The sequence below is a fragment of the Amphiura filiformis genome, chromosome 4, assembly GCF_039555335.1.
Source record: "Amphiura filiformis chromosome 4, Afil_fr2py, whole genome shotgun sequence".
NCBI lineage: Eukaryota > Metazoa > Echinodermata > Ophiuroidea > Amphilepidida > Amphiuridae > Amphiura > Amphiura filiformis.
In genome coordinates this window covers 21,836,981-21,898,772 of record NC_092631.1, presented here as the reverse complement: position 1 = coordinate 21,898,772, position 61,792 = coordinate 21,836,981, and the positions used below count along the sequence as shown (strand labels likewise).

At 36.5% G+C, this 61,792-nt stretch overlaps 1 protein-coding gene, 1 long non-coding RNA gene and 1 other non-coding gene across 3 annotated transcripts; 1 reads left to right on the top strand and 2 right to left on the bottom strand.

The window, feature by feature from the left end:
• Nucleotides 1-1,904: 1,904 nt before the first annotated feature.
• LOC140150057 (E3 ubiquitin-protein ligase rnf213-alpha-like) lies at nt 1,905-22,947 on the bottom strand. Its single transcript, XM_072172061.1, has 18 exons — nt 22,790-22,947; nt 22,024-22,119; nt 21,471-21,626; nt 20,498-20,688; nt 19,315-19,589; nt 17,320-17,558; nt 15,153-15,359; nt 14,487-14,712; nt 12,964-13,007; nt 12,021-12,393; nt 10,065-10,172; nt 9,308-9,427; nt 6,820-6,955; nt 4,992-5,360; nt 4,375-4,802; nt 3,560-3,728; nt 3,230-3,438; nt 1,905-2,063 (listed from the first exon to the last, which is right to left on the bottom strand). The coding sequence occupies exons 2-18, from the start codon at nt 22,107-22,109 to the stop codon at nt 1,905-1,907; spliced, it is 3,495 nt and encodes a 1,164-aa protein (XP_072028162.1). The 5' UTR covers nt 22,110-22,119; nt 22,790-22,947.
• A 17,023-nt stretch (nt 22,948-39,970) lies between these two features.
• LOC140149717 (uncharacterized) lies at nt 39,971-43,515 on the bottom strand. Its single transcript, XR_011858715.1, has 4 exons — nt 43,380-43,515; nt 42,230-42,330; nt 41,607-41,795; nt 39,971-40,622 (listed from the first exon to the last, which is right to left on the bottom strand). It is a non-coding gene; the product is annotated as an uncharacterized lncRNA (long non-coding RNA).
• A 771-nt stretch (nt 43,516-44,286) lies between these two features.
• Trnav-gac (transfer RNA valine (anticodon GAC)) lies at nt 44,287-44,358 on the top strand. The gene has a single exon. It is a non-coding gene; the product is annotated as a tRNA-Val (tRNA).
• Nucleotides 44,359-61,792: the final 17,434 nt, after the last annotated feature.

Below are 61,792 nucleotides of genomic sequence, written 5' to 3'. Positions count from 1 at the left end.
GATTGCGATTTCCAAACGCTCGGACGGACGTAGACAATTTTCCACGTGCGAAATCAACGTAGATACATCGTTGAAAATGCACAAAATTGGTCCATTTCACAATATGTTAAAGACAGTCAAGGATAATTATAATTAGACTTTCCTTTGTATGTTCATTATAATGAACATACAAAGGAAAGTCTAATTATTATTATGGTCCTTTTTGTTTGTAACAAATCATTATATAGTCTCCTACGCAGCCAGTTTGGTTACTCTCCCTCCACACAAACAGTTTGCCAATGACCACGTATACGGCGATTCGGATTAGCTAAGAGGGCGACAATGCAAAGTCAATGAGAACCGAACAGCAGTGCTGCATCCGGGAACTTGATTGCCCGTGGGTTGAACTCCTGGCTGAATAATCAGACACGCGAGCAGCACGTGCTGTGTGACGTCATGGGAAACGGCTAGCCAATCAAAAAGACCTCGTTCGTTATCATTGGCAGACTGTTTGTGTGGAGGGTGCGGAACCAAACTGGCTGCCGTGGAGACTAATCATTATAATAAAGGTACAGCGATGTGTTAAAAATTGGCTAAATTCATACGCGATGTCCATACGCAGAGATTGCCCATTGAAATGTATGTGATACTTTGTGTATAAAAAATGACATTGCAATTTCACATTTTGGACTCAACGTAGCATTAAAACGAGAACGAGTGTTTCCCTGCGAATGTTATAGTCAAAATATCATGTGTTTTTGTACAGATGAGGGGTGGCGCAATAATTTTGTGTATCATCGGGGTGGTGAATTATTATAGGGGGAAACAGATTTGTTGGCATGTCAAAAAGGGGGGAGGGGCAAGCATTCTTTGGCAGTGGCCCCAAATATTTTTCTTTCCCTTTTGCTCCCCTTTTGAGGCAAAAAGCCCCAAATTACGTAAATGTCTACCTTTTGCGGCAATTTTGCGCAAAATATGTCGATTTGCCACCTCCCCTGAAAAGATTACGGTACTGTTTTGTTTTTATGGTAATCTAATCTTCCATTTTCTTAAATTATCTTGGGGTTCTATGCAAAAATCTTGAATAAAAGGGGGAAACCTAACGTCTATACCAGTGGCGTAGCCAGGGGCTGCCCCCCCGTGAAAAGTCTTACCCTCCCCCCTTGTGGGATGGTGGCCGCCCTGACATTTAAGACTTTTTGTGTTTCTGACCAAATTGACATTATATTTTGCCATTTTAACCTAAAAAGTGCGAATTTATTCCCTTTCTGTACCATATTTCACCAGTTTAGCTTCAATAATGGCAAAATTTTTAACTGATTTTTCGCCAAAAGGTGCCCTCCCCCTAAAATTTGTCTTGCCCCCCTTTGCCCCCCACCCGTCACTTTGCCAGCGTATACCCGATAAATGTTGGAGTCAATTTGCTACCAATAAGTCATGTGGCCCAATGGATTAGCGCGCTGGACTTTTCTGGAGTATTCTGTATGTAGCTTCGGCGTGCGTTCGAGGCCCACCTCTGCTGAACTGAAATTCCCTTTTTAAATTTCATATTATGGAAATGGGACTGGGCGAATTTAAGTATGACGTAGGTAGGATGGCATGCAAAACAAATCACCAGTTGACTGACTATAGGACATAGCGCCACCACACGAGCGTTGGTTAAGTATGTGGCCTCACTGCGATGCATAGCTACGTAAAATCGTACGTATTAACGTAAAAACGTACGGTCTACGTCTACGTTTGGAAAATCGCAATCTCTCTAATACATTCAAAATTGTTTTCACCTATCGCTATGACATTATTCATGTTACATCACTACTTCTACAGCGAATTGGCGTTTGAAATGGTTTGAAATCGCAATATCTCAATTGTGTATCAAAAATTATGCGAGTTATCGAAATGTTACATAAACAAATCATTATGACCTAGTAGTGATTTAAATTGGTTTTATGTACCTGGTCTGCTTCATACTTCCCAATAGTGTAAACACCTCTTTCGTTGATGAGTTCAGCTTGCTGTAATGGTGAGCTATCCATATTGTTTCTGATTTGTTTTAGACGGGTTAAGTTTGACTTTGTATCTTCCTGTAGAACAAGAGTATTAAGAACATGCAAAATCGACCTATGAAGCACATTGGGAGAGCGTGGCGCAATGGTTAGGGTACTTGCCTTTAGTGCATGAGGTCCCGGGTTCGATTCCCGGCGGTGGCGATTTGCTGGGATATTGACTAGGATTTTAAAAAAAGTCTGAAATTAATTAGCAAAATCTGTAGATTAAATTCAGACTTCCGCTCTCCCCATGGTTCATTTAGAATTGGGTAAATGAATCATGAAAGTACTCCGTCCTTCGGAGGGGACGTTAAGCCGTCGGTCCTGTGTGCAGAGAGCCATACCTGTACATGTATCTCGCAGCCAGTTTCGAAAAGAGTAGGGTGTTAACCCCTGACTGTTCCCAACCCGTCCCGGCGTTCAAATGGACCCCAATGGAAATAAGCTTCAATAGAGGCTTTCTTGGGTTATCCAGGGTTGTCACAACCCGAACAAATCCAACAAAATTGCTAAATTCGTCTCAATATGACAGAATATAGTGTTTATTTCTATGACGGTTTCTATATAGACTACTTTCGGATAATTAAATGTTTTTCTTCATCAATACCTTAAGGGCTCTGGTATAAGCGTTTGGACAGTGTTTTTTGTTGGACATGAGAGCACATCAGACATATCGAATTGCATTCTGAATACAAAGAATGTCCTTCTGATATCAAATATTTTTGAATTTTTGAAATTCGCGATATAATACACATGGCAAATGATTAAAAATTGATATTGTTGATATTTTTAAAACAGTCCTCGAAATAAACTTTACAAATCTAATGATATGTACTTAAAGTGTACGTATCTGGGATGAAAAACCGACGATTAATTGAAACTTTTGACCTTTTTTATTGAAAATAAAACAATTATGGATTTCCCCCCAAAACCCCCAAAAATGGTCTTTTGGAGAAAAATGTATATATTTAATATGAAAGAAAAAATATCAAATTTAAAATACCTTGTCATAAAATTTGTATTATATCGCTAAAAATTATTTTAAAAAAATCAATTATTTGATATCATCAGGACATTCTTCGTACTCAGAATGCAATTCGATATGTTTGATGTGCTGTCATGTCCCACAAAAATAGAAAATATTTTCATTGGTATAGTGATGTAGGCTATTCTCTTGTATATTCGTTATATTGTAACCTTACCCACTGGGACTGAAGAATAGGATCAATTCTGTAAGTAGATGACAAACTTTCCAACACATCGAGGAACACGTTTGAGTCACAGGTTTCTTTGAAGTCGAAGATAAATGCAGCGTGACCCGTGGCAGCATGGTGAAACTTCAAGACTGTGGCAAATTCAGCATCAGTGTCACCGGCGGCAAGATCAACGAAGACTTCAAGCTCTTCCAAATCTGTAAGAAAAAGATGTGTGATCATATGATATGACGATTATCATAAGTGTGTGGTGTGTAATCATAATATAACTATTTTAACAGGATTTGATGCTTGTATCATCATACAGAAAACACGTACCATCAATCTCTTCACGAATCCATGCTACAAGCTCTTTGGATTGCGTATCGGAGAGGTTCTCGAGGTACTGTAGCTGGTCATACTCCGCTACCGTTTTCAGCCGAAGACTCAAGTGTTGTACTTCTTTACTTACATCTTGTAAAGTTCTGCTGTGTTCTTCTTTTTTGTTCTAAGGACAAATGCAAAGATGATCTGTATATCATATGACATAGACATGTTACAGGAGTTTCCTCACAGACCAGTGTAAAAAATGCATGCCATTAACCGTTACATGATTTTAGAATTACGAATTATAGCTGAGTTTTTCACAGGGGATCTAGAATACAAAACGATATGTTTAAAACAAGTACCAATTCAAGTAGCAGTTGAATTGCCGCAAAATCACCCTTCAATCCATAGTCCTCTTTGAGCCTTATTATTTTTCTTGCTGTTTCATTGTAGTGTTGTAGTTCGAAATAATTCGTTATCTCATCACACCTGGTTTGAACTACATCACTGATTCCTTGCTGACCATATATGTTGAAAACCTATGATTCGAATAACAAAAATTAACTTCATTTTATTAGTATTGTATGCAAAATACTGAGTGTCCACCTGAGCGTAAAATATGCATGTATGCAAATAGAGTACGTATGTGGGCGTTGATGTATACCGTATATGTGCTTACGGGGTGTTGGGGTGTATGTACCAGTGTCGTGGATAAGTTACTGGTAAATTTGTCATTTTTTAAAGCTGAGAATTGTCTTCAATTTCATTTTTGACACTATTGCTTCTTTTGTGGACCAGCTATTATCTAGGTGGCACCCAAAACTCACTTTTTCTATCTCCTCCTTAAGCCTTTCTGGTTCGTCTCCAAGATGTTGTAGCATGTCTTCTATCTTAACAAGCCGAATAGTGCCATCTCTAAGCTCATCAACAAAGGTTTTCATACTGTCGTATACTGGTTGCCAAACTGTTGTCGTCATTTCTGGGATAGACATCAATCCTTCTTCTGCTACCCTTTTCTCTTGTTGAACGTCGCTTGCCTTGTTTTGCATTGCTCTTTTGAACAAAGAACTCTCGAACGCCGGAATAAGTGGATGTAGCATGTCTTCTACTTCTTTGGGATGCTTGAAGAAACAGCTTTCTTCAGTGTTGATAGGGCGTGATAGCTTATCTCCAAGTGCAGTTGGCGTACAAACCTCGCTTAGTTTTATTGGATACTTCAACTGGGCCAATTTGCTTGCAACATCAGCATTGTCCACTAAAACAGAAATGACGTAAATTATTATAAGTTTCAACGTTCTCTTATTCGCTTATCAATGATATTGTCGATGGTAAAATACGGGTATCCTGAAGAAGAGACTCAAATAAAGATGTTACTTGTACTTTATTAGGCCTACGATCTTAAAATAAATACACTGGTATTAAATAAATCAATGATTTGAATTACCTGAACGTAAATCATTACAAACACGCTTGAGATTGTCATTCAACCTTTTCTCTTCTTCTAAACGTTCCACTTCTTGCTTGCGGATTTCTGTCAAACGTTCCATATCTTCCCTGTGTCTATGTACTGATTGTTGTGTGGTTTCCTCTAAGTTTCCGTCCACTTCAAGAGGATTATCTGCGGCTAGATGAAGCTGGTATAGTTCCAAAAAACGTCTTGTGTATGCTACACTACTGTGTGCTACTGTCTGCTTAAGCTCTTCTATGGTTATAGAACCTGTAATAACTGTATTTGAACAGGTTTGGAATACTGACCATATTTGTTCGAGACACGCGAAACATTCCTCTGAGAGTATATCAGTTCTTCCAGATGCTGAAACAAATACGACAGCAACTACAGTAAGCCAAAGAATTAAGATACCAGTTATGTTCACCCCTGTATATTGAAATTTTTCAAGAAATAAAGACACGACGATCCAAAAACCCAAGGAAGATGCCAATTCAAAAGTTGCAATTTGCTCCATTGAATGCCCTATTGATTTGGACACAAAGCGTTCGCGAAAAGAGAACTAGCGCCGTGCTTTCATTGATTAGCACGTTAAAACTAGCGGCATGCTTTTATTGATTAGAACACAAAAGTGCAACTTTTGATTTCGTTTCTTCATTAGGTTTTAGTTCACCGTTTCTTAAATCAGAGCTAAAGAGTACATGTATTGGCTGCTTGTTTTAATTTTGATATATTTGTCTTTACTTTGGATATAGAGGGGAGAACACAACTGGTATCTTTTAAAATTCTTTGGCTTGCTGTATTGTAGCGTGTGAAAAAAATACGTTCATTGTTGTGGGATTTAGCAGGTTCAAGAATAACTTGTAGTCTAAGTCTATTGTCCATTTCTATCTAGTATTTTTATACAACCATGCATACTCTATATATATTTCGAATTAATAAATCAAGCCTTTGATAGAGGCAATGTTTTGAAAGCATAAACAAAATAAGAATGGAATTATAATGGATTTTATTCAGTCAATTTTGAGCCACAATTTTCTGAGGTCAACTTCTGAGGTCATACTGAATTTCTTCTGAGGTCATACTGATGTGATATTGGGTTATTTACCAGACATACTGGCCCTGAGCTATAAGGGCAGCCCACAACATGCTGAGGTCTATTTTGCAAAATTTATAAATTTAAATTTATGGCTGTTTTAGTCTATAGTGCAGTCAGTAAGGTGAAAGCGTTCAGGCAGCTATGTCTTAATAACATTTAAGCGGAGTCTTTGAATGCGTGCGTGGGTACGTAAGCGCTTTGAATGAACGCTCGCGATTTGAAGCTGCGCATTAATTACGCCTGACGTCGTAAACTACACTAAGAAAAGAACAATATTTAGCAGGCACGTACGATATTTTGACTTTTATCACAACGCTAAAAAGTAGACCCACGCTAAGAGTGATATAGTTGACCTGTCTGGTCTATATTTTGCATTTTTAAGAAAGTAGATAAATTAGAGGACTTCAATTAATAATTTGTAATACTTCTGGCAAGATGTCATAAGACATTCTCCAAATAAAATATATTGATATTAATCCGCGATGTTATAAGGCCCGCCGATTACGAGCTGATCAAACTGTACGATGGTCATTCTGGTAGTACTCCACACTGACACTCCACGTCTGATTAGGGAAAAGTCCTAACAACCATCACAAAATACTACTTCTCTGTATCACGACTGCAATTTTTACCGTTGGAAAAATGTGCAGCCAGTGGATTCGGTGGACGAATTTAGCTTTTACAACACGTCCCATTAACAACACAAAAATAACAATTATAACTTACCGCGCATTTTGAAAAATACAAGAAATGGTGGCCATGACAAGAGGTTCTGCAACGTTGATGGTTTAGCACACTGGTATTTCTCCACTAATAGCTTAGACATTGTAGTTCTACATTTGTCTGGGAACGGATCCGTTGACTGTATTAATTTGTAAATAAAGTTAGATTAAGTTATAAATCTTTGCAACTGGACATCACTCCTACCACCGTGACGTCACAGGTCAATAACACAGAGCCAATTCACATCACTAGGCCTAATGAAGCGTCAGAGATATGACGTGATACTGTAGTCAACAAAAACAGTAAGTCCAGTTGCAAAGATTTATAACTTAATCTAACTTTATTCAACTACCTGGATGATTGAGAATATTCATAGATGTATTTGTAAATATTGTTAAAAAACGTGTTTTAAAAAAAGCGATATATTTGAGATATTTCCGGTACTATCAGTATTCTCCTCGAAACCGTAAACAATTTGTAGAAATATTTTTGCCTATAAGGAATCCGATATTAACATTTGCATAGTATTTTTGTGGGAGCTGAGTGTACACCAGACATATGACAAATTATTAAAATTTGATATATGGCCACGCGTTTTGAACTCGCCACCCAAAAATGGTGGTTTTGTTACGCTTTTCCAAATCGAGACTCGTTCAAATTGTTATATCTCTGCTTACACAAAAGGTATTGTAGTGTGTTTGGTGTCATTTTGTAGCTAAATAAGTGACCTAACAGACCTCCAAAGGAGAATTGTTTATCAGCTAAGATAGTGGAGTTATAATTTTTTGAGTTAAGAATGGCCGAGGTGGTTGTTGTGGCGGTGGCGGTTGTGGCGGTGGCGGTATGTACAAAGTCTATGAGAAATATAGATTTTGTGTGTGCACGTTGAATCAACTGATATCTTTGCATCCATATGGGCTACAGGCATGGTTAAGAGCTCTTGTGAAATGTTATTAATTATGCTAATTGTTTTTAATCATTTTGAACTCTTTATGATTGGTTTAGTCTATAAAATACAAACTTTTACGTACAAAACTACCCGTTTTCATATTAAACACTGTAGTAAGCAATGCGGATGTCTTCAAAATCTAAAAGTTGCTGTAAATATTTAATAACTTATCCTATCATAGTCAAAGTATACATTTTCTGAGAAGAAATTTGATGAGGAATCTAAATATGGACTTACTTTTTCTGTATGGGTTAGGGGTAAAATGTTTCAGTTCAAAATATGTTGAATTGTAAAAAAAATTTGAACATATTTTGGGACACCCTGTATTCTGAGATTACCAAACAGCTGTGATTTTTTTTCTTCCCCAGTCAGTAGGACCCCCCTAACCTCTAACCAAATCAATGTTGTTTACTTTCAGTTTATAACTGCAAGTTAGTAATAAGCAATGCATTAAGTGACCCATTTTTATTTGGAATTTTTTATTCCACCTGTATAACTTCAAGGTCACCCTGTACAATGAGTTGAAATGTGTATATTTGAATTGTTTATGCCTTCAGCTTTTCAAAAATATATACTTTTGCTAGTTTAGGGTTGATAGTTGTGTAGATATTCTAATTTGAAACTTGATTGGTGTAAAAATTCATAATATTTGTGATGTAACGCTAAGGGTGGCGAGTTCAAAACACACGGCCATATAGATATTTTTGATATTTAGTAAAATTGATAAATTTAATGATATGAACTTAAGGAGTGTGAACCTGGGATGAAAAGCCGACGATCAATTGAAAAATTTAGCCTTTCATATTGAAGATATACATCTTTCCCCAAAAGACCTTAATTTGTTTGGTGTTTTGGGGGAAAATCCATATCTTCAATACAAAAGGTCAAAATTTTCAATTGATCGTCGGCTTTTCAGCCCAGCTACATACACTTTAGCCTCGGTTCGAGGCGTTAGGTACACTTTAGCTACATACACTTTAAGTACATATCATTAGATTTATAAAGTTTACTTCGGGGACTGATAAATATAAAAAATATCAACTTTTAATATTTTGCCATAAAATGTGTATTTTATCGCGAATTTCAAAAAAATCTAAATTATTTGATATCAGAAGGACATTCTTCATATTCAGAATCATGAGAATATGCAATTCGATATGTCTGATGCTCTCATAATCAAGTCAAGTTGAGTAAAATGATCATGATGATGTGTCTATAAGTCCATAGGAAAAAATAGACAAGAATGTCAAGTGCTATCCTTAGAATTGCTTGTATTACTTGCAGAATGTGTTAGCTAACTTAGGCACATATGCGTACAAATATCCAGTGACACTTTTATTGGTTTTTATTCTACTGAATCGCTTAAAGCGCCTTTCAATTTCTTATGGGTGATTTTTGTGTTATATGAAAAACACTTAAGTTGGATACGTTTCATTGTATGTTTTGTTTTGTTTTGTTTTTTGTTTTTTGCTTTGATGTTCATTTAAATGTCCTTGATAGTTTTGAAAGTGTTATGATATTGTTCTTTAAACACATGATTACCTTGACAAGTTCTTCCAGAGCGCACATTGCGACTTCGTAGAGTGCGAAATATTTTTGTGCATTGTCGTCATGGCAGTATAATTGTAGAATAGCAGTTAAAGACAGCGCATTGGAACTCAGCTGCAGGAAAAACAATGTATTTATTTTATATGATATTCTTTTTATCTATTTTGAACTATTAAACAATATTGTCATTTGTGAACAATATACTAAACATGCATACCCCCACATTATAATGTAATGCAGATTAGGACTAGCTCATCAAAAACATAAAGTAATATAAGGTTAGGATTAGGGTTAATCTAACCTTAACTCAGATACCATCCGATGTGTTCTTTACCTTACTAGCTCTGCAGGGCTCTTCTAAATTGAACCCATATCACAGACAAGTCTTTACTATGGAAGTTGACGCGATCGTCGCTGAAGCTTACTCGAGCTTAGTTAAAGTATAAAATAGGTAACGGGCTGTCTCTAACGGAATTGGCATTTTTAATTTATACATGTATATTCAGTGTCAAAAACACGGTAACGCTATAAAAACGGTACATTCTGCAAGGACTTTTCATTGCTAAAAAACTGTTAAAACGTTTATTGAACTGCAAGAAGGTAGAATTCGCTGGTGTAAATACTGTAACAGAAAGCACCGTCCCCACCACTATAGGTAGACCTACATGCAGTTACATTGCTACATCAATGCCAACAAAAGTGTGCGGACGAACATGTCATTGGAATTTTTTGTAAAAGTAAAAATACATACGTTATTCCAAAATCTAGCTTTTAGATGTTTGCTCATCTGCGTCTTCCACAACTCTTTATATTCCTCCTCCTCAATGCTGTTACTGAGCACAAATATGTTGTTCCAAATCTAAAATTAACACAATGACTTATAATGGCGACCGAGAATATTCGCTTTTTTAATACCTTTAACGTAAAAAAAGTATCTACCCAGCAAACACAAAACGTTTTCGACATCATTCGCAAAAGGTTATAAAGGGTTGTCAGAAAACGTTTAAATGTCGGGTACATTAATGGTATAAAACGTTTTCATAACATTAAAAAACATTTGTTGGTAATTTCCTGCACAGCAAACACAAATGTTTTACAGAAAACATTTAAATGTCTGGTTATATAAAGGGTATAAAAACGTTTTAATAACATTCCAAAAACATTTTTGAAAACTTGGTACAAATCATTCTAAACAGAATGTTATTTTGGGGTTGAAAAATATTTAAAATGTTTGCCCAAAATATTTACAATAACGTTTTTAAAATGTTTTCAAGACCTTTATATAACCCGACATTTAAATGTTATTAAAACGTTTTGTAAAAAACATTTACAGAACATTTCTGTGTTTGCTGGGTGCAAATATTTTAACATAATGTTATTTAAGTGTTGACAAAATATTTGGCCAAAAATGTTTGCAAAAATAGTTTACAATGACATTTCGAAAACATTTTAAAAATATTCTTGTAGTGTGTTTTCATACAAAACGTTTTAAAACGATTTCATTACCTTTATATAACCCGACATTTTAATGTTATTAAAACGTTTTTACCTAAACCAAAACCCAAAATATAACTTATATAAAACGTTTTAAAAACGTTTTTGTGTTTGCTGGGTAAGCATAAATCGCATTTTTGTTTGTTTGTCAGTAACTGGGTACAACTTTGAGAGCACACCAGACACACCAAAGTGAATTCAGAATACGAGGAATGTGATTCTCATATAATTTTTTTTTTTTAATTCGCGATCATGTATATATTGAACATCCGATTGGATAATAATACAATAGATTAGTCACTTATGCTAATGATTGTTCAAAAGTGCATGGCACTCATGCGATTTAACAACAACGAACATGATGAATATTATAATTTAGGTATGAAAGGTGAATTCAAATTTGCCATCAAACTGCATCATTTTATTTATCAAATTAAAATTAAAGCCCTTGAGTAAAGAAAGCCAAAACTGAAAACCTTTTTGTCATAGCACTTTCCGTTACATCTTGTCAAAGATTGACTTTCATCAAAAAGATTCAGCTATTAAACAAAACAGCATTTCGGCGGTATTTCTAGATCTTAGTCTCATGATGATAGCAGCTTTTCTATGTGGAACTGCTATCAAAATCCCTCTAAATTTCCATGTGCGATTGTCTTATCACCAAAAATCATATATTTGGGTCAAGTGATGCATATTTATGTAGGATTCCTTGACTAGCTGTTCTTTTAATTGCTATGTAATATGTATTGTGTTTGTGCCCCGGTCTAGGCGAATTTGGCTGACTAGCAAATGTGTTAACTAAGGTTTGCCTCTCATATAATTCAACAATTGTTTTGATCGGGTCTGACTTAAGGGCGCGATCAGATAATAGGCACAATATAGCACAAAAGTCAAAAATAAAAAGGCACAATTGCATGTCATTTCTTATTTTAAAATACTAGTAATTGTTGAAACGCCTAAGCTTCAAGAAACCTTTTAGTTGGTTTCTTTAAATGTTCGGGTTCAAAGGTAAGCTTATCATTGTTTGGTGTTTTTGGAAACGTCATGTATTATATTGAACATCCGATTGGATAATAATACAATAGATCAGCTACTTATGCTAATGATTGTTCAAAGGTACATGGCACTCATGCGAGTTAACAACAACAAACATGGTGAATATTATAATTCAACAGGTTTTTTGATCTTTTTTGTTTTGTTTTTTGTTTTTTGCTTGGTTTTTTTTTTGGTTGTTGTTAATTTTCAATTTAAAACAAAAATGCATTATTCTGTTCCAGTTTTTAAAGGCATATACCATTGGTTCATCTTCCGTGGAAAACGTCAGCTCATCATCTGAACAAATCTTCCCAGGTAACGCCTCTTTCAGCCAGACCCCGATTTCTGCTGTCACAACTTGCAGCGACTCCTTGGTTTCTTCACATAGGATATTTCGGGTGATTTCGATCAGTCTCAACTTTGAGAAAGCTTCTATATAAACGTCTATCACCTTGTATACAACTTGGCATTGGCTTCCATCGATAGTTTTGGTCTTTCTCAAGATATTTTCTATTAACCTTTGGTAACTCGTCAAGTTGATACTTTTTGCACTGGAAAGTAAAACGAAATTGTTTTAAACACTTAAAGAATGTCCTGATAATATTGCTTTTTTTGCATTACTCTAACAATACTTTAAATCATGAAAACAAAGACACGGTATATGTTGCATCTGGAACACGTTTAATGGCCCCCTGTTCGAGCAAATCTCGTACAAACAAAGTAAAATAATGGACCCAAGAAAAATTTCTTTGATTCGGATTAAAGAACAGGGTTGCCTTTTCAGATCACAGAAACCCTTCCATATTCATGATATTCGGACTAGAGAGCCTCTAATTTAATTTTTTTTTCCATAAGAATTATTCGAACCAGTGAATCTTTTCTGAAATCAGGGGGACTACAGAATTTTTGACTAGAACCTTTGTCTAATTTCGGATTTAGGAACCTATTTTTAAATTCGGATTATAGAACCTCTTTTCATTCTCGACACTAGAAATATCTATATTTTTTCGGACTTGCAAATGGTAAATGCACGTGTTCGGACTAGAGAACCCACGGATTATAGAAGCGTCGAACTATTTTGTCTCCAAGAAAGTCTCCAAGAAATTGTGCTTCTTTCTTACCTTCTCACTCGCTGCACTAAAACATCCAGTATTGTCAACAGACACTGTATGTATGTGAAAGAGATAAGAAACACATTAATAACTTACAGAACATGCATTTTATTTTTTCATTTGTTTAGTAGACGCGCTTATAACAATTGTTACAACCATTATCGCATATCGATATGTGGCAGATGCATTATTCGTGTCATGTGAGTGAAGTGACGAGTTTAACACTAAAACTACTGAGCCATATTTTGTAACACGGACTACGAAGGGGTGTTGTTGCACCCCAGTTTCAATTATAAACGTCATATACCGTTTTAATTGGTACTAATATATAGCTATGGTCTCCTCTATCCAGTGATACCAAATTAAGTACAAACATTCCCAACATAATGTCGCTATGACGTCATAATGTGAGGGCGCCCATGCAAATTTGGGAGATTCTGGCTATGTACAAATTGATTTCGGCTAAAAATTCCATAAAAACACGGTTTTCACCGACGTTTCTCCTCAATATAAAAGAAAATCATTGATTTTACGGTAGAAACCAATGGTGGGTCTCACCAACCCATCCCTCCTTCCCCTCCCCTATGGTCATCTTTGACGGCTGTTCCTACCCCGGGTAAGGTGCTGGGGTACAAATTTAATCACTAAAATGAGCGCAAAGGATGGATCTACGATTAGCTTAGGTCGTTTGGCCGTAAACGCGTGCTTTTTTGTGACGGATAAAAATCTTTGGGGGGGGGGAGGTCCAATCAAAGCCTTCAGGATTTCACCAAGGCAAAAATTCCGTTTCGTGCTGTACGGTACGTGTGTCGCAATTAAACAAATTGTTTACAAGGAGAACGTCTTATACAAAATTTGTTCTAGAGTCTGAAACTTGAGTTATAAATAAGGTGGTCGTATTAGACCATAAGATACTTTTTTGAAAAATGAAGCTGATTTACACACGTAGTCAATATTTCTATCGAAAGTCTATCGTAGTCTATCGAAAAATACAAAATAAATACCATTCATCATAACCATCACTTGTTGGGATTTGGATTGTACAAAACAATACACTTGTAATGAGAAGCAAAAGTACTGTTGATGCGTCAAAGACACTTAGCCTGCGGGGCTCGTGCATTATACGCATCTCATTACGCGTGCATTATTTTGTACAATTCCACTCCAAAACAGTGATACGTATTTATTAACCTATAGACCACTTGACATCATTGTTTATCAACAAATGCGAGGGACTGTTCTTTCGATATGCTTTAACGAACCTCTACACTGTTCAATGGCTTTCTTGAACTATATGAAATGTGGCGGGCGATTTAAAACGTACGTGCAAAATACGATGCGTACGCACACTGCAGGGCAAAGAACAGTGCATGAAATTATTATTATTATTATTATTATTATTATTATTATTATTATTATTATTATTATTTTATTATTATTATTATTATTATTATTATTATTATTATTATTATTATTATTATTATTATTATTATTATTATTAGTGTTATTATTAAGGTTCTACAATGACGTACTTTGCTATCAGGTGGTGATTGCTGATATGTGGTTGCTCTAATCATTGCATCACAAAGGGTATGTGTGGTTATATGCGAAGCTACATCCACATTTTCCAGCATCAGTAATAGCCCTTCAGGCGAACACTGCAGCCAAAGACAGCCCCGTATAAGCAACACGTCCATCTTGAACAGCGGGCACAAGGAATTCAGTACTATCAAAAAAGAGTCTCTATTCTTCGTTTCGCTACAAAACAGAATTAAAGAGTACTATATCAGTTTAATGTGCTTATTGATATAATCTTCTCCCGGAATCTTCGCTGGAAAGAAGTTATTATGAATATGTAGACACAGATTCCTGGCTTCTCGTGCTTAATGGTGAAATGATTATGCATTTTTGAGGAAAAGCATGAAATTGTCTGACTACTTCTTGGTATGCATTTATGGGTCCAGGCAAAAATTTTCAATACAGTTGAGTTTGCTGGGTTGACAGTGCCTTTTTGCAATTCTTACCAATGTTTGGAAAAGTAAACACGAGTAGGCTACAAATATAATAAATTTGCTATGCATAGAAGTTATTGCCCATGACCCATAGAAAACACCAATATAGGCCATCTTTTTATAACTCAACATGTCACTTGCTACCAAAATATGGGATTTGGCTCCCAAAGTATTGGCAATACGTACTGAAGTTTCGATGCGTTCAGTGAATTATTGCGATCTAACTCATGAGTTCCCCAAAACCTTGGATTGTCCAAATCTTCATCAACGGAAAGTGCATCACCAAACGGTTCACAGTCTTTCCGAAGAAAATGTAGCAACGGTAGCAGTTGAAGCCATCCATAACAAGTATCTGGCATGTTCTGGATAAATGCTTGCAGGATACTTCCAGCTCTGCAAATAAAATACACAACAGTATAGTTTGGCAATTGAAGTCAAGCTTATAATGCTATATCAAATGGTCATGTTGTTACTAAACTACTGTAGCATAATTGAAAAGTTTTGAATTTTGAACAAAAGGGCCAAGTCAACATACAAGATCTGCTCTCACAAAACCTACATAAAGTCGCCAAGGTTTTATTTGAGAGACAGTCCAATAAACATGACACAATCAACAGAAAACAAACGAATTTTGATTCTAAAGCTGTGTTTTTGAAGGACAAAAGATTGAAAGTTATCATATGTCACATATTAGATAATATACAAATATTGAATATTTATGAGTACAACAGTAAGAATATTTTCAAGAGGTGCAATATGGACTGTTCCATTCAACGAGGCTTTGCCGAATTGAATGAAACAGTTCATACAGGCTGAGTCAAAAAGAAGTAAACTCATGTTTGAGGGGCTGTAACTCAAGATCTGCAAGGAATCTGCTACAAATGAAAATACCACTGGAAAGAGCAAATTCTACACGTCTAAATAAAAAAAGAATTGTTGCAATTGCAGACAGCAAACTCGAGTTATACTCATTTGAATACAACCACCCATTTTTGTAGCTGCACACGGTTTCACTTCCCAAGTAGGGGTATACCTGTTATATTGATTGGTAAGGCGCGATATTCAAAGTTCTGTGGCAGGTGTGGTTTCGATCAATAATTCCTACATGTTAAAGGGCTCTTTTCAATATGAATTTTACCTCATTGTACTACATTATAATAAAACGGGCCAAATGACAACATGGCACCACAATTTACCGCACGGGAGCGCACGTTTCTGTCGACGAAGTATCATGAAACTAAGAGTCCCACTGAAGTTCAGCGTCTTTTTCGTCTCCAATTTCCTACAGCTAACCGGGTTTCATGTAAGGTAGCAGTATATAAAAATGTGAACAAGCTCAATGTGCATGGGACACTAAGGAACAGACAGCCGGAAGCTTCAGGCAGGCCACGAACTGCTAGATCATTAGTGACCATTGCTAGAGTTAGACATGCGTTACAGCAAGACCAAAGATCAGCTCAATCCTTTACCCAACATTCCATAATCAAGCTTATGCTGGATCGTTCGTAAAGACTTGAATTGGTATCCCTACAAACTATAGTACCGTAATGGACTTTGTTGAATATTAATTAAAAGCAAAAGTTGTCTTTTCAACAATAAATCCTGTTAGCACTTTGCTGATTCGTCGAGATTGAAATGGATGAAAATCAATCAGCCGTGTGCAGCTACAAAAATGGGTGGTTGTATTCAAATGAGTATAACTTTAGTTTGCTGTGAGCAATTTCAACAATTCTTTTTTTTATTTAGACGTATAGAATTTGCTCTTTCCAGTGGTATTTTTATTTTTAGCAGATTCTTTGCAGATCTCGAGTTGCAGCCCCTCAATCATGAGATTACTTCTTTTTGACTCAGCCTGTATTTCACCAAATGATAATATTCTTTCCATTGAACAAATAAAAACATTCAATATTTGTTTTATATAGCTCATAACAAAAATTCTTTTTCATCCACTTAATTTTATAAATCACCAGGAAAACAAAATTAATTAAATAGATATTAAAACCTGTATTTATTTTAGAAGCGTTATCCACACCTATAATTGGTGAGGTGCAATGGAAAATGGACTATTGCTCGGGCGAGGAGTGCATTCGTCTTTTTCTAAAAATGGAATGAATAATCAATAGTAATTAACCAATCAAATGATAAGTATTTTTGTATGAGTTATATAATATGTGATATATCATTTTACATCTGGCAATTTGAGCATTTTGAATTTAGACATATTTCCAATCATAATTTTCCGACCGACTCTATCCGGATTTCGCAAGAGCAGGTCTCATATTCATAATTGAGAATCAATTGACTTGGGCATGTCATGCATGATGCGTTCTTTTTTATCCACGTTCTAACTTACTCCGGACATGATTCTTCGACAAACTTAATTAGCTCATCAACTTCCTCTTTGTCTATGTCTGGAAGTACAAGGCGTGAACATATCATCTGTTGTTCTTCCATCGGAATATCTAGTTTGTTGTCGTTTATTAACATACACACTCGAATGATCAAAAGAAACTGATGTTTGGGGTCAAGATCATACAGTGAAGTTTGGCTTTGTGGTAGATTAATTTCCGTTAACATATGATGAAGGAGTACCTGTTAAATGAAAGAAATACAAACTACATTATTTACCTTTTCGGTAAATCCCATAAGCCTTTGTGAGTCCGTCACGCCGATCTGCGCCGATGCGCACATCGTTTAGCCGGCGTGACGTCAAAAGACGACATCTCATGTGTATTCGCAAAGGCTTATGGGATTTACCAAGACGTGAGCCCTGTGCTGCACAAGTAGTTGTCCAGTATGTCCACATCCAACTTAGTATCGTCAGCACAGACATTGACCGTTATCATACTGACATTTTGTTAACGGAATACTAGGGGATGTCCCGGGGGATGTTTCTCACTATGTACAATACAGTTAGGGACCGTTCACAAACACTTGTCAGGGGGGCCTGATGCAAAAAAAATTTCATCGCGAAAAATTTTCGGCCCCCCCTTACAGATCTCAAATCTCCCCAGTTTTGAGGGTAGTCGTAGAGGTCACCCCCTTTTTGACGTGAAAAGTATGGGTCAACCCCATAGAAAAGCATACAAACTCAAATTTGTGGTCATTTTTTTCAGCCCCCCCCCCCCTTAGGAGGGTCAAAGCTTTTCAGCCCCCCCTTTTTGATATCAGGCCCCTCCCTAACAAGTGTTTGTGAACGGTCCTTTAATAAGCTATAACAGTACCCATGTCATTACTCACCTTATCTGTCTCACATGTTGATCTCTACGACTACCCTCAAACTGATATAAAGAATATAACAACTTTGTGGCGCCAGAAAACGATAAAAATGGTCACGAAAATAGAAAAACTACATGCATTTTATACTGATCTTTGGGATCATTATTTTGTTGGTCTCAGAAACATGTCACGATTGATCTTTTATAGAAAAACCAGAATAAATGCAATTATGTTTTTTTGTATAACCTTTTTTGGAAAAATGTTAATGTATTATTTTTTTAGTGTCAATTTTTAATGCAAATTGTATACATTAAACGTTCGCCTAATGGCGCTATGGGCTCCCTTGACATTTTAAGTACACCCTAAAAGTGCCCTCGCATAATTCCCACTAGCAAATAAGGGCACGGAACCTTAATTCTTGTTGGGATTTCAGAGGAGGAAGCTTTCTATTTGCACATGAAATTTACCCCAAGGCAAAGGAGCCTAGGTGCGCCATTAGGCGAACGTTTGCGGTATTCATATCGGTTTCCTCGGAAATATGAAACTTGCATGCTATTTACTTTCAAATTAAATTAGATATTTTTGCCAAAAGACACATTGAGACCATATGATGAACTCAGACAAAGAACGTCCCAGTACTCTCAGATATATACCGAGGCTGTTGGGACAATTTGTTTTAAGGGGGTACTACACCCCTGGCCAATTTTGTGCCTATTTTTGCAATTTTCTCAAAAATTATAGCGCATTGGTGACACGTAAGATATGTATATTATAGGGGCAAGGACTACAACTACTGCACTGAAAATTCAGCAACTCAAGGTAAGTAGTTATTGATTTATTGATCAAATATTGGTTTTCCCTCATTTTTGACTGCAACTCCACAGCTGTTGTCTGTGCTGAAATAAAATTTCCAGTGCAGTAGTTGTAGTCCTTGTCCCTATAATATACATATCTTACTTGTCACCAATGCGCTATAATTTTTGAGAAAAATGCAAAAATAGCCTAAAGGCACAAAATTGGGCAGGGGTGTAGTACCCCGTTAAACAGATGGCTATAATAATGTAGAGGTTTTTGTTCTCTTGCCTCGCAGCCGAATGAAATGAAACATAATGTATGTATAGTGACTTACTTTCTTGTGATCAAAATCCCCGGGAATTCGCATATTTGCTTTCCCCGATTCCTGAAGACACCTTGCAACATCTTGAAACGGCACTTCATCGATGAGCCTTTGTTGATAACTTGGTGTTCTCCCGGTCAAATGTGGTAAGAACGTCAAAAATGTAAGTTGCGCATCACGAGCGGCGACAGATACTTTACAATCTTCTATCAATGAGTCAACCTCTGGACGGGGGTTCTCGAGGTCATCGTATAGGTAAATAGGATAATCATGGTGGTGGTATACACCTGTCAGAGTACACGTAATAACAACCCCTTTAAAAAGGGATGTGCTGGGACAAGTTGTTCACAATGAATAAGTAATATCACATGTCTTCAATAAAATTGTCAAAATTATTTTGAAGTGCATAGATTGGGCTATTTCAAAACATTTTGGTTGAAAGTCCATTTTTTTGTTAATCTCTTGGATTCTCCAAATTCATCTGAAAGTTCCTGAAACTACAGAAAGCGTATCTTGCTTGCATATTGTAGTTTCAAAATACATCATATTAGTTACAACATAGCAATTAAGAAGCAGAATATTCCGAGTATAGTTTTACAATGGGGAGGTTTAATTCATGTCGGTTACTAAATTTTACTTTAGGCGTACTTTTCAAAATTATCTTTCCATTAGTAATTAGTAGATAATTAAATCTGGTCAACCAGAAAAACTCACTTTTGGTCAGATGGAATCACCGTCTACAAACACCTTGAGGGCAGTGGTCACAGTTTTGACATTGACGACGTTGTCATTTTGGACCGTGAACCCCGATGGTTTGAACGGGGAGTCAAAGAAGCAGTGTGGGTACGAGCCGAACAACCGTCACTCAACAGGAGCGGGGGCGTTAGAGTGAATCTGTCACATCGTTGGGATCGGGTCATCAAGCTACTTCCTCATCGATTGACCTCGGATGACCCTAAATCATCCACCCAGCTGAAGGCCAAAGGTTTTGGCCGAAACGTCGGTGATTCCATCTGACCAAAAGTGAGTTTTTCTGGTTGACCAGATTTAATTATCTACTAATTGATCAAATCCCAGATGACTGAAAGTATACATAGTGTTTTTCCATTAGTAAATTTATGAAATTTAATGATTGTGCAAAGAAATTCGAGCAAACGACACACAACATCATAACATCATGGCATACAATCTTTACCTTGCTGATTAGATGGTATCCAGAGAAGTCTTTTCTTGACATCTTTCGGATGGCTTTCCTTCTTGCCATCAATAAAGTAACGGTACCTGATACATAATGGTTCCTCCCATTCTAACCAATGGAGAGGAAGTTGAACTTTGCCTTGAAAGCGGATGTAATCAGGCACCATTTGGGGCTCTTCACCGATATTTCTGTAGAAGATAAACATAAGTGATTCAAGATTTTGGTTTTATGCATGATGCATGGTATTACGAGTCGCAAATGAATCAAGGCCAAAAAACCATTTTACCCAAATTCACTTCATAATGCACAACAAAACCTGAAGTTAAAGCGTCATATGATTGATAACATATAAATACATACACTTTTTGAATCAATAAAATACATAGATAGGAATGTTACTTGTCCGACAGTCTTCTTCTTGTTGATCACAAAGTTCTGATGGACACAATGTTCTAAACGAATAATGTATATCCTGGTCCAAACTTGTTCTGCGTTCTTGTAAAGCAAAGTCCACTGTAGACTTAAATTTATATATCCTTTGCGTAGGTTTAGCCACTTTGAAAGTGACTTTGTCACTATCTGGCTATCCCTGCCAGTGGTTCTCTTGTCCTTTGTTTTTGTTCCTGGTTAAGCATGCCATCTCTCTATTTTCTCCAACATGGGTCAATTCAATTTCTTGCTTTATAACCTTCCATAGTTAACATTTTATATCTTTGCATGTGTAATTTATATATTTGTGTGTAATTTTGATATTGTGCAATATTTTATATGTATATGTGTTTTTTACTGGCAAATAAAATGATATGATATGATATAAATTCCTCGCACAGATGACAATTTTTAAACTTATACTGCTTCCACCAATTACTAACTTTCTCCACTATACAGAAGTTTCCCCAGGAAATGCTTCACTTGTGTTAGCATTGTTGTTCTTTATTTTCTTTTTGTTTGTTAATTCTTCAGTACTTACACTGGTGTTAATGAGACGTGTATCTTCTCAGCTTTTGGACCTCTCTCCCGCTTCAAGAATGTATGTATGTTGAGTTTGGTCTTGTCACCTCTATGTTGGAAGCATTTTGGTGAAACAAGGACATCTAACTTTATCCAAGTGTTGCTCTGCTGATATCTATTAATAGCCAAAAATACAAATATTGTTTTCTTCATTACAGTTTACACGACTGGCTCTGGTAATGTTTTATAAGTTTATCTCTCTCTATTAGATAAATAAATGTTTGTTAGCTTTAGTTGTGAAAGTTGTCATGCTAAAATATGGTACAAAATGTGAATTATGGTACACTTATCCCTAAAATCTCCCTACTGGATATTTTGTTCCTGAGATTATCAACGCGCAAATGAGCATCATATGTTGAAATCGACAGTAGTGAAATGAGGATGAAGGGTTTTTTTACGACGATGTGTGGTTCAAAGTGGGCACCCAGGGAAAAATAGTGTATTTATATATATTTGTGGTTGGGGGAGGGGGAGTAAAAAAATGTTATTGGAAAACAAAATACTTTCACTACCTCTCAGTAGAAGGACCGGCCATATTCGTCCTCTGAGTGTTTGGACGATTGTAATATTTATATCCAATTACTTCCGGGGCTATCATGTTTTTACATCTGAAAGAAAAAAGAAAGCATATCAAAATAATTTTTCTTTTTATTCAGTTTTATTACTGAGACCCCTAATAATAATCGCATATATGCAATACAACATGGATAATACATGGATATGCTCATATAACTTTCCAAATCCAGTCTCTGATTTTATTTAGAATAATCTCATATTGTTCTGCTTTAAAAAAAAGAATAGTTTGTCATATCTCAAGTGGTTTGTTACCTTGGTAACATGACAAAGAAGATCAAATTCCATTGAGCCGTGTTGACCTTGACCTATTTTGTGGTGTTTACCTATTTAACAAAACATTCAAAACAATGCAACTTTTATCATTTAGATTTGTTTTTGCCAAATGAACAATTTTAGGTCAGTTGTAAACGCCCGTGGTCCCAAAATTTGACCTTTGACCTTTTTGCCTGCAACTCAAGAATCATATGTCGGATACTGGTCAAACTACACATTTTCTGAATCTTAATGATGATAGCAATACATGACTAACAACCGGTAAGCCACCCGAGGGGCACTCTTCCCCGTTCCCTACTCCCCTCTTACCCGCTTCATACTGCTGTGATATATAAAGCGCGTTTCAAAAACAATCTGCGGATCGCGCACTTTTGCATTGTTATTACTAGCCCGATGAGCACCACTAATATATTATGCTGGTATACATACCAGGTGTTGACACTTCGCCATAGTGTGATATTGTGCTTCCATAATCCACACCACTTAAGTTTATAGCCATCAGATTCCTCAACTTTATTTAAATGAGCATGTTATATCTAGTTATTGAGCTATTGGTCTAATGGCGTCGGATCGATCACGTTCATAGCTGTATACATGTATGCCCAAGTGCAATGCATGTACATGTACATACAGCAGGAAGCCTAACGTCGGTTCAAGGGCGTTGTTATCAGGAGTGTTTTCAAGCCGAGTTACGGAAACAGCCGAGTCTCGTGTGCTTTGCATTTATCTTTACCCTAGACACTGAGTGCGACGTATAACTAGCGAAGAAAACAGAAACATGTAGCAAATATGTACCAAAAATGTAAATATATTCTGGACTTTCCAGTAACCTACGTTGCAACCTTTTCCCATAGTGCAGTTATGTCCACGGCAAATTCACCGTGACCTGTCCAGCCATAAACCCGCTTAGTGAAGATTAAACCGAGATATGTAGTACTAAACCATTATAGTAATCGATTGTCCAATGCACATTTATTACCACGTGATAATATTAATCCAATGAGCGATCGAATTGTCCGCTACGGTCGACTAATCCAATCGATAATGACGCTATTGACATTTACGGGCGGAGCTCCACTGACTGAGTTTGGGGGTATTTTTTCACTGGTATGCTGTCATTTACTCATCAAGGCTGTCCCCCGTTATTATACTTGATTGACAGAAAGTAAATTTGTACCTATTACGGTTTCGTGACACCCCTCTTGCAAATGCGACCAAGTTTCGATATGGATGGTATATTTCTTTCTCATACAAATGCATGGTCTCCCGTTATTAAAGCTTGTACCGGGTTGAAAATTCAGATATTTTGAAAAAAATAAGTAATTAAAAACATAGAGCAAGTACTAAAATCATAGCTTTTATACTTTTTTCATATATGACGCTAACTAGTTCATTTCCTATATACAACACAGCGCTACCGATAGGGGTCAATTGCCTATTGTGAGTGTCCATGCGTTGTGTGCATACATGTAGTTAACAATAACTGCATGATGCCTTATTTTTGGCTTGCCAATAAATCTTGCAAATCCCCCCTCCCCCCGGATTTTACCATCCCAATCCATTTTTATTGCACAGTTATAATAGTTCCAATACTTAACTGTCTAAATGTTGTTATTTGCCCTTTTCAGTCAGGGAAATAGGAACATATATTATCCGAATAATAATACCGCTTAACTCTTCCAAAATAAACAGAACTCGCACAAGTTTACAGTTGTGATAGAAAGTCTCTGCACGTACACAATGATCAGGACAGGATATGCCATTGTGGGAATCCCCTGTAATATTCTTGGTTCACGAAATAATACACCGCATAGACGTAAGAAATATAATAAAAAACATGCATTGCTTCATTAATCATTAATAGATTTATCGACAGCAGTATCGACCTCTGTACCTCTTTGATCGACCTGTTAGATTTTTCTGGTAACTTAACGTGGCTGTATACTCTAGACATTGTTTTTTTCGCGAAATTGAGCTTTTTTTTAAATGTATTTACTTTATGTTTTTTTATAAATACAATACAGATCCAGATTTGTTAACTCCAACTGCTCTATTTTATGAATTTTATTTCACTATTTCACTCGTTTCCGCAATTTAAAAAGAAAATCTTTGTTGTACCATCGGGGTACACGCGCGCAACAACGCATCGCGTTTTGCAGTCGCGCAATTTGTTAATGCATAGATACGCTACGCATACGCAACGCTTATCTGCATGCGCGGCGCATCTTATAGAAGCACCACGGAAGCCAGGGGCTATTTTAGGAGAAAAAAGTCACTGCACGTTGGCGAATGTAAAGTCTCGATGATCAACCAGCTGTGACGAGCTTGCGAGGAGGGGTGGAGGGAGGTTCCCCCTCCAGTTTTGGAGATTTTTAAAAATCATACATTTTAGTGACTCATTTTTGACTTTAGTTATCTGATTGGACACTTGGCACTCTTGAATTATATAGCAATACTTAATCTGTAAACAAACGTGCAAAATAGGTCTGAATACAATTTGAATTTTAAAAAAAGCAACTTGGCCGAAGGTCTAACATATTGATTTTAGAGGGGAAATTACTGCAGTCAAACGCTTTGCTCACTTGTAGGGATTAGGACTATTTTTACTGGCAAGTCATCAATGTTGTGAGCTCAAACGAGTGGGGTCCAGGGATCCGCCTTAGATCCCCTGGTGGAGTCCAGGGTCAAAGCCCCTTGCAGGGGCAGGGAGTAGAGTCTCAAGTTCACGAGTTTTTTAAATGCCTTTTCAAAGCATCCTTATTAAGTTTTCATGATTAACATAAATAGAATTTTCTTAAAGTCATTTAATAACGCCTTTAAGATTTTCAAGTTGATCATATTATTTGGCGAACTTAGCCAATTGCATTTGATCATAATTTGGTTTAATTCATTGTGTTAAAAATTATTTTATTTTATGACCACTCAAAGAGTAAGAACTTTCTCCTGTTGAGGTGTTTATTACTGACAACATAATTCCCACTCTTTTGTTTCCAAACCATGCACGCATAGTCACATCACGGAAGAATACATTTGTGCACAAAAGATCTAGATCCTGAAAAGAAACGACAGGTAACCTACTTTTAGCCTTGGTTCATTAAGTTAAAATAATTTTATTTTATGACTACTCAAATAGTAAGAACATTCTTCTGTTGAGGTGTTTATTACTGGCAACATAATTCCCACTATTTTGTTTCCAAACCATGTACGCATCACATCTCGGAAGAATGCATGGATTTGTGCACAAAAGATCTAGATCCTGAAAAGAAACGACAGGTAACCTACTTTTAACCTTGGTTCAAGCCATTAGGCTGTTTTTCACTCTCGCTCACTATTTTCTTTAATAAAAATTCCTTTAAAAGGAATAGGGCGGGCAAATGAAAAATTGTCAAGAGAAATGAAAGAATGAGTAAGTCTTCACAATTAAAAACAGGGAAAATATGACACAACATCGATTTCCAATGGGGAATAACACAAAACGTATAAACAAGTTAAGAATTTTTAACTTTATACGTTTGTTATTCCCCATTGGAGGTTGTGTCATATTTTCCCTGATTTTAATCTTATCTATTGCTTATCCTTTGTTCTCTGCTGGTCAGTTGGAACAGATTTTCCCTGTTTTTATATTAACCCTTCACATCATAACAGAAGACGTATTATGTTAACATTTTATATAAAACATTGTTATAAAACCTTTGTAGATAATAGTTATTTAAAGATAGAAAGACGTCTGCTCATCTTCTCTGGTGAGACAACAGGGCTGGGGTATCTTTCCATATCAAAGTTTAAAACTTATGAGGGGAAAAGTTTGATTTTACAATATTTCGATATTATTTTTTAACTTTGTAACTTTATTATGATTAACATAACTGTATTTCAAAGCGTCAAACTATATCATTATTTTGTCCCAAAAATAATCCAGGGAATAAAATATTCATTCATATGTTTATTTATTTTATTCAACCTGGGCCATTTCTACTGGTGCACATGCATTCTAATAATTTGTCTATAATACCTTATACAAGCATAAGCAAGCACTTTTTGTCACAAGATTTGAAAAGTAAATAGCCTATGTACACACTGAACACAATGCACATACAAGATGTATTTAAGTAGTATAAGTACATGCCGAAGCTGTCAGTACAGTATAAAATATATATGACCTTCACGATGCTATTAAGTTAGCCCAAAGATTAGGAAAACTAGCAAAACTGGTGAACTGGTACTGTTCAAATAAAAACATCTGCAAATCTTGCTGCAATTTCCAAATAGTATTTCTATTACTTAAATAATTATTTTTGTTATTTCGTTTAATACAAACACATTACTGCCTATGACGACTTTATCGTATTACTTACATATCAAAATGTAATAATTACAAAACTCGCGTAAACTATCACCTCTGTGGGTGTTTGGGATATACATTTCGATTTGGATTGGGAAGATACCTACCCTTAAATGAGTATTGCGAACCACCAGCATACATAACTCGATGTAGAGAGTCTTTCTTATTCAGAGGAAATATTGCAATTACACACCTTATTGCCTTTTAACAATGACCATTGACACTAGCACATATCAGAGAAGATGTAAGAAAAGGAAGGAGAACAGAATTATATCCTTGAGATAATCCCGTAGGTAATCCTGTTGCACCTATTCATAGTCCTTTATTCTCAAGTGGTGGGTTAACCAACAATTAACAATGAGAGGACATTCCTGAACCTCGTTCAGTTGGGGATGATTTGAAGTGACCGCCAATTATGACCATTTGATATTTAATACCAGCAATGTGAAAAAAGAAAGAAATAATGTAGTGCCAAGTTTAACAAGTTATAACTCCGCTTCTGCAGTACGAATGTCAGCGGCGAATGTCAGGTTATTATTTCCCAGTCTTTAAAAAAAATTGCAGGCAGAGGTGGGAATCGATCTCGGTACCTCCCGGTTAAACAGCACTGTTCAAAAACCCTAAGCCAACTAAATATCTGTTGTGAGATGTGTGACATTAATCTTTGATATTGCTTAATGGAACAAATCGCGGAATTAAATCAGTAATAAAAGAAGTAGATTCTTATATAGCGGTCAAATTGGATAAAAGGGGAAATATTTGTCCCTGCTCTAAAGAAAATATAGGTTAGAAAATTATCAAATAAATTTAAATTAAAAATTGAGATTTTATATTTTTTTCTTTCACGAGGCGGCATTATCACAGACAAACACTGTATAAGCTAAAAACTCGACCCTCATCACTAGATGATGTCATAGCTCAATGGTAGAGCATCAGACTGCTGATATCAATATCGTTGGTTCGAGTCCTCCTGCCAGCAATGGTTATATTTATGATTTTAATGCTACGCTAAAATTTGTTTATTTATTTATTTATTTATTTATTTATTTATTTATTTATTTATTTATCTATTTATTTATTTCTTTATTTATTTATTTATTTATTTATTTGTTTTTGTTTATTTGTGTAAATAATTTGATATATTTGAAAGAGGTATTTGAGCAATTCGAAATTTTGATTTTATAATCCTATGGGGTCATTTTGAACCCCACCCTCCCAAATTGCCAAACGCACAACACCTATGAGTTTGCATCATGCATAATGATCAGTACATCCATGTCATCATCATAAAAAAAACACATTCTATGTATACCTGACGCCGGCAACTAGACTACTATAAAAAAATAGTATCACATCTTTCCTGCTCAATCAAAATAATACTTGCAAATAGATCATAGTTTACTAATCTAATCTTGTAATATATAGACCTGTAATATAGGTGATCATTAATTACATGGTTTGTTATGGTTGGGATTAGTGTCCGATCTCTGTAATGTAAATGAAGCATATTGATATGCAGGAAGAATCGATCAGGGCGCTAGCTTTATTGTCCTATGAGATGTAGGGCCTAGTCCCAGCATTCATTGTTCATTTAGTATCATAATCTATTAGGGAAAGATAAACACTATTCAAAATATCAATAGATAAGAAGAAAGAGATTTAGAGATTTGTAATTGAGTCATGCATGGTTTAACAGAAGGTTCTTTCCAAAACCCAAACGTAATGTAACCGGCACGAATATTTTCTCAACACTGCGGCATGTGAAAAAGTAGGTCAATAGTCAGAGAATATAGGGCGGGTGCGGCACGCCGCACCCGCCCAAAAATTGTTTAGTTTATTCACCATGGTCTAAATGGCTCTGCTGTTTAAGTATTGTTAAACCATGTCAAATCATATTCCGTATAAACTCTATACTTAGGGAGTGTTCAGAAAGGGGGGGGCCAAAAAGTTTTGGACCTTAAAGAGGGGGACCAAAAGTTTTTGGTGGTAGGAAAGGGGGGGCCAAAAAGTTTTATGCTTTAAAACACAAAATTTTCGCACGCTTCGCGCAAGTTTGTGTTTTCAGTGCTTTTGTTCGAAAAAAATGATGGCACTTAGTGTACACATGTCTATTAAAGCCTTAATGTACGATTTCTGTCAAATTTCAATTCTTTATTCAAAATGTTGAAATAATATTAGTAATAACTGCTGGGAATGGTTGCTGTCCATTTTAAGTTGAAATAACAAGGTAAAGTGAAAGAAATCACACTTGTTATTTTGACCATTTAACATGCAGTTCTATGGGAGGACATATTATCATAATTTTTAAATTATGATAATATGTCGAACTTTGCTCTGTTGACCTACAAAGACAACAAATTTGGCCGATTCCATTTAGGTGCAAGTTGGGACATATGTAAACATTACAAATATGCAAAAAAATCAGGTTTGAAAAAAATAAACCAATTTCATATTATAAGATCGTACATTATGGCTTTAATTAATATAACATTAAAGATGATCAGCAACATCTGGGTTGACCAAATTAATCTCATATTTGACCATTTTAGCTTTTTGCATAAATTAGTTCAATTTTAACAATATTAACCATTCAAGCTTCAATATGGCCAACTTTTTTGCGCGTTCACGCGCATTTGTACCATCATAATAGCCAGTATTAGCCACGGATCCAAATTATGCTGCCTATGAACCTCCAAATAAATCCTCTATTTCACTTATCCCTGTAAAATCAGATAAATTAAGTATCAAATGAAAATTTCCTTGTGTTTGTATTTCATGCGCAATTGTCCCACCGGGAATGTTTCAAACATTTTCCTTCCTCATATGTGACCCAGATACCACACCACTGGAAACAACACTATTAAGTATAATGTTTGTTATACGATAATGGGGGGGGTCAAAAAGTTTTGTCTGTCAAAAGAGGGGGGTCAAAAAAGTTTAGCGGTCCATCGAGGGGGGGGGCAAAAAAGTTTTCGAGCGAAAAATTTGAGGAAGACCAGCCCCCCCTACCAAAGTATTAATGAACACTCCCTTAGCATATGTCCGGCACTTTACTAACTGAGCTATAATTATAGTATAAATGAGGTTGAGACACACATTTGCAGGTTTACTTGTTCGTATAATTATAACTATGTGTATCGATCGATGATTTGCTCAAAACCCTTTACACTTTTGTGGATGGGGCTCTTCATGTTTGTATGTTTTAAAAGCGCTCGATAGTAAGCACCTATCGAGTTTTTACGGTAGTTGGGGTTGGAAACAATAAATTTGTTCGAGAACCTGGAATTGGAGAATAGTTGCAATTTTTTGTTGTTGCTTTTCTTGATTATTTTTTTTTATCAATTTCTTGATTATTTTTTTTAATCAAATAATAAATATCTTTAAAATCGTTTTCATGACCATAACCCGACATTTAGATGTTAATGATCATAACCCGACATTCAGATGTAATTTTAAGAGGCTATAAACGCGTTTTGGTTTTGGTCAAAACTTTTTTTTTAAAAGCTTTGACTAAAACCAAAACGCGTTAAAGCATAATTATGTTAATAACGTTTCGAAAAACGTTTGTTTAATTTGTTTATTTTAGAGATACGGTATTTCGACTCGGTGACTACATTTCAACCGTGAAGAACTATGTAACAAATACACAGCCTTTTCCGTTTTAAAAATATTACGTCCATTTCACAGTGTTTTGGTATGTCATAGGCTTTGAAATTACTCAATGATGACAAGCGAGTCATGGCCCAGAATTTTGGGTAATTTTGACCTAATTTTAGCTCTAAAATAAGTTTCCTAAGCATTTTAATGCTATTTGATGTTTGATATCTACTTGTACTCAAACTCAGAAAAATAATGGAGTTAAAAGAAACCAAACCAATTACCATTTTCTCAATTTTGGGTCAATTTCAGCCATCATATTTTAAATAGCTCAGTGATGACAAAGTGACATCAGTCGGATTTTATGTCACGTCAGAGAATCAGAAACAGTCAAAATTTGTAACTATGCTGCAATTCCACGTTCACCTCAAATATACCCCGACTATGGGGATGGAAAAATGTCTTGAAGTACAGTGAATCCCGCACCTTTTGACGACATAATAGGTTTATTATACAAATGCGCACGAAGCTCGCGAACATTTTGCTATATTGAAGCTAAAAATATGATGAAATATGGTGCAAAAGTGGAATAATTGGCATGAAGAGCGCAAAAATGGGCACTTTTTAGGATAATGAGGTTAATTTGACAGAAACCCACATACAGGCGTTACGTCAACATGGTCAACATGGGGGATGATTGGATGTACCGTGCCCATTATCAAATGTTTTGGTAGATTCCTCTCCCAAGGAATCATTGCATATATGCCTTTCTGTTGTTGCGATCGCCAGGAGTTGCCAACCCCACTTTAAGCATGCCTTAAGGGATCTAAAATGAGCGTTTATTGCGTTTCGACAGTATTTTTTGTGGGACATGAGAGCACCTCAGACTCTGAGGTAGGCTCAGACCTATCGAATTGCATTCTGAATACGAAGCATGTCTTTCTGATATCAAATAATTTTCATTTTTGAAAATCACGATATATACAAATTTTATGACAAATTATAAAAATTTGATATTTTTCAAATTTTGATATATAACAGTCCTCGAAGTAAATTATATAAATCTAATGATATATTCTTAAAGTGTATGTAGCAGGGAGGAAAAGCCGACGGTCAATTGAAAATGTTGACCTTTCATATTGAAGATATGGATTTTTTTCCCAAAAAGACCTAATTTTTTTGGGTGTTTTGGGAAACAAAATCCATATCTTCAATACGAAATGTCAAAATTTTCAATTGATCGTCGGCTTTTCATCCCACCTACATACACTTTAAGTATAAATCATCAGATTTATAAAGTTTACTTCAAGTACTGTTAAATATCAAAAATATCAATTTTAATGATTTGCCATAAAATGTGTATTAAATTGCGAATTTCAAAAATCAAAATTATTTGATATCAGAATGACATTCATCGTATTCAGAATGCAATTCGATATGTCTGATGTGCTCTGATGTCCCAAAATAAATACTGTCCAAACGTTCATACCCCAGCCCTTAAGTGCCTCCTCTAGTTAGACTTTTGTTGCATAAACATGTTTGTTGTGTGCCATAATCAGTGCACCTAAATTTTGTTTTACCACGCATGTTGACAAATGGACAGTTGTCAACGACATTGTTTTGATTGTAAACACTATCATCGTGAGAAAGGCGTGGGGGGGGGGTGATACTAGCGATTTGCGAACTGTGTCTATAATATTCATGAGGCCTGTGAAATTTTCTAGAAACATGAGAAAAGGGGTAATGTGACATTTTATCTGAAAATGGACCATACGGTAGATGATATTATTTAAAGCATCCCTATTGAGTTTGTCGAATGGCATAGAAATAATTTAAGCACGGATTTTTAATTGTCACTGCACGGATTTTTAATATCACTGCACAAACGTGCCCGGAGGCACGTTAAAATAGCCCCTGACGGAAGCACTGATTTCACAAAAACCTAGCGGTCAAATGGCTCCGTTTTAGCTGATAAAATGTGAATTTTTTCAAGTTCTTTCCCCCGATTCAAACATCAAGATATTAATAGATTTCGCCCAAACTTCTCAAGGGGCTGTGGATTTACCCGATGTTTGCGTAATGTAAGGTAGAAAAACGAGAACTGCCGCATTCTCCTGTGAGCTTCGATCAAAGTGCAAAATGTGACCACTTTAAACTTCAACGGCTTTTATTTCAATGTTCATTTTCTCGGTATTTTTTGAAATTCGCAATGTAATACACATTTTATGGCAAATCATTAAAAATTGATATTTTGATATTTAACAGTACTTGAAGTAAACTTTATAAATTTGATGATTTATACTTAAAGTGTATGTAGGTGGGATGAAAAGCCGACGATCAATTGAAAATTTTGACCTTTCGTATTGAAGATATGGATTTTTTCCCAAAACACCACAAAAAATGTCTTTTTGGGAAAAAATCCATATCTTGGCGAAAAGAAATTTTTGCGATGAATTTTTTTGCATCAAGCCCCCCCCCCTTACAAGTGTTTGTGAACGGTCCCTTTATCTGAGATTTTGATTGCTTCTTGATTATAATCAATTATAATCTTAATTATAATTATCAAACAAAATCAGAAAAAGGAAATATTTCTTGTTCGAGTCTTTAGTACAGTTTAAACACTCACAAATTTGATAAACCCTCGATTTGGGTATAGAATAGTGTAAAATTGCACATTTTCGCGCGCTTCGCGGGAAATTAACCAAATGTACATCAAATTTTACTTCAAATATTATGAAATGGAATGAATATGCTCGCACTGCGAGCACATCATCTCATAACATTGGTCCGAACTAATGATCACTTGGCAAATTTTTTTCTTGCCCTCCTCCGGTCAAAAATTCAGGCACGCTCCTGATTTCAACTCTTATTATTGGGCCCCCAGGATATTTTGCTGACAGGGCCCTTTTCCTTAAATCCGCCTCTGGGTGTAAATGGTATGCTTAGCCTGAGTCGCTCGGCCTATCTCGAACAAAATCGCCACGCGTAGCTGTTGAAAACGAGAGGATTCGCCGTACTATCACGGCAATTTTTGACACGAAGATATAGGGATGATGACGCTGTGCCGTATACGATAATCCTTGTATATATACCGATACACTTGCTGTTTATGGTGAGACACAGTTACCGCACAAATTATATACCAACTTATGAGGCGGGATAAGGGTCAAAACTCGAAGAGCATACGGTCGAAGCTCGTCCTCGGTAAATTCGGAATCAACAGCATACGGTCGTAGCTCATCCTCAGTAACTTCAGAATTAAGAACATACGGTCGTAGCTCGTCCTCGGTAAGTTTGGAATCAACAACATACGGTCGTAGCTCGCGGGTCGTCCAAGGTAAGTTAGGAATCAAGAGCATACGGTCGTAGCTCGTACGGTCTACGTCCGAGCGTACACAGTATGCTCTGATTGATTCTCTGATTGATTCACTGAATGATTCTCTGATTGATTCTCTGATTGATTCACTGCATGATAATCCCAATTCCCCAATCATCCGAACAGAATTACCCGTAATTACCCGCCAGGAATTATTATGAGGCGGGATTAGGGTCAAAACTCGAAGAGCATACGGTCGAAGGTCGTCCTCGGTAAGTTGAGAATTCAGTGAATCAATCAGAGCATACTGTGTACGCTCGGACGTATACCGTACGAGCTACGACCGTATGCTCTTGATTCCGAACTTAAGGGGGTGACACTAAATTCACGGTTGTTCTATTAGCAACGCAAAACCTATGACAAATTCCGCTGGTTTACTATCTAGAAAGTGAGGCCAGTTATCGATCCGTTATGAATTATTCATGTTCGACCCCTTGGATCATGTTAATTGATATTGGCAAATAACAACGTTGTTAGTTTTGCAAACTTTGCCTGTTCAATGAGAGTATAGCGCGCCCCCAATACATCTGGGCGCAAACCAGGCGAAAACGATCCAGTTTAATGAAATGGCGGACGGATATTCCCATCAGGCACCAGTGATATGTTTTTTCAAAGAAAGTCTACTAATTTGATATGAAATGACATTTTGCAATAGCAAAGTCAAAATTAGGACTTGCGGTCAATAATATGAAGGAAATACGTGACAGAGGCAAGGTGTGAAACACAAGTAGTATTTGAAGTTAAAATAACCTTTGATACCCGACCTGACCTTCCATAGCTTTCCATCATGGCGCCGTAGACGTTTTTATGTATTTCTATATGCTCTCAAGTAAAATAAAATACCAAACTGCACTAAGCAGACAGAATGTTACTTGGCTCCCAGCATGAATTATTGATTTTATACGGAGGTAAAGAAATACACAGTTCCCTGCAAGCCGTGCACCATACTCTAAATACTTCGGTAAATCTGAATAATGGTCACATGTAGACATATCACGTGTTCGGGAAATCACGTGGCAACATTTTAAGATTTCAGACTTGTTTACTAGTTAAATTGTCATTTGTACTATTGATTATTTATCTTTGTTAATTAATATATCTTTTAAATGCTGATAAATCGTGGTTGGCTGCCCATATTATATGTTAAATTCAATGTTTTATGAATATAATTCTACCACGCAGAGGGGTCACACAGCATAATTTCACACTACACGATTTAGCTAGATTTGGAGCTTTGCATTTCAAATTCACGTCAATTTTAAAGTTTATACACTTAATATATTTAATATAATACTTATTTTTTTGTTATAACAAACTGGAACACGAAATATACTAGCTTTTTTCCTATACGGAAAGGGGCTTTATACACATTCACTCAGCAATTTGACATGCCTGGCGCATCAAGACATTCTCTGTCTGGATAACATGACTGTCGCCCTCAATACGTCTGGGCGCAAATTTAAATAACAATACGCTATTTACATATGAATGCGGCTTCATGCTAATTTCTAGCGCCGCTTCCAGGCCTATTCCGTGACCGTATGTTGTTGATTCAAAGTGACAAATTTGAGCTCGGGGAGTTATATAAACCCTGTCCCACTTCCTTGAATAACGGAATCGCAGCTCCCTGTCTGTTTATAGTGGCCGTATACGGAATGATTATACTGCAATATCCATCGATTACGAAGGATATCAGTTCCGTATAATATGTGCGACAATAACCGGTATTGGTCTGTTTATAGTGGTGACTAATACCGTATAATATTAAACAACCTCGGTCGAGGTTTTCCAAAGTTTAAAAAATAACGGTTAGTTAATGAAATAACGGTTAGGTAAAAAAGAACAATAAGAAGGTGAAACATTACTCGTTGACTGCCGATAAACGTCCCAATAAATCGGACTTAGTCACCGGTCAGTTCTCATGATAGATTTCCATGGCTAACGATGGTTAACTATGAAAACATGTTAAAGGACATCAAGATAATTTTCTTAAGTTATTTATTTTGAGCTCTTTCGAGTATCGACGAGTAATGGATATATTCTGTAGATTTAGGTTTTGTCTGTGACTGCTAATGTGAGGCCGTCGTAGGTCGTACGGGGCTCAAACTCGGTGGGTGGGTGTAGCTCTGTCCTGGCAAGAAGATGTTTATGTTCGTTAAGTCATCCGACCCCGGGGCCCCCTCCCAGGGGTCATTTGAGGTCAAATGACTAAAAACTGTCATATGGGCATGAAACTAGGTCGTACGGGACTCAAACTCGGTGGGTGGGTGTAGTTCTGTCCTGGCAAGAAGATGTTTATGTTCGTTAAGTCGTCCGACCCCGGGGCTCCCTCCCAGGGGTCATTTGAGGTCAAATGACTAAAAACTGTCATATGGGCATGAAACTAGGTCCTACGGGGCTCAAACTCGGTGGGTGGGTGTAGTTCTGTCCTGGCAAGAAGATGTCTATGTTCGTTAAGTCATCCGACCACGGGGCCCCCCCCTACCAGGGGTCATTTGCGGGCAAATGACTAAAAACTGTCATCTGGGCATGATCCTAGGTCGTATGGGGCTCAAACTCGGTGGGTGGGTATAGTTCTGTGCTGGCAAGAAGATGTTTATGTTCGTTAAGTCATCTGACCACGGGGTCCCCTCCCAGGGGTCATCTAAGGTCAAATTACTAAAAAGTGTCGTATGGGCATGAAACTTGGTAGGTACAGTCAACATTTAAAGCAGCATTTTTTGAAGGTCATTTTGGGTCATCCAAGGTCACCACGGGTCATCTGAGGTCAAATTAGTAAAAGCTCATATATGGGCATGAAACTTGGTAGGTACAGTAAACATTTAGAGTTATAAGTTTAGGTCATTTTGGGGTCATCCAATGTCACCCTGGGGTCATATGAGGTCAAATTAGTAAAATTGTCATATGGGCATGTCACCATCAGCCTGGTAATCGCGCCCAGCCGAGAACCGCCAAATATGGGTAACCGCCTAGTCTATTTTAAAACTGATGCATCAATGACTATGTTCATCATGTCATATAGAGGCCTTGCATGCGACGTATCATCCCGTAAATATGGCGGACTACTCAAATGCATTCAACAAAAGCATGATTGCAATCTACCGTGACAGTTCGTCTCACACATAATCCTGCACTACGATCAAATAGGTTGATGACAACATTTGATTGAATGGACTGCACTCCGCCATAACTACGGTGAAGGACACCGGTTGAAAACCTTTGTTTGGAGCCAATCAATAATTTCATGCAGGGCCTCTATTGTATCATTCTCACATAGATATAGAAATACTAAATTCGTTCACTATCTATATTTTTACTTCTAGTAGAGCTCCAATCTAAGGGTTAAAGTTATGTTTAGGTTAGGTTAGGATTTTTTAAAAGTACCCAGTACAGTGAACCTTTATGGTACAAATGCGCGCGAAAATTTTAGCATAGGCCTATTGAAACTAAACTGGTGAAATGTGGGACAAAAGTGGAATAAATTCGCGCAAAGCGCTAAAAATGGCATTTTGTGGCTATAAAATGGCCAAATATGAGGTTAATTTCGACACAAACCAATACACAGGCGTCAATATTGGGGGGTGATTATATTGACCATCCCCCTGGCAAAATATTGTGGCATTTATCCCCCGATCTACGCCTATGTAATTTAGAGCCCTGTGACTCCATCGGTCTCCCTCTCCCTCTCTCTCCTCCCCCCCCTCCTTCCTTTTTTTCTTCCTCCCCTTGGCGGAAACTCTAATAGGCACAAAGGACCAATATGCGATACGTAATCTATTTCCTCTTCTTTCTATATCTAACCTCCTTGGGCCTACATATTAGTACTGATATATCATACGCTGGCGAAATTACGTAATTAATCGGATTAATTAACATACTGAGCAATAGGTGAAAACAATTTTGACAAAAGGAGTTGTCCTTGTCAATTTGTAGACATGTACTTTTGATTATTTACATAGCTTCTTCTCCAATCACTGTGTAAAACATCCATCCAAAAATCTGATTGCTATTATTATATGGATGAATGGACATATCACAAAAGGATTGCTTATCTCAATAGGGCATGTACTTAAGCATTTTTTTTAACTGACCGGCGTTATTGGGCGTTTTATCGGAGGTCACCGAGTAATGCCGAAGATCAAAATCGATTTTATGTATTGTGTATGTATCATAGGACGCTCGTATTAATTGTCTCTATGCGCTTGAGAATTCAACAATATAAATAATGGTAGCTCTATTATAATACACATTAATGTTTTAAGCAGATAAAATTCCAAAATATAATACGTTTTCTGCCTTTGCTTGTCACGTGGTAGGCCTATGTTGAAGTTGCGATTATATTTTTAAATAAGTTTCAGATGAATAACAAGAAGACAAGTGGCCTAGTGGTCTAAGGCGCTAGGCTCATAGAGTAAAAGCGTTGCGCCGTGAGTTCGAACCCCGCCTCTGCCAAACTTTAAAAGAAGTAAATTAAAATTTGAATTTTTTTAATTTCATATTTGGGAAATGTGACTGGGATAATTTATGTATGGTGTGGAGTGTCTTTATTGGGCGTTTTATCGGCAGTCAACGAGTAATGTTTAGCAGCGCGACGAGGTTTATTTACCCGTAATAGAGTTCTATTGAATTCGCTATTGTATCCGCTATTGTGTTCTATTCATAAAAACTACTGCAGGAATCGCGGCAATTCCTGAAATACACATTTATTGCTGGTTTCTATACCGCCGGCGTTTCGCAATTATTAATTTTCAAAATGATTTCACTGGATGATTGGGTGGTGTAGTAGCCTATTGTTAACGCATCACAATGGGTTTGAATGCATCATCAACTTTCATTCTTTTAGGTGACAGAAATAAATAACATTTTTGGGCCCATCCATGTGACTTGTTTATGCAGGTCCTAAGGTAGGCTCGCAATCACATGCTTTTTATCTTTTTACATGAAAAAGGCATTTCGTGATCCACAGCCTCATCCCCCACTTTTCTCAAAAAAAAGTTGAGATTTTATATCACTGGAAACCTCTGGCTACATAATGTTTATGTACAAAATATTTCTTGCAGATTAATTCGTTTAGCAAAGATATCGTGAAATTTGAATTTCGTTCTGGTGCACCAGAACGAAATTACAACGCATTGCCTATGGAGCAGTGTAATACACATAATCATGCATAACTCGCGAACGCAAACTCGGAATCAACTGAAATTTTGGGAATAGGTTTTTTTCATGGATATCTAATGAAAAATGACACAAATAGAGGATGCTAGGATCACGAAATACTCCTTTAATTGTCAATTCAATAATCCATGTCAGGCCTAATTTAGGGCCAAGTAAAGCAGGAACAGCACTTTTTTTCCAAACTGCTGATAGATTTATCAGTATCAAAAGATTAGCTCCCTTGATGATGTTATGAAGAAATCATGTTTAGCGAAGTTCAAGCGAGATTACAATGTTGAAGCTAAACTCATGTTTGTGTAAAAATACGTTACAGATCCTTATAAACATTTACTAACATTTTGGCTGAAAAGGGGATTAATTACATATTTAATCAACGCCATGTTGGTCACCTTTTTGGTATAAGCTAGACGGGAGAAGGTCATCTTATGTATTTGAATCCGTATTTGGGTCATATAATGCCACCATGGAAATAGTAGATGAGAATGAACCACAACGATTTTTATTTAAATGAAAAACGATAATACTATGTAAATGTTAATTATTATGCTCGATACAACAACGTATTACACCATCAGGTTATGATAGATAGGAACAAAGTTGATGTTGTGCCTTACGATTTAACAATAGAGGTGATCATTATGTTTAAAATCATCATCTTCTTCTCTGGACCATTGTGTTGCGATGAACCACCTTTGAACATTTGTAAAGCAAATTATAGAGACACGTAGGTCCGATTTCTCAAAGAACAGAGTGATCAGGTTTCCTAAGCCAGTGGGCTATCACTATCAATGTTGATCCATTATATTGATTTATCTTTCTAGGTGATGCAATGGTATAGGACTAATTAGGTTTTAGCTTGACGGCTTAACATTAAGTCTGACCAATATCCATGCTTCGAGAAACTGGTCCGTACAGTATAAATACTAAAACTGAAGACATATCCACTGTCTTAAATACCCGGCTAGCCCTATATCACACTTTCTATGATAACTGAACAAGTACATTTCGCATGGAACTTTAGTTAAGGTAATAACCATTTGCTTTGTTTATAATTATTTCAATTAGTCACCAATAATTATATGTACAATTTTTGCATTGAATATAATGTTACTACCGGTAATTGATTCGGAATAATGTGAAATTTGCTACACAACATTATACGAAATATTATTATTACATTACTTCAAGAAGTTAATCAAAATGACACCCCTTATTTCAAGTTTCGATTTCTGTAAGAACCCATACCATTCCTCTTGTGTGTCAGCTTTATTTATCTCAATATTTAAGTGTAAACACCGCTATAGGTCATGTGCCCCTCTAACCCATCTAAAATATTATTATTTTATTTTATTTAATGCAAATTCAAGATAAGCACAAGCTGCATTATACACAAATATATAGCCTTTATTCTAATGCTTCACAACTTGTGTTTTTTAGGGCCGATCAATATTTAAGCCAGGTAGCTGATGGAATATGTTAGGGAAATGCTAAATTTTTGTAAGTACAAAAAAGACGCACATATTTTTCATAAATAAGAGGGAACATGACATTCTAAATAACAAATTGTTTAGAAAATACCAAGAACGCGGATTTTTCATCAAATATACGACGGTTTTTTTCAATCTCACACCCCTGGCGCAAATAATGATCGGACCCTTATGATGTGTAGCCCTCCGTCACTTTCAGCTGATCGTCTTTAGCTAGTTTTTTGTTTATACTTCCTCATTATTAACTTTAATCAGCCGATATGACAAACCTGGTTCAATACCGACCTAAAATCAGAATTAAAAAAAGAAGATAAAAACGCATTTTAAAACAAGTTATTTAATGTTATTTGTGTACTGAAATTAAAATGTCGATTAAGTAGAGGCCTAAATCATTTGTAATGCAAAATGTATGTAAGAACAACTTGTTACAACACGCCCCCAATGACGCCTCAAGATATATAGGCTACATATTTAGTGCGTACAAATTCGGGCAAGTATCACACAAAGTATTTTGCATAATTATATACCCTCTAAAAACTGCGAATATCTAGGTATGATGATACATCTACAGGACAATCAAAAATTTACTTTAAATGAACGAATTAACTTTACACCACAAATTCTGATACTTGTTTTCATTCTTAAACACTTGAGAAAGTTCCTGCAATCTTATTGGTTCTTAGCCGTTTATTATGACACGATGAAACACGGCTCAGAAACACAAACCAATCGCTCGCTCACTCGCTCGTGTTACATATATCTGGACAATTTTAAGGTTTGGAAATAGGTTCCGATGCAAAACAAAACATGAGGTGTGTGTGTGTGGGGGGGGGGGCAATGATATTGGCAGGCCGAAAGGAGCCCAACAACATTGCTGGGGACTGCACACTGGACAACCTAGGTTAATCATGCTCTCTTGAGCATAGCTAGTCTTTCCTTTCTTCCTTTCCTTCCTCCCTTCCTTCCTCCCTCCTCTCTCTCTCTCTCTCCTCTCTCTCTCTCTCTCTCTCTCTCTCTCTCTCTCTCTCTCTCTCTCTCTCTCCTCTCTCTCTCTATCGCCCTCCCCTCTCTCTCTTCTTTCTTTCTTTCTTTCTTTCTTTCTTTCTTTCTTTCTTTCTTTCTTTCTTTCTTTCTTTCTTTCTTTCTTTCTTTCTTTCTTTCTTTCTTTCTTTCTTTCTTTCTTTCTTTCTTTCTTTCTTTCTTTCTTTCTTTCTTTCTTTCGTTCGTTCGTTCGTTCGTTCGCTAATTGACGACGGGGCTCACACTTACCTATTTACCACTTTAAGATTACGGTACACTGCTACAAGGACTATTATCTGAGTGTACCTGGACCAAAAAATGAAGGGGTATTTTACAGAGTGCAGTGGAAGGCCACTGAGGAGCGAAGTCTTCTATCATTAAGGCTACAGCATACAATCCTTCTTCATAAACTGCTTCATAGCGGAGCGTACAGGTGGCCTGCAATGCATAAAATTGAAACGCAAGAATCTCGCTTATTGAATAAAATCACACCTCGAATCCAATGAACAAAAATCTTAGGTTTATAGTCCCTCTCTTTTCGAATATCAATTTAATAGTATTGTAGCTTGTATTGGTACATCAATGACATAGATAAGCATGATAAATGGTAAAGGAAGGCTATTATAGGTCACCATTAATTGCTTTCACACCCCGGGGTTTCAGACATTTTTTTTTCATTCTTTAACTAAGCTGTCTATTAAATATCAAAGAAAGGCAGGACGATTATTGACTCACAATCATACCTTTATTTTGAGATCGAGCACAATTATTTTAATGAACATGATGAAGGACACAACGTTAACTGAGAAATGACAGATTCATGCTATATTTTGAATTTCAGCAATTAGCCACATAAATTGTGGAAAACTTACTTCGTCCAATAGCGCATTGGGAAAGGCTTTACAGACACCGCCACATTCGTCATTTCCTTCGGCCCATCGACATCTTACAATGTCTCCGTCAGGGTCAAGAGCTGAGATTAACACAAAAACAAGGAAACCATATGTGACCTGCTCCCACGAAATGAGCGTTAAGTCGTAAGTTGGGAGTTTTGAGAAGTTCCAAATGTTGAGTTGATGTTCTTTGTTTGAAGACACCATAGGTTTTTATTTTGTAAGCGTTCCGAAACTTTTGGAAATGGTGCAAATACTCTCTTTATATTATATTGTATTGTATTGTATTGTATTGTATTGTATTGTATTGTATTGTATTGTATTGTATTGTATTGTATTGTATTGGCAGTGGTATATCCTTTGTGAATGGGGACATAATTGAATACAGAGTACAGTATATTGCCGTATGTCCTCAGTCAAAGATCTAACAGATCGCTGAGTTTTATCAAACGTAAACTACGGGATGCACAGAAGAAATCAAGAGCACAGTCTACAGATCACTTGTCAGACCTTCACTTGAATACCCTTACAACATGGACCAAATCTACCGACCATCTTGAAGCTTTGTCAAAAACAAATACGACAAGGATAGAAGCGTCACCGAAATGCTATAAGGCCTGTATGATTTATATTGAACTACGCACAGACTCAACGGGTAGACGTTAATCCACAAGCCACAACATAATTTACAGGTTGTCGCTGACCACTACGGCCCACATCATTCCATAAACCATTAAACAACTACTCAGGACATATCACAATTGACCTTCGCAGCCAGGATCATCTCCCCGAGTTTCGTACGGGTTACAACGAGACAATTAGTAGTACGTTCCTTGTCCGTCCAGGGGAATTTTAAGCTAACTCAATTTTTGCACGAGAGCGTACTAAACCACAGATAGGATTCGAACCCGCTACCTCTCGCACTATAGTTGATGAACGCCTTATTGATTGAGTTAACTTGACTGCTCATTTAATCTATACTACAAGAATTTTTTTCAAGAATGTTCTTTTGCGGCCAGATAATTTTGCTTGGCACGCACAAATTCTGTATCTTTAAACATATAACGTTGTCACAACGTTGTGACAACGTTGTGTGTAACTCGGGTAATAAATATACCCTGTTTCTTACTTGGAATAACAAGAGTGTGGTTGCATCCATGCTGCATTCGCTGAAGAAGTTTGAACTCGACTAGTGGAGAAGAATTGGGACTATGTGTGTCACTCCTTATTGTCAGATTAACCGTCGCGAGTAGAGACCAAGAGGGTGTCTCGATACCACCTTCATGTACTACCTTAACCCAACCATATCCACTATACCTAGGAAAAAATCCGATAAACATCAGCAGTCACCACAAAATATACAATCAAATGACTTCATGTTGAGGATAATTCACTGAGCAAAATGCATTATTCAAACGCACAAGACCGTTGAGTGGATCAATTGATTATAATAAAGCAATAGGTGATTAATGTCTGTATTGATACTTTTAATTAGTTTGAGTATTTATTTTAGAGTATGTCACAGATAGGTAAACGTATACTTTTTCTGGATCGCCATGACAAGAAGAATAATTTGGAGAACTTTTCAACAGCATTTGAGCAGTTTGAATTATGACCTCTCCATAAGTCCAGTAAACTTATTTTTGATGTTGGTGGTCTTGAGAAGCAAAATCCATAAACTATGGACACCAAAACAACGTCATACCCACTGGCAGCCAGACTATACAGTAAGGTTACGTATTGCTTTCAATAACTTTTTGCGTAATTATTCTTTCCCCTGTATATTGATATATTAAGAATACGATTAAGCATCATTAATTTGATCTCGTGCGCTAGTTTGTACTGTTTGAATGTTTTCATGTTCCAGTGTATGATGCGTAGGCCTCTTCCCTTGTTTGCATGATTATATTAGGCTGGCGGGTAAGCATCATTAATTGATCTCGTACACTGGTATGTAATGTGTTGTTTGTACTGTTTACCCCGCATGACTGCTCATATCCATAAGTACCAGAATTGAGTCCTGTTTATCAGGGACAGCCTATGTAGCTCAGTGGTAGAGCGCTCGCCCGACAAGCGAGAGGTCTGGGGTTCGAGTCCCCGCACAGGCAGGTATGTCCGGAGTTTTTACTCTGGTATATCTGCCTATGCATGTAATGTTTCCATTTGTAAATTCATGTTTAATTGTGCTAGTGTGCGATGTGTAATTCTTCTTTCCCCTGTTATCTAATGTTCTTTTAGAACATTTATGTATGAAATGACTTTCAAATTCTGTCTGAGAGCTGATAGTTTAAAATAAAGACACCACATCACTTTTTGTCACTTGCTATTGTCAAATTAGTGTACTAGGTGTTCAATTAGCAAGTGCCACGTTCACAGGAGTTTTAAGTTGCATCCAGTTAGCCTTTTTTTCCAAGGCAGACACTTTCTGCATAAATGTCTTTTGGGCATTTTAAAGAGAAAGATTAAATATGATTACAGTTCTATTCTGCTATAACTTTTCTTTACTAATAAGCAATGGTTTTTGTTAGAGTGGTGCAGCAATTTTGTCATTTTACATAGTTTCCAATATTTTTCCTTATATCAGCTTCAATTTAAGCCATATGAAGTGACTAAATCGCATTTTATGATAATTTCAAGTCGGTAAACATATGTGTTCTTTATAGATATAGGCCTATACAGAATTTCTACATTTCGTCGGGTGTATTACATAGTGACGGATGTTACACTTCGCCAGAAAAAAAGTTTTTGAGTTAGACGCGATCAAAGAGTACGCCGATTTGTGATCAACTATAGCAGAACACTAACAAGTAAAACCCTCCAAAAGTTGATGTATTTTAAAAACTAGTATCTAAAGTATCTTGAAACATCTATCACATGAAGAATTATTCGATATTAAATCAGTAAAATGATAACAAAGTTATACATCAGTATGTAAAAACGTGAAACGTTGCACCCTAACATCCGTCGCACATCCGTCACTATGTCTTGCGCCAATATCGCGCACGCTAATCTGGTCTCTCGTGTTGATCTATGGACATCCGTCACTCATCCGTCACTATGTCTTGCGCATAAAAGTCGGATCAAGGAAGGACTTCGAAGCATCCGTCGGTTCTTTACGCTTATTATTAAACGCTTTTTTTTTTCATGATAAAACCGACTCGTCACGAGTGCCCACGACATACATGGCATATTGTATTTGAGTATTAACTCCTGATCTTACTAGTTCTCACTCTCATGATATAGCTAATCACACAAGATGTAACTTCTTTTTACAAAACACCAATGATTGTATTCAGTTTTTACCAATTTACACTGTATTATCTGTCAATTTGGAGCCGCCTCTAAGCGCCTCTGAATATATTTTGATCATCTTTCAATAACCTACTCATTAAAAAGGATCATATTTTCATTTTTTATTACTTAATCATCCCTTTTATATTGTAAAGCTTTGAAATAATGTCTTTAAATAATTGTCGAATCAACTCGAACCATTAAAAATTTATTTAAAGTGATATTTTACTAAAATAATGATCCATTGAATATCTGCTCAACGTAAACGTTTTTGGTTTATACCCAGTTATCAACATCCGTCATGAAATCATGTAGGTTTGAACAATATTGAATTACGTACGTTCAAATTGAAAAATAATGTTTTTACATAGTGACAGATGTGACAGATACGCCATACAATTTAGTTGTTTTTTCGAGTAAACGGCGTTTTACATAGTGACGGATGTTTAGATACGCCACTATGTAAAACGTCGGGTAATGTAATATATCAACATCCGTCATTTACATAATTAATTAACTAATTAATTATGCAAACTTGAGCTTCAAATCTTGGTAATATTATACTACTCACTATTTAAAATACATTGGCCAATTTTCATAAAAATGACAAAAATCAACATCCGTCACTATGTAATGCACCCGACAATTTTTGCGGTCCTGATTCCTGGTTTTATTTTTGCTTCGTTTACAACAAACGGGAAATATTAAAACAAAGTTTTCTCATCAATTAGATCCAACCATAAGTTATCAGCATGGAAAATATGCATATCAATTTGTAAGCGCTCTTTAGCAAAGTCATAGTTCATTGATTTACAACCGTATGACAAAACAGGCGAAAATAGTTACTTTTTGCACAAGATTTGCAATTTAAAGAGAATTGCCCATTGTTTAAAATAATAAGGTCAGTATTTATGGACAATATGAGTGTGCTCTTTCATTTAATGACATAAAATTTGAAAAATATTGTAAGGAACACTTGAGGTTTTGACTTTTAAAAACTACAATTTGGTCAAAAATTGTGCTTGGATAGGTTGTTTTCATCAGATTTACCACATTCGTCTTGCTATAAACATTGAATTGCGTTATCTGTTGATTTAATTAAAAAAGTGTCTTTAGGGGGAAGTGTTAGCTTTCGTTCGATATAATTTTTTTTTGATTGGATAAAAGGAACACTTGAGGTTTTTACAAAAACCAATCACAGATGCCCATTTTCCACTAGATCTCACACAGCTCTTATGATGCTATGCACTCAACCGTGTAGTATAACACAGACTGCGCAGAGGCTAGACTCGCTGTGGTTGGAAATATATGTGTACTCGGATGTATCGATGTGGAAACTATGCGTAGATGCATGTATAAGACAATCGTTTTTGTAGCGAAACCTTTTGATATGAATGAGCTGATATTTGTAGAAGCTGAGATATAAGGGTGGAGGCAGAACGTTTTAAATGACCCTCGTATAATATATAGTAATAAATTAATAATCTTGATAATCCTAATATTGAAAGTAAAGTAACAATTGCAAACCTGACTCCGAATTCGGGAGCTGGCGCATCATATGTATTATAATGACTGTTGACACCAATAATCCAATTCTCTGCTTCGTTGATATTCGTGCAGATATAGGACATGGCCAGTACGTCACCAGAACAGCCGTAGTAGCACTTAAGATTACCTTCGCCTTCTAGTACTTGTCCTATTTGCTCCACGCCAGCAGCGCGTCTCCAGGAAATTGTCCATGAAAATTCAACTTCATTCTAAATTTATAAAAAGAAAATTAGGCGCATGAATTCCATAAAGAAATATTTTATCTCTCATAATATCCCTGACATAATATAGCTAGGGCATACGTTTGGCCAATATGGCCAAGTAAAACATCGACATTAAACTTAATTTTGTTTTTTTATCGCAAATGACAAGCTATCTAAGGAGTTGTAGAGTACCAATATCAAAGTAAATGGTACACAACTATGACGCCATCGACCTTTGGTTCCTTCCATTATAGACCAGGAATCAAAACTTTTCCACATTTGTTTCGACTCACGTTTAACATGGACAGCGTTACTAGCGAATGTGACACACTAAGAACCAGGGCACATGCTCACATTGCTCCCCTACCCTACTGCAATAACAACAGCTATTTTATTCTTTTTATGTTGTGTTCCTTTTCCGTAGATCTTTTTTGATCCACCATCATTTCGACCCCCCCCATAATGTGGCGCACATGACACGCGCCCCTCTGCCTCCTCGCTACGCCACTAATTCACGGGTTTGAATCTTGGCAGGACAGAGTCGCTGGCTACTTCGGTTGAGTAAAGTGGATGACAGGGCTAATCCGTGACAATACAAAGCAGACAGCCACAAAAATGAAAAACGTCCACACCCACAAACGGAGACGAAAACATTCTCACTACCACAATGAGTAAGGCTATCGAACAAGTTTAGTTTTCGACAATTTTTTATTAACCGTTTTAATTTAACCAAATGAATGAACGAATTTACACGCAAATATTTTGTCAAATTAAAAGATAGACCCAAACCAAAAAAAGCACTGACATATCATGCATGTCCACAAAAAAAAAGGATAACAAATTTCGTTTAATTTAGAAAACGAGAAAGTTGCATCAGTCATAATAAGTTAAAATCAAAGTGTAAAAACAATGATATTCCCAAAATATGTATCCTTTCTTGCATTCACACATCAAATGCAGGGGGCGGCCCAAATTGACTAAATTTTGACGTCGTCATTGGTTTAACACGTAAACACGAAAATGTCTCAAATAATTCCAAAAGTGTATGTATATTAACAATATTTTATCAGCCTAAATCCGTTGAGGTTCGACAATGAACCTCATTGTAAGTACTGTTTTTTAAATTTTTTGTATGAATAACGCACGACATGTTATGATATATACTAAAATTTCACCCTCGTGACACAATGTATACGTGGTGTAGTGGTTAGCATTGGTACCTGCCACGCGAGAAGTCTGGGTTCAATCCTCAGTACCGGCAAAGAATTTTTTTTCTTCACATTCATTTTGAATCCAATATATACATTTCACTGGGAAATATATTTTGTGCATTTTTTTCTGTAACGGGGCCAAAAGAGCTAAAAACGCACCTTGGCTCGGGGAAAAATAATTGCGTCCAACGTCCAGGCAGTGTTGCCGTCATATTGTCTGTTTTGTTTACGCTATTGGCTGTTGCCACATTGAATAATGTCGGCCACCATCGTCTGAACAAATGCAATTTAGTAGTTTGAGCCTTCATGGTATTCCTCACAGAAGACTTGGATAATTAGCACAATCAATAATGTACGCAACAAGCTCTTTGTACAGATGGAAAATCGTAGTTACAAGTGTCTCAATTGAGTTTCAGTAATTTTAACTGTGAAAAGATTTCCAAGTAGTTTTTCAACAGCTTTGAGAGGAAAACATATTTCTCAGAATTAAATAACTTCATCAGCTTCAAGAAGTTTTATAGAAATAGTCCCCCCAAAAACTTGTTGCAGCAGATAACATAATGTTTTCAATGATACATGTGTACTTTACAACAACTCCAAGAGTGCTGTAATGGTGGATAACAACATCTCAGAAATGTTTCAGGTGTCCACCGGGGTACTGCAGCCTGCAGGGGATGTTCTGGGCCCATTCACGTTCATTGTACTCCCAGACTACCCGATGGAGAACGCAACATAGGTTACCGACTCCGATGTAGTAACACATTGCTTTGCTTGAATCTTCAGCAGAAAATCTAGGTCTCATCATCAGCGTACACAGAACTAAGTACATGATAGTCAACTGCAATCCAGCATCCACAGACACCACTCCAAGTAAATATGGAGAGCCTATCAAGCATGTATCCAACTTCAAATATCTGGGATTAATGATGGGCTCTAGTAGTAGTACCGGCATCCTAACCAGACGGACAGCGCACTTGCTTAGACTGCTTTTTGGAAGATAGAGCACTTTTGGAGAGTCCATCAATCTCCATCGCAACCAAAATCAGGCTTTTCAACACCACCTGTGTAACATTGCTGTTATATGGCTGTGAATCTGGGATGATATCTGGTGACATGGAAAACAAGATAATGCATTTGCCACATCATGCTATAGGATTATGCTCAACATCAAGCGCCTTGAGCAACGCTCGAATCTATGCTATGAATGACACCAAGCCTCTTGTCAACGTAGTAATTATCTAGCATCAGCTTCAATTCCTCGGACACATCCTGAGGGTGCCAGTGGAGGAGCCGTGTAGAAGATATGCTGTTTATGCTCCATCACATGGCAGAAGGAGACCAGGACGACAAAGGACAAGCAATCTGATTTATATACAGAAGCTGATGGGGTATACTAACAACGATTTACAACTATATGATATTGCCTTGCCCCACATGGTATGGATCGTGTTGCAGTTGAATGAAATGAACATACTCCACAGTTCAAGCTACAACACATACACTGACATAAAGAAAAAAAAGTTTGAGCACATACCGTTTTAACATGTGGCCTCCATGAAACGAAACATCCACGAAAATGTGAGGCATTGACTGTCGATATATATGAAGAAAACCAGAACAGCAGCAGAAAAACTGACGCAGTATGTCTACGCACAACCGTCATGTTGGGTCTCGTAGAAAAATGAAATTCTGTTCATATGTATAAATATCGTTATCGTTATCAAACTGAAATTGTACACGACATTAAGGACTCGTTCATCCACCTTTGCACAGTATTTATCTGAAACCTGAGAGCACATCAGACACACCAAGTTGCATTCTGAATACGAGGAATGTCAAATTATTTAGATTTTTTTGGAATTTAATAGGCTAACTTATTAAAATTGACATTTTTGACATTTAACAGTCCTCAAGTTAACTCTACTGTTATGTACCAAAATAAAAATGATAATAATTTGCCATAAAATGTGTATTATATCGCGAATTTCAAAAAATCATAATTACTTGATATCAGAAGGACATCCTTCGTATTCAGAATGCAATTTGATGTGTCTGATGTGCTGTCAGGTCCTAGAAAAAATACTGTGCAAAGGCGAGTACGTGACAAGCCCGTAAACACAGTACACACAACTCTTTGTGCCCTTCTGCTTTCAATCAAAGTAATTTAAATGCAAATTAAAGAGCTATGGATCGTTTTCATCTTTGGCACAGAAGAAGATAAATAATTTTTAAAAAAATTCGGCAGTGTTTTCAGCACCCTACCTAATCTGATTATTGCTCTCCAGGGACCGAGAAATTTCAGACCTGGATACTGCCCTCATACGGTTGAAATTGCACATGTCCAAATAAATATTGGAATGGTGTCAAATCGTTCAAGAACATCACGAATGACCTCTACTGATTTTCCCGTAAAAAGTTTGTGAGTAATATGGAATCTGTGGCAAAAAAACCCGAAAATTTCGGGGGGGGGAATTCCACTGGGATTTTTTAACGGGAAAATCAGTGGAGGTGCGCAGGAACATGACTCAACATGTGAGTATACTTTTATTGGGACAAATGAAGTGATTTGCGAAAAAACAGGAAAAAAACAACTTTCAATGTGATTGGTCAGAAACCAATAGCGACTGCTCGGTTACCATGGCAACAGTTTTATTACCTTCATAACATGGCCAACATATCCCTACATAAGTTGAAACTCACTTGAGATTGTATCATGAAAGGTTTTGGAGATAATTGCAAAAATGTTGGAATTCATGATTTCTCTAAACCTTGCCTTTAACACCACCTTAACCTGCTTTTCATTGTTTGGTATTTATTATTAGGCCTAGATTTATTTATCATCCCTTTCTTTTCCTTTCTCTGTACTTATTCTTTCCTGCGCTAAAGTATCACCCCCTCTCCTTTTCTCCCTTCCCTTCTCCATCCCCTGTTACTTTTTGTCCCCTCTCATTCCTATCATTTTCCTTATCTTTCTATTGTTTTATTTTATTTTTTTAAATTATTTTTTCCCTTCATTTCTTCCTCTTTCTCTCTTCCTCCAGTCCCCCTCTCATTCTCCATATCCCCTCCTCCACCTCTTCCTCCCTCATTTCCTCCCAAGACCTCTCACAGAAGAGTTGCCCCTCTCCTTCGGTACGCCACTGGGTATGCCAATCCCCTTCTTAAAATAAAATTAAATGTCAATTTGTGAAACAACTTTTATACAGGCCTACACCAGTACTTGTTATATGTTACATGTATACATAGCTAGTATTACCATTATACATTACTAAAGACTTGTAGACTTGGTAGCCTTAATTGCCTTAATTCTGATGTGCAATCGATTTAAATGAAGCACCTAAAGTCAGTGGCTGATAACGAACTGTACACCTACGGATAATGTGTGCCTTTTGTGCTTATACGGCTACTCAATTACACCCTTTGGATGTATGGGAACAAAATGTACCTCTCGCCAGGGAACCTCTATTATTATCGGGAATTGCCTGTTACACATGATCGCACACAAGGTCGTAGGCAATTGGTCGGACCTCATCTGCCCAGAACATATTGACCCAGGTCAGCATACCGCCATATCCTTCCCGACATGCTTAGTAGCCAAGTCCGTAGAAGAGTGGATCCACACACTATGTACACAAATATACATTTGGCCACATTTTATTATACGATTAATACGAATTTATTAAACATGGTAACAAATATTCTCTAGCAAATCGGTTATAGATGGAACTGGTAGGCATATTATAAATTCGTGATATTAAATATCTTCCTGACCAGCCAGATCTGCGCATGGTCAAAGACGAGTATTACACCACATTTCGCCATAATTCATTCTTGAAATAACCGAGTGTGAGGGTTTTCAAGAAAATATTTTCCTGTCAAAACTGAAGCATCCTCTGTATAAAAGAAAATATGAATATTAACTGCACATCATATATAACTATTCGTGATACCCAATTGTGGCATATTTGAGGTCGTTTATGAGGCAGAGAATTTTATTTCAATTTTATATACGCCAAAATATTTTTTTAATTGAGCAAGAATAAGGATAGAAAAAACGTTAAAAATTCTATGTATAAATAACATTAGACCCGGCAAAAGATTACTGTTTCATTTTTATGGTATTCTAATCTTTTATTTCCCGAAGAAACATTTGGGGTCTAAAATGGATTTTTTATGTAATTGATAAAAACATCGAACGTGTATACAAGTAAAATGGTAGGTTCCTCTATAGTATTTTACTGACCATGCTAATGTACTGACACCGTGCGAGCACATGTCAAAATCGATATAATGTATTGTCCATATAGACGCGCATTTATCATTTATTATTGTCGGATTAACAACAATTGAGCGCTATTAATACACATTAATGTTTTTAGGCAAATAAAATTCCAAAATATGGTACGTTCTGCTTTTGCTTGTCACGTGGTAGGCCTATATTGAAGTTGCGATTATATCTTCAAATAAGTTTCAAATGGATTCCATCAAGACAAGTGGGCGAGTGGTCTAAGGCGCTAGGCTCATAAAGCATATCCAAAGCGGCGTGGTCCGCCGTGAGTTCGAACCCCGCCTCTGCCAAACTTTAATAAAAGTAATATTAAAATTTAACTTTTTTTAAATTTCATATTGGGGAAATGTGACTGGGAGAATTTATGTATGGCGTGGAGTGGTGTGGACGAGTATCAGACCGACGCAAACTGGCTTAGTCTCCACATCAGCCAGTTTGGTTCCGCCCCTCCACAGGGAGCGTAACCTGTGTAGGAGACTCGGTCGGACCTGGTCGGACCTCATCTCTCCCCATCGATTGTGTCCTATAATCCCCGACATTGCCCTTATGAAGTCACATCGCCCTGCTCTCGCTAGTGTAGGCGCTTTCACGTGACTTTCGTTTGATCACTTCTTGACAGTAGCCTGCCTATTATAGTGTTAATACGCTGTCAGGACAGTTACCGATTTAATGGCGGAAGCCCTTTGTCTCGAACAAAAGGTACCTCTCGATGAATAGCGTTTCGGAAACTCAAATAGGCACAAAGGAACAATATGCGTTACGTAATCTATTTCCCCTCCTTTCTATCTAACCTCCTTGGTTATAACATTGTTCACTTCGCTGTAATAACATAAAGATCAGTCTGATCAGTGTGATATCATTTCAAGAGGTCACTTCCCGATTAAGCTAAACAGCCTATGTGGAGGAATTTTATGCATGAGCAACCACATAAATGATGAAGTAATGAATACCCTCTATAATTGTTATCGGATTAACTTTTACGACCTTCGATTACATGGAGGTTGCGACGAGCAACGCTCTGCATGGTCTATTGTTCTATTGTTTCCGATTAGAGCGCTGACATATTGGAAAATGTTGCCAATCAATATTCATGAGAGTGTACATTCAACGTCCAGTTTTCGAAATTGGGTGACTTGTGCTTGGCAGGTGCGAAATACATCTGACTGGGCTCATTAATTACGTAACGCACAACGGCATTGATGTCATCGAATGGCTGCTTAGTGCTGTTATGTGTTAAGTTTTATAATAATTATTATTACATTTATTTTCCTTTCTTTTCTTGCTCTGTATTTATTCTTTCCTAGGCCTACACTAACTTTATCACACCCTCACTATTCTTCTCTCTCTTACCTTCTTCCCCCTCTTTCTTTTCTTTTTGTCCTCTCTCACTCTCCCTGTCATTGCAATATTAGTATGTCCTTATCTTTCTATTATTTTATTTCTCATTATTTCTTTCTCTTCATTTGTCCGCTTTCTCCCTTCCTGTAGTCCCCCTCATTCTCCATATCCCTCCTCCCCTTTTCCCCTCATATCCCCTCTCAAGACTTCTCACAGGGGAGAATCTGCCCCCACCCCCTTCCACCGCCGCTATTTCTATGCCAATCTCCTTCTTAAAATAAAAGATAAAATAATAAAAATAATAATGGAGGGTTCTTAGTAGGCGCACAATCTTCAAAAGAACTCAAGGCGCACAAACAAAAAAAGACAAACAAGTTACATATGTGAATCCGGAAAAGCACGAAGAAAAAGATGAGTTTTAAGTTGCTTTTTGAATTGAGTAAGCGAATGTGTGTTACAGAGGCTGTTTGGAAGCGAATTCCAAACAGCCGGAGCAGCGAAATGAAAGGACCGTTCACCAGCCGATTTCAGATTAACACGGGGAGATTTTAAGATAAATGGACATTTGTGAAAAAAAAAAACCTTTATAGGCCTATACTTATCCTTACATGTATACGCAGCGATTACCATTATAGAATACTATAGAAATGTGAACCTGGCAGCTAATACATTCTGATGTGTAGCCGATCAGTAGGGGCATTCAATTTATTTAAATGAAGCGTCTAAAGTCAGGTGGGTGATAAAAAAGATTATATCGACAACTAAAGCCTCCACTATAGAATTCAGACCCGCACAAGCGCACATTTGGGATACGTGAGTACAATGGTACCACTTTACACATGACTGCCCTTACACATGACTGTATTGTGGTCACTTATTTATACTCGCCTGTTGGGTAAAGCGTTAATTTGATGCCGGATCAGTGACCAATTTAATGGCGGAACCCATTCACTGCCCTTTGTTCGAAACAATGGTACCACTTTTATGAATAGCCTGTCGCAACTTCTAATCGGCATCAAACGAACAAAAGATTATATAATCTATTGCGACTCTATTTCTATTTAAAAGCTCTTTGGCGACGAGGGCGCGATATATGATTTCTTAATATACTTATCAGTACGACAGCAACTTCGTGACCTCTTTTGTTCGACAGAAAATTTATACGGGTTGGTGAACACGGGTTACGTAACACAATGTTGAAATTTTAGCCGGCAAACGCTTTTTATCAAAATAGCTCCAGAAATGGAAGACACGGGTCGTATATTGCATCATTCATGTACCCTGACCACAGATAAGACATCAAACATTTGTGTAAAGCAACAAATAACGTGTAAAAGTTGAATTAAATGGAAAAAAGAAGCTTGAACATGTCCAAAGTAGCTCGGAAAATGAGAAAAATTGCATGTCACGAACACAAAATGTTCATATCATCAAGCAAGAAAAAGCGCCGGAATCAAAAATCGGTGTCATGTTATAGAATAACTTAAGTTAGCTTGCCTGAAAATTTCGTGAATTTTGGTTGGGGTATATTCGTAGTCGTATATTGAACATGTTGAAATGTTTATCTTTGTGCGTGACTACTGTCACGCCATATATTGTACGGCCGATGTTTTTCCTGCAAAGAAACTTTCATTGTCAATTGTCCATTATTGGTTATTTAACTTGAAAATAATACTCCCAACGTTCAAACAATTTTAAAAGTCAGCATAAAGGTTTGTGTTACATTATTTGGACGGTGTTAATTCATTCCAGAAATAGAATTAATTAAATAGAATACACGAGTGAGGCACTGAGTGGGAATAACATTGCTATTATTGCCACCGAATTAATCATATCTCTGGTATGGCTTAGTGGTAAATACATGTATTTGGAAGTTCGATCTTGGTTCGAACCCCGCAAGCACCTCTCTTTGATTTTTGATTTGATTTTAACTCATATTTTTAAATCCTAGTTTTCATATTTTTATTAAAGCCATAATATACGATTTCGGGCAAATTTGAAGTTTTGTCATTTCAAAAATTATAACAATATTTATAATATTAGTAAATAACTGTCAGGAAGGTTTTCACGTTACATTTGAAGCAGAAGTAGCGAGATAAAAATGAAAGAAAACACTTAATATCTTGACCGCTTAACTGTGGTGTTCTATGGGGGATTGGTCTAGACAACGAACTTGGCTGATTCCAATTATATTAGGTGTAGGCCTAATCCGAGGTGTAAGTTGAACATTGTGTAAAAATTACAAATATGCCAAAATATTAGGTTTGAAATTCGTGCATCTCATGATTTGATATGTAGGCCTATGCATAAAAGCTCATAAAATATGTTGCCGATATGGGAGGGGTCTAGTCCAATTAAAAAAATCGTGAAAATCTGTGTTGACGTTCCTTTATTTGATAGGCCTAGGCCTATATATATTCTTGAACTTTTAAAAATTACTTAAGTTTGACATGCTTTATTTGATTATATCATATTGAAAGCTACTGAACTTAAATGCATTTTTTTTTAAAAGATATGAACTCGAATGTAGGATTAGGCTTAAACATAAACAAGAAATAAATCATGAAAAAAGTGGGCCTTCAAGCCGACATTCATTAGGCCTATATTATTAAAGACAAAAGGGAGAGAAAAAAAAAAAAAAAAACGAACTGAAAAATTCCACATCATCGATAAGATAACATGGGAATCGAACTCTCAACCTTCGGTACTGCACACCTTCGCTCTGTCCACTAAGCCATCGCAACTTGTTCGGGCAAAGGGTATTCTTTTGCTATTTTATTTCTCGTTCAACGTGTTCAAGGATCTCACTCAACAACAATCTTTTCAAAACTGCTTGTACTTCAGTTAAATGAGATGATACTACCTTCTTTGACGACTACAATATTTTGTTACACAATAGAGTATTTTGCATTTATAAAATATATAACAATAGACGTTTTTAATTGCTATATTAATCAATATAACATGTATAATAGACAGCGCCGGCTGGGATCCATTTCGTGAAGCATCGTGACACTTGCAACGTGCGCTTCCGGCACGAGGACTCAAAGAACGCAACTTTTCAACCTACGACTAGGTTGTTCCACCGCTCATTTTCGCTGAAATTTTAATACAAGCTGTGGTTAATTAATGTTTATCACAACAGAAAAGCATTAGACCGGCGTTTCCTCAAAGCTGCAGATATAACCATTTTAGTGATCGTGACATGCATTTTCTCTCATTGTTTAGGCTACTTTGCGCACCAAAAGCATTCATTTTTTCCACAATAATTCAACTTTTACACGTTATTCTTTGCCTTATACTCATGTTTCATATCTTATCTATGGGCTCAATATGGAAATGAAGGGAGAAACGACTCGTGTATTCCATTTTTTTGATGTTTTCTAAAAAACCGTATTTGCCACCTGATTTTCAACATTGCGTTACGTAACAGCAGAGGTCACGCCGGTAAAAATTACCGGAAGTGAGCTAAGTTGCTGTCGTACTGTTATGTTGCCCTTCAAAATGCCTAAAAATCATCAAGATATTCCAATACTGTCTAAAGTTATGTAAAATTGGGTAAAATTTGTATGACATTACTCGTTGACTGCCGATAAAACGCCCAATAAAGACACCACTCCACACCATACATAAATTCTCCCAGTCACATTTCCCAAATATGAAATTAAAAAAAGTCAAATTTTAATTTAGTTCTTTTAAAGTTTGGCAGAGGCGGGGTTCGAACTCACGGCGCAACGCTTAGTACTCTATGAGCCTAGCGCCTTAGACCACTCGGCCACTTGTCTTGTTGTTATTCATCTGAAACTTATTTAAAAATATAATCGCAACTTCAACATACGCCTACCACGTGACAAGCAAAGGCAAAAAACGTATTATATTTTGGAATTTTATCTGCTTAAAACATTAATGTGTATTATAATAGAGCTACCGTTATTTATATTGTTGAATTCTCAAGCGCATCATTTCGAATTGGGTTTGGAAGATACATTCTCCTAAAGCCCGATACTGACTCCACCTGTACATTTTAATTTCATCGCGCGATGCTGAGATGTTTGAAAAGCATCGCAGCATCGCATACCGCTGCGAAGTGGAGTCAGGATCGGGCTTAAGTCGAACCACCAGCATCCATGGTTCGATGTAGAGAGTCTTTCCTATTCAGAGGAAATACACAATTTAACAATAACCAATGACACTAGCACGTAATTCCATTCAAGCACCAATCTTTAATCCTATTGTTGAAGAGGATAATAAGCTTATACTTATGTATAGTATTATTAAAAAGCTTAAGTCTTTGTTTGGCTAAATCCTGTTCAAGTGGTGGGTTAACCAACAATTAACAATGAGCGTGTTTATAGTGAGCCAGATTATGCGGTATTTAGCTGGACTGCCACGCAGTCTATATTTGTTTATGTTTTACTAACCATTGCAAATCTAGACTACGCGGTAGTTTAGCTAAATAACGGAAAGATTGTCTCACTATAAACACGCTCAATGAGAGGACATTCCTGAACTTCGTTCAGTTGGGGATGATTTGAAGTGACCGCCAATTATGACCATTTGATATTTAAGGGTACAGCCTATAGGAATAAAGACCAATCGAACATATTCTTGTTTATGCCATAATATTGTAGTCTTTCAACCCTTTCATAACTTCAGCTGTGTAACTTACGAAAATTCCCGCTAAAAAGTGGTTCTTTTAATTTTTGAAAATCTGGATTTTTCGTACTGATCATACTATAATGATCACCAGACAATAATGTTCTAATCACACTATAGACTGTGTTGACATGAGACGTCAATTGCTAGGCAATTTCGGTCATATGCCCACGGATATGTTATGTTCAGTACGGTGTACCATGAGGAACATGCTAACTTAAAATAATTTTTGCAAACTTTGATAATTTTTTACAAACTCAAATGATTTTTTACAAACTCGAATAATTAATTACAAACTTTAATTTGTGTTGTTGCAAACTTTAATATAATGTATTGTGCATGTAGAGGCCCATTTATTGTCGGATTTCTGTATTTAGATCACGCAGGGGACGCACCATTAGATTTTCAGGGGTGCATGGGAGTTTGGGTCAGGCAGAATTTTTTTGTATTTTTTTATCGCCTCCAAAGGGAGGATTTATTTTCACCGCCTTTTTTTATTTATTTATTTATTTTTCAATTATAATGTATACCTTTATACAAAGTTGGGTGGGAGAAATTTGTTTTACTCACCAGTGAGGCAAAAAAAAATTCCATTTCACTAGTGGGCGAAGTTGTTTTTTCGTCTCACTAGTGGGCGAAGTTTTTTTCAAAAAACTCCCATGCCCCGTGGAAATCAAATGGTGTACTCTAGACATTGTTTCTTTCGCAAAATTGAGGGTTTTTTATGTTTGCACTTTGTTATGTTTTTTATAAATAAAAGGAATGAAAATCCAGATTTGTAAACTCCAACTGCAATATTTTAAGGATTTTATTTCACTATTCCACTCGTGTTTGAAATTGAAAAGGAAAGAAAATCTTTGTTGAACCAGCAGGGTACACGTGCGCAACAACGCATCGCGTTGCGTATCGCGCAATTTGTTAACGCACAAATACGCGACGCATACGCGACGCTTATCTGCATGCGCGGCGCATCTTATGGAAACACCACGGAAGCACTGATTTCACAAAAACCTAGTGGTTAAATGGCTCCGTTTTAGCTGATAAAATGTGGGTTTTTTCAAGTTCTTTCCCCCGATTTAAATATCAAGTTATGAATGGATTTCGTTCAAACTTCTCAAGGGGCTGTGGATTTACCCGATGTTCACGTAATATAAGGTACAAAAACGAAAACTGCCCTATTCCCTGTGAAATTCGATGAAAGTGCAAAATGTGACCACTTTAAACTTCAACGGCCATTATTTCAATGTTCATTTTCTCGGTAAAATGACGATTTAGGTACACGATAACTCAATAAATACAGCATCTATAGGTAACCAAATATGATCATCGTAAAAAGCACGATTGACTCAAGAAACGGTTTTCTCATTTTTTTATATTTTGGTCTATTTCCGATTTTAGGCATCATTTTATGCAAATAGGCGTTTGTGAATTTTAAAAAGTTCAATTTGATGTCTTATATGGTCAATATCTCAAAATATAAGGCCAATTGATATAAAAAATATATAAAAAAACGTTTTTGGAATGGAGCCTCAAGTTTGAGCTAAAAACAAAATAAAATATTTTGGAAAGAGTGTTTTTTGTTATGATGTACCTAACAAATATTGCCAAAAACTCACTTTTTGTGATTTTCTTCAGAATTGTTGTTTTTACCCCAAATCTATATTTATATTAAGATTTATTGATGTCTTGCCTTCATAAAAATGTATACTTTTATATGTCTTGTGCGAATAATTACAAAGTTATTGCACTTTTACTACATGCATGTCTGAGAGTACACAGCCTCCTTAACAACAATTGGGCGCTATTAATACACATTAATGTTTTTAAGCAAATAAAATTCCAAGATATGGTACGTTTTCTGCCTTTGCTTGCCACGTGGTAAGCCTATGTTGAGGTTGCGATTATATGGTCGAATCCAACGAAAAGTGTACACGGCATGTTCAGGGCCATACCTTAAAAGTATTAATCAATTGGCATTCGTTTTTGTATTGTGTTTATTCGCCTTGATCATACGCTTCGCGCCATATATAATAAGACCCCCTTCTGTGAAAAACTGAGACACAGAGACCCCAAAACATGCTATTTTTACCCATTTTGTCAAAATATCTCTTAAAGTATTTTTAAAAACATATAAATCAGTTATGAAAAGAAGTCATTGGATTGAATCTAAATTGATTTCCTGAAAGGTGTGTATTCAAAGATTGCCTGTTCAATTTTTCACATATTTGTACATAATTATGAATTTTTTGTGATAATTTTTTGAGTGGTATTTTTTACATTACCTACGAATACAATTTTTCATAGCACTATATATATCTTTAAAAAATGGAAATCACTAATAAATGCGCAATTGATACAAGCTTTGATATGTCCAATACTGAAATGCATTGCATTCGAACATCTTTATTATTGTGTTTAGCTGCCAGAAATTCTAAATGGCACAAAGGTAGGTTTGGTAAAAAATATGCATTACCTCCGAATACATGTTAAAAGCTGTGCCATTTCTACAAAGTGAGAGAATAGTAAACAATAGTTAAGCAATAGGTGCAGGGTAATACACTCTTTATTTCTACCAAGTTTCAATAGCCTGCGTTTAAATATTTCTGAGATGTCAACAATAAAAGCAAGTATTCGTAGGTAAATTTCGGTAACCGAATGTTACCTACGAATACAATTGACATCATGGCAGTATTGTGAAACACCGCCATTCATGCCAATGCCCATATTGGTACATAACAAAGGCCTGTATGTTTGCTATCAAATCATATGTCGATGAAAGTTGCGAATTCACGTACATGCCCACCATGCAAAACTGAATACGGCTTAATTGGTGAAAAATATGTACTGAAATAGACGACGGTCTGCTCATTTGAAAGAAAAATCAGATTCAAAGAAGATTAGTAGGGGATAAATACTTGGATTTGTCAACTGTCATGTATGCTTCATTTTAAATGTTTACCGACCTTCTGGTTTCTGAGTAATTTGTGTCCAAATTGATTTATTCGAA

Bases quoted from the DNA above. Each gene is read 5' to 3' on its own strand.
- LOC140150057 (XM_072172061.1), bottom strand. From the start codon at position 22,109: ATGATAGCCCCGGAAGTAATTGGATATAAATATTACAATCGTCCAAAC. The intron at 21,627-22,023 runs GTAGTGAAAGTA...GGCTATTAATAG, and splicing joins GCCGGTCCTTCTACTGAGAG to ATATCAGCAGAGCAACACTT. The intron at 2,064-3,229 runs GTAAGGTTACAA...CTTGTTCTACAG, and splicing joins CTATTCTTCAGTCCCAGTGG to GAAGATACAAAGTCAAACTT.